At 42.8% G+C, this 62,757-nt stretch overlaps 3 protein-coding genes across 5 annotated transcripts; 2 read left to right on the top strand and 1 right to left on the bottom strand.

Annotated features, from left to right (window-relative positions):
- Window positions 1-12,236: 12,236 nt before the first annotated feature.
- Window positions 12,237-22,982, bottom strand: LOC147198135 (immunoglobulin superfamily member 3-like). 2 transcript variants are annotated; one of them, XM_086124172.1, is made up of 10 exons: window positions 22,869-22,982; window positions 21,374-21,739; window positions 20,881-21,300; window positions 19,057-19,461; window positions 17,738-18,103; window positions 17,196-17,567; window positions 15,645-16,025; window positions 15,165-15,572; window positions 14,621-15,016; window positions 12,237-13,650 (listed from the first exon to the last, which is right to left on the bottom strand). In XM_086124172.1, the coding sequence occupies exons 1-10, from the start codon at window positions 22,936-22,938 to the stop codon at window positions 13,454-13,456; spliced, it is 3,381 nt and encodes a 1,126-aa protein (XP_085980298.1). In that variant the 5' UTR covers window positions 22,939-22,982; the 3' UTR covers window positions 12,237-13,453. The 2 variants fall into 2 exon arrangements, with proteins under 2 accessions (XP_085980298.1, XP_085980299.1); XM_086124173.1 differs by lacking the exons at window positions 21,374-21,739; window positions 22,869-22,982 and having other exon boundaries at window positions 20,881-21,023; window positions 21,104-21,293.
- A 1,308-nt stretch (window positions 22,983-24,290) lies between these two features.
- On the top strand, window positions 24,291-29,965 carry klhl6 (kelch-like family member 6). Its single transcript, XM_086124530.1, is given in 8 exon segments — window positions 24,291-24,611; window positions 24,934-25,099; window positions 25,971-26,420; window positions 27,139-27,376; window positions 27,596-27,798; window positions 28,052-28,265; window positions 29,228-29,484; window positions 29,487-29,965. Coding segments are annotated over 8 exon segments (1,818 nt in total). The 5' UTR covers window positions 24,291-24,369; the 3' UTR covers window positions 29,535-29,965.
- A 1,036-nt stretch (window positions 29,966-31,001) lies between these two features.
- On the top strand, window positions 31,002-36,063 carry LOC147198133 (uncharacterized). Of its 2 annotated transcripts, none has more exons than XM_086124388.1 (7): window positions 31,002-31,236; window positions 32,247-32,537; window positions 33,849-34,097; window positions 34,180-34,308; window positions 34,463-34,519; window positions 34,682-34,822; window positions 34,916-36,063. In XM_086124388.1, the coding sequence occupies exons 1-7, from the start codon at window positions 31,188-31,190 to the stop codon at window positions 35,437-35,439; spliced, it is 1,440 nt and encodes a 479-aa protein (XP_085980514.1). In that variant the 5' UTR covers window positions 31,002-31,187; the 3' UTR covers window positions 35,440-36,063. The 2 variants fall into 2 exon arrangements, with proteins under 2 accessions (XP_085980514.1, XP_085980515.1); XM_086124389.1 differs by having other exon boundaries at window positions 31,003-31,236; window positions 34,198-34,308.
- Window positions 36,064-62,757: the final 26,694 nt, after the last annotated feature.

Below are 62,757 nucleotides of genomic sequence, written 5' to 3'. Positions count from 1 at the left end.
GCCTGCTACTCGATCGTTCAGCTGAGAATTGCAAGATTTAAATGGTGCTTGAGGCCGACATGAATATTTTTATTTTATATGTATTTGTTTCTTTATTGGAATCCAAATGACTCTTTACTTGGTTTGGTGACTTCAATTCAAACTTTCTTAACAACCAGTGAAATTGTTCAGAGAGGCAAATACAGTGATTTAATGAGCTCCCCCTTCTAACACATTCGCCATTGGGTTGATTCATTTCTCCAATAGGAAATAGAGGGAGAAGAAATGATTTATTCCAGAGTCAACTGTCCCCATCTTTAAAAAAAAAGCTTTATTAAGTGCACAGACAATGTTTTAAGTAACTTTCAAGCATTTCTCTCATTAGAAATAAGCTAGTTTTTTAAATAAACAAGTAATACAATTTCTTAACTTGAAGACAAATGGCAAAATGGAAAACTTTACCAACAATCTTAACGCTACAACTAAAGTTTAAAGTAACATTTTAACATTCCTACAAGTTATGAAAGTGTAAAATTAAGTTAACCATGCAGGTAAGTCCCTCCCCTTAAAGGAGACATATTATGTATTATTTTCACCATTCAAAACAGATCTTGATAACAAAAAAAAGCAACGTGAGCACAACAAACACCATGTCAACAGCTTCTCCTAGCAATCAAATATGTGCCACTAATTTCTACTACTAATGCTGTAATATTAGAAATGTTTCATTGAGGGTATGGAATATATACTTGTGAGTATTGTTCAAATACCTGTCTACATGTGTTGCTCCACTGTTTGTGCTCAAACATCATCTGCTTCAAGGACTCGAGAACCACGACTGTTGAAACTGTTAGCATGTCGGTGCCGTTTTCCATTATAGGGTATGTTGCGCTCGGTGCACCGAAAGCAACATTGTTTGGTTATACTTAATGTTACACAGTGTACAATGTGACTTTTCCTTTGTTTTAAGTTTACTTTGATAGTAAACCTCAACTGGAAGTGGTATTCAACAGCTTGAAGCCTCTTTTTGTTTATTATATTTTTGCCAGACCGCTGCTTATTGACAAGTGGGTTCACTGCTACCATAAAGCACTTTTATTTCTTGTTTGGGCTCGCACGGCAAAGCAAAAATTCAGTCAAATGACAGCTAGTATCTCGAAAAACTTTGAAGTCGGATCACTTGTATTCCAAGGCACCGCTGTTATTTATACACAATCAACTCATTAAAAAGTTCATTTTCCTTGTGTTCTTTAAAACGAAACAGATGTAGCGCCCATTCCGTTCTTTTCCTTACTGTACTAATCAGGCATGTGTATCATGAGTTCTAATTCCCTCTCATCAAACTTTTCCTCTTTGTCCTTCTAGGCTGGCATCGTTGCAAATTTGAGATGCATTTTCACAGAAAGCTTTGCGGGCACGGTAGCAGCTTCACTTTAATTGGAATGATTTGAGTGATCCAAAAAGGTACAAAATCCCTCTCCTTTTGGCAAAAGAACTGTAAAAGACCAACAACGTATGCAGACATTTATAACGGGTTCGTCAGAGGTCCATCCAGATCCACTTGCGTTGAATCCAACTGGCGAGGTTCATTACACCTGGTCTACATATTGCCGCACCTAAATTTAGCCGCGCTCTCCACAGACTCCTCATTGCATGGGTGCGTGATGGCACATTTTGCACATGCGGCCAGCCAGCTTGGAGCGGAGGTTGTTATCACGATCAGATCACCTTTGACGACACAGCCAGATCGCGGAAAGTAGCCTCAAATATGTTTTCTCGCAGGGGAAACATATTGACAAGAGTGTTTGAGAATGGGCACAGTTGAGAGGGGGGATCCTATGAAGTCTCCATGGAAACAGGAGGCTGCGCTTCATACCAGGGTCCTGCTATTGCGTGAAACGTGTGCAGACCATTTAATTTCGTTGAAAAGATGAATATTTCAGTGGCCTACATCGTTATTTGTTGAGTTGATGGGCTCAATGCATTGCGGGCGGGCACAGCGAGGCCGGTGTGGAATGAGAGAAAGGGAGAATCTGAATCATGTACGACATTGAATCCATGCGGAAATGTCAACTGGGCTGCAAAGGTGATGTAAAGAGATCACAATTCTCTGTGAGAAATGTATCAACAGGCAAGAGCTTAAAAAAAAACAAAAAAAACGTTCCCCCAGTTATAAGAAAATAGAGGACAGATGATGAAAGTGCAGGAAAGCAGAAATTTGAACATTACCAGTCGTTAGGCAAGTTACTTTGGAGTAGTGGTTGACCGATTATCCGGCATTTGGGCGCACATCGGCATCAGCCATGATTTAAAATCCAACTGTTGATAAGCGATCAATTAAAAAAGCATCGATTTGGAGATGTTAAGTTCTCTGCTGGCGCCTCTCACTAGTGACCCGCTGGCCAGTAGATGTGTGGAGGATGCACCTTTTTGTCTTTTTTAACTTAAAGGAAAAGTCCACTCAAACATTTTCTTTATAATATATTCTATGCGGCACGACTAGTTTAAACAGAGTATTCTGATTACCGGTAATATTGTTGTTTGTGGTCAAATGAATTAAGATGCAAAAAACAATCCGTTTTTCACTATCTCAGGGGGCCATTTTGGCACATGCTGTCAACTAAAAATGACATCACAGTTTCTCAGCGCTCAGAAAACTACAAGTCATGGTTAAACTTGCGAGTGTCACCTGACCAAACTCAGAAAACAGATGAGTCATGATTAGCATCCGTGTGCTTACATATTTTACAGAAATCTGTTTGCCCGGTGGCACCATGGTTCCTCTTACTGACCAGTATTAGTACTTCAACTGACATCAGTTTGATGGAGGAGACTCCATTGTTGGGAGAGATATGATTATGTGCCCGGTGTGCTGTGTTGCTAATCCCAAGTACACTACACACTGCAATAAACACACAAAATTATTATTTTTTTCCTTATCAAGTTTTACAAATCGGCTAAGATGGTAAAAATCGGTATGTGTATCATGCTTTGGATAACATGCAGGAAGCAACGTTCCGCTAAGAAGCAGCCCAGTCCTCACTGTGGGATTTAAAGTGATCTGAGTCACAAGCACTATGAAACAGTCCAATTACTGCTGGCCCACTTCACATCAGCACAGCAGATTACACCCAATCGGCGATAACCTGTGATTGTGCACAGCTGAGGCCGCCGCTGTCAAAGATGTAATTTGGCTGTCATGTAAGGAGGTTCTCGCCGTGTGGTTATTTTAAAGGGAAGCTAGCGCAATCAAAGCCTCAGCCTGCTGGGCACAACAAAGTTACTTTGGCCGCGTCTCACAATGCATTAGCATGCATTTTCCAACAAATAAATTATTCATCGTAAGGGCTCCTAATGCAGAAGATTAATATTGAAATGACCATCAAGCACTTCTTTTTTTCACTTAACGTGTCTTTTTTTTCCCACTCCTCACCTTTTGATAGACTTCTTCACTTCCTTCCTTTGTCATGCCGTCTCACATTTCAATCAGACCGAGCGCTCCTTTTCGCTCACTTCAACATGAAGAGTGTGCTTGTCACGTTCATCTGCTGTCTTCTTTGTTGTTGTTACACCTTTTAGGGAGGAAAAATAGCATAAAATATGAATGTAATTAAACGCGGGGAAAGAGAATGTCAAGAAATAAATTGGTGTAATTATGGGGCGGGGCCGAGTGAGTGATGTCATCTTCGGCTAGGCTGAAATCAGATCAGCGTCTGGTCCATGCTCCTTGTGAATGTTTTCATTTTGCATTTGTGTGTCCCGTTCACTAGAGGACTAAAAGTGCATTGGCGACTGTGGCGTATTTGAACCTAACTCAAGTGGCAGTGTATCTGCAGCTTGTTTTTGATTCAAATTTGGATTACCCCCCCAAAAAAAACCAAAAAAAAAAAAAAAGACTATCCTACTCAAAAACCCAAAACTTGGGGTACTTGTAAATTAAGGTATCTGCCACATTTTCTGCCATCCGCCTTGCTGTCTGCGATTGTCTTTTTTGTCTTCCGTCTTCATCGTATGGGTGTTGCCCCGACGTACGAATCAAGTCGACTGTCATCCATTATGCATGTGCAGCGTACCGACTCACAAACATATTGCAATAGAGTGACACAGCAAAAGGTAGTTGAAATCAGAAAAAAGACAAAGCATATTACACAACATGCGCGCACATGCACCCACATGCGCACACACACACACACACACACACACACACGCACACACACACACGCACACACACGCACACACACACACGACAATGTCCCCAGCAGGTACAGTCTTGTCTTTAGCTTCTGGCTAAAACCAACAAAGCTGATGCTATCCATCAAATCCAGCCTGAACTCACAAATGTTTATTTTGGAACGAGGCTGGGGGCACGGCAAAAAAAACAACAGCAAAAATCACTTTGCACCAAACCACTTCAATGCAAAAACACTGAAAATAAAAAATAGCTATCTATCCATCCGTCCGTCTGTCCATCCGTCCGTCTGTTAGTTCACATATATTTCACTAATTAAATTCTGAGAATGGGATACACTAAACCTTCAGAGCTTTCTGTCCAAGTAATGTATTCATATGGATGACGGGTACTTGGGCAACACGATGGACGGGTACAAAGTAGTGAGCATATCTGTCGAAGTGTTGTGGGTTTGAATCTCGGCTCAGCTCAGGTTTACTGTGTGGAGTTTGCATGTTCTGTTTGTTACAACAGAGTTTAAAAAAAAATAAAAGAGTACAGCAAAAGCAGGTCAACAATAGAAAAATGGTGTGCGTAATCAATGTCTGCTCTGTGCTGTTCTTCCATGTTATCAATCAAAATTCAAGTTTGGAGAAAGAACAAGCAACATGCACAGACATGCTGACCAACACATCCTATGACAAACCTTTTCCTTCGCACCAGGAGCTTCATGCTTAATCTGAACGTTTAAAATACGACAAGGCTTGCTATTTTTTGTGTACAATGTTAAGTCCAGTGCAAAGCGCGGTCTAACTGTGCGCATGAGTGGAGTTTCATTCCTTCAGTTGTTTTTGGAGATGCGCATCAGTTACACACGGGCTTTTGTGCTGTTGTTGGAGTAAACACAGCCGACGTGTTTCCTGGCATATGGAAGCGGCTCATCTCGTTCCCTTTAAATTCAGCTCAAGAGAGGTGCACAGACGAAACAGAATACGTTCCGGAACTTTAAGATGATGTTCACTTGAGGAAGATAAAAGTTGGTTGTCAGTCATTTCCATACTATCAAGGTTTCTCACAAATTGCAATGTCATTTTTGTAACTGTATTTATTTATTTATTTTCTAATTAAACTTGTTTTTTTTTTAAATGAAAACAAAGTGACTCCTGAATAATTTACATGACTTTTAGTACTTTGATAACTATAAAGCTAATATGCTAATAATACATCTCAAATGAAATTTGATTTTTGTATTTTTACAAATGATATAAATAGCGATTTTTTTTTCCTGCACCCATTTAACAATTCAGGTGCTGTTTTTTTTCCTGTGTTTGAGAAAAACACTCTAAATCATCATTCATGACATGATGTAATTAACTTCCTGCAGTGCAAAGAAACACGTGAGCGTGTTTGTGCTATTGAGCGATATTGCATACCTCCTAGCCTTACTCTATTCATGAATATAGTCAAGTAAATGTATCCTTACAGTTTCCTTAATCACAACTTGCCCTGACTTCCGCCTCCCTTCTGCTTGCTCTTCAGATGCGTGCGAGAGAGAGAAGCAGGCAGACCTCCTAGCAAAAATACATTTATAAGAAGAAAAAATAAGCAGAGAGGATTTAATTGATGTCATCGCTGTTGGGAATGCCGTTCGGCGTTAAAACATGCTTCCCATACACAAATCCAAAACAGCCTATTAGCACATCAAAGAAGGGCCAACCGTCTTTTTTGCCGTTCCGAGAAAACTCACCGGGCCAATTCTGATGACTCAAAGCATTTTAAGAGAAATGCTAATGGGCTGACCTGCTTTTATCTGTGCAAGGGTCATCGTCATGATCAAGATGTGCAGGAGGCGGTTTGTTGTTGTTTGTTTTTAGATAGCTATGGCAGGCTTGTTGCTACACGTGGGCTACATACGGGCGCTCGAGCTGCCCCCTTTCCACGGCATGTTACCTTGTCAGCTTCGTGCAGTTAACACTTTGCCATTGGGAAACTTAGTTACTAGCAGTACTACCACTGTTTCCAGTGCCTGGTTTACCAGCGATATAGCTAGCGGTAGCCAGCTAAAATGAATTTTTTTTTATTTCAGTTTGGCTTTTTTTTTGTTTTGTTTTTTTATTCAGTTATTTTTAAAGGGTTTTTAGAGCGTGTTTGTTGGTATTTCATAGTTTTGTTTTCCAGAAATGCTTCTTTTTAGTTTAGATTTTAGTCGTTTTACATGCGCGTCACAAAGTTGTGTAATGAAGTAGAGTACATTACAACTCCCAAACAACTGTTTTCCCTTTCATTTTCTGGACGGTTGTACTGTAATATCGAAAGAAATACATTTAAAATCAATAAAAAGTTAATTTATGAATTCGATTGACAAAGATGAAGGACAATTTGTTCCATGATTATAGTTGGTTTCGTTAGAATAAAATGTATTTTCAGTATGTTATCTTTTAATGCACTCTTGTTCTTATTTCATGTCACTTATAAATTCAACTCCACAATCTCCAATTTGCTAGAGTGGTCCATTTTCTCGCTGCCCTCACTCTCTCTGGAAATTAGTTATGACAAAAATCAACTTGTTAATGTTGCCTTACCCTGTTCCATTGCCATGGCTTTGGACGCTGCAGTATTAATTCCTTATTAAGTACAGTATTTATTATTATTACTCCACAGTCTCCACCTTGATGCCCACGATCTCCTCCATGAAAGACTGCCTCTAATGAATCTAGCGAAAAGATGCGATCCAACACCAGCCCTCACATTGCAAATGACTGCCAACTTTCACTGCACTGGGAACATTTCCTCTGACCATTTGAACCTGTGTGAAAAACATACTGTAAATTGGATGAAAAAGCAACATCAGTGGCGGTTACATGCTGTGCTATATGCAATTAGGCTGAGCTTGGCACCTCATGATTAAAAGAAAGTGGAGCGTATCACTCATTTCCTCCACTCTGACTGCGCAAGTCCGAGTGGACCTGACCGTCTCACGTCGGGAACCCGACGGTGTGTGTCACACCAGTCTGCCTCGCTGTCACATCAGCCAGCAGCTCACAAAGCCAGAAGACGAAGAAGAGTAAGCGATACACTGACACACTTGGACGCACGAGACGGATTACTTTTATCTAAAAAGCGTTAGTACAATATTAGAAAAGCTCAAAATCAGTGGATTCACATTGCATTTTGCCCCTCATCAAAAAACATTCAATAGCCAAACTGAGAATCAGAACATTATCAGTTCTTAATTGACCGATGAAGAAGCATCGCTGGACTTTACGCATATGCAAATTTTACATGAATGTTGTCGGAAGTCAAGGTAAGTTTGATGTGATTCATGCCGCAGGTAACTCACAACGAGCTTCTGCTGGCTAGCTTGTTTGGCTGAACACATTGGAGAGTCACGATTAAGTCAGTAATCATTGCTTCCATGGCTGTAACCCCGTTAAAACTTTGAATAACAAAATGGTAGGCAAATTAATACTGCAAGAGTCTGGACTCTGGAGATGAAATCCTACTTACTAAACAGAACCAGAAACTGGAAACAAATTCAGTTCCATTACGGCATATCAGCCACAAGGAGTGGATTACAAATTTAAAAATGTGTTAACAGAGTAGACTTTGCAATATTTATAATATCAGTACTGTGATGTTGTTTGTTTGTTTTCAAACTAGAGTCCTGAGTTTTGATTTTGATTTCCAGAGTAGAGGGAAAAACTTGTTTGATCAACAAGTAGAATAAATATACCATCATGGGTTGAATTGTGTTGTGTTTGTCAGCTTAATTAGCGACATGCATCAGTGGTACAGCATCTGTAACGCACACGCATGTACAAAAACAAACGCTGGCGGCACCTCATGGGCTCACAGCAGCCTTGTAGTTGGTGATATGAAGGGAGAGGAGCACCTAAACCGCATGAGATGAAGATGTCTCGGCATTAATACCAAGCAAGGCATCCATAAAAAGTGGAGTAATCATTTGACCGGGCTGTGGTACTGTCACACTAACATACACACACGCACACACACACAAAACTGTGAACACGCTATCACCTTCATGCCGCATCAAAGATGGCGTCTTGGTGGAAGCGTGCAGCTTGTCAAATGTGCAGACGTACACTAAAGAAGCCAGTAAACACGATCAAACTGTCAATGTTTGCTGCACAGATCTACTTCATTTGACTTGGTCCTGCAACTTGTGTGCTCCTGCATATTTAGACGAGGCAGGCAAATATAAGCATTTCCCCAACGGCTGCAGCTGAGTGGCAGCTATTTGAAAGTTTGTATTGTTTCTTTAGCTCTTCTGATGTTGCCATGACAACGTGAAGGCAACAGGAAATGGGGCGGGGGTCGGCTGCTACACAAAAAAAAAAAAGAGGAAAAATCACCCATACGGTAGTGGTTACGGTTGGTTAGATACAAAAATACATGACGAGGTAGAATGCGAAGCTCGAACCCAAGCCAGAATGAAGAAAAGCTTCGGCATCTTTATCACTACAATGCAAGGCACGTTGTGTCAAACCTCCACACCATTCATGATCCAGGATGTTAGAAAAATAAAAACCGATCCATGGATGACAGGGAAAAAGACGTAGGGACCACAGACCAATACAGGAAAGGCGTGAGGTGAGAGCAATGCAAGGAAGGCATAGAGAAAGAAGCACTCTTGCAGGGAAGACGTGAGGGGAAATAACCAATATAGGGAAGGCACCGGGGAATAGAACAAAGCCCAATGAAAACAATCAATCAGACCAACACAGGGATGACATTGGGGAGAAAAAAACTAATGCTGAGATACTGTAAAATTGGGTTGGACTCAATGGAACAGTTTTACTTGCAGGAAAGGAGTCATTTTGTGACCATTGGAAGTTTTATATCTGATTGAATAGCTGACATACGGGGCCCCTCAAGGGTCACTTCTTAGACCCTTTTTGTTTCGTCTGTATGTGCTACCGTTGGGTCAAATTCGAGAGAACTTTAATGTTGACTATCATGGCTATGCAGATGATATGTAATTGTGTCCCAAGATGACGACAGTTTGATTGAGGTGTTGTGTCACTGTCCAAAACAAATAATTAACCTAAATTTCACAAATAAAACAGGTATTTGGGGGGTCAACAAAAACAGGATTGCTTTTAGTAAAAAACTTTAGTAATTGTCTTTTGGATGAAATACTGAAGCTTGTGTTCAAAAAATTTTGCGAACGGCACACACACTGTGCTGTATGTTACACATACAGTACATTTGACAATAAAGCTTATCCAATCCACATCACCGGGGACATTCACTTTAGAGAGACAAAAACGATGGAAGAATAGCAATATGGAAAAATGATATAGGGAAAGAAAGCGAAAGGCAAACCCTCTGTACAATATGTTGGTGTTATAACAGTGCAGAGTTCTTCTGTCACACAAAAAAAAAGACATCTGCTCTCACTGTCACAATCAAAATGTAGATAGCATGCATTTTTCACAGGGGACAGGATAGGGCGGAAGCGGCTTACTCTTATCAGTCCATTCTCTCAGCCAGGACACTTCACATCCACCGCGACAGGACAGCCAGAATGTCACACTGGTACTGTATTACGACTTGCGTGAAGGATTCGACACAGAGCGGTGACAGGGATATGATAAGGGGACAAATGCTGCTCCAGAACACTGCTGAAGGTGGTCCCCAGGGGGCACTGCGGACCAGTTGCTCTTAGTTCAAGTGCGGGCTCATGCTCTGTCAATATTTGAATTTCTCTGTTCAGCGATTGAGAAAGGTTAAAATTGTAAGTACAACGGCGCAATTTAATGACTCTGAGTTCCTTTAAAATGATGGCATTTAAATGTATTTTCATACAAAATAATACAAACTAATACATTGGGTTAGCAAACACTTTTCTAAATACAAAGATGCTTTACAAGGAGTAAAATGAAATTATATTTAGTCTATTATTAGTCTTTTCATGCACCCTGTAACCTGATAACATGATAAGCTGGCCACTGTAGTAACCGCTGTCCCTGAAAGGGTTACAATAGTGTAGGCGGCCTACTGCCCGAAGACAGCTGGGATAGGCTCCAGACCCTTGTGAGGAAAAGCGCATTAGAAAATGGATGGATGGATATTATTTTAATATAAATATTATTTTTGACATTTATTTAAATTCAACATTATATTTAATACTATCTCAAATATGCGTACATCCATTAGTTACCTGTGTAGCAATTATTTAGAATTAGTTTGAATATTGAAGCAGCCGTACTAACCAGTCGACCACTGTGCGGCCTACATTTTGCCCCTCATACCGAAATAAAGTAACCAAAATAAAACCTTTACATTTAACAATGTTGATCTGACAAACAACTGTTTGGGTTTTTTTTTTCCAGCCCGCGAATATGACATACTTTCACGAGCAATTATAAGATGCCCCTGTGTATTCTTTGTGGTAGTCTATATCCATATATTTCCAGCAGGGAGGTGGGGTGGTGGTGGTTTGGGGATACAATAAATATAAGTTTGTTGAGAGCTCATTTGACAAGGAGCAGAACAGGCTATTACTTTATTTTGTGCCATTTAAGTTGTTTTTATTTCGTCCTCCCCGGTTTCATCCAGCAGATGCCGGTGTGTCTCTGGGGAGAATAACAATAATGCAGGCCGGACAAAAGAAGACAGACTGCTCTCACCAGTTTAGAGTGTTGCATGCAGTCTGAGTGGATATATGGGGACGAGGCAATCCCCTCAACGAGTTTGGACTTGAACCCTTGTCAAATGCTGTGACTAAGTCAGCACGGGTGCTTTTTGAAATATATACAGTAAAGGGGAGGGTCACAAACCACTTACACCGCGGGAATATCATCACATGTGCTCTTTCTTCATTTTAATATCAAATTAAATCCGGAATGAAATCAGTTTACAAAAGAATATATATATATATATATGGGCGGCCCGGTAGTCCAGTGGTTAGCACGTCGACTTCACAGTGCAGAGGTACCGGGTTCAATTCCAGCTCCGGCCTCCCTGTGTGGAGTTCGCATGTTCTCCCCGTGCCTGCGTGGGTTTTCTCCGGGTACTCCGGTTTCCTCCCACATTCCAAAAACATGCATGGCAGGCTGATTGAACGCTCTAAATTATCCCTAGGTGTGAATGTGAGCGTGGACGGTTGTTCGTCTCTGTGTGCCCTGCGATTGGCTGGCAACCGATTCAGGGTGTCCCCCGCCTACTGCCCGAAGATAGCTGGGATAGGCTCCAGCACCCCCCCCCCCCCCGCGACCCTAGTGAGGATCAAACGGTTCGGAAAATGGATGGATGGATATATATATATATATATATATATATATATATATATATATATATATATATATAGGATGCAATTCTGACAACACATCGTATTTTTTCTCTGACAGGCATCGCCATGGCAACTATTCCGCAGGTCAACTTAGAAATGAGGCTGACTGAGAGGAAACTACTCAAAAAGCTGAGATGATTCACACCAGACTGGACTCCCTTGTTTTTTTTTTTTTTTTGTACTTTTAGGTGAATAATACGCAGTCATCAGAGCAGAGCTGTTCTCTGTAAGAAAGTCATTTCATGGCTTGGCTCGTTTCCTCAAAAAGAAATAAATAGCTTCTATTCTAGTCTTGCACACAGATGGGGCATTAAACTTTGATAAAGATGATGCAAGAAAAAAACAGGACCATTATATTTGTCTTTAACTTATCCAATTCCATTAAATGCGAACATCTGGTAAGATCAGGGTAAATGATCATGTATAGGATCATTGTGGAATGTATTATGGTTTCTATTTTTGTCATTTAAAAAAAGAACTTTTTGAAATAATTTCTTTTGTCATTTATGAACCCTTTTTTTCCCTACATTTTTTGGGGGGGCCACATTTTCTTCTGGGGCAAAACACAAACACACTCACACATGCATTCAACAATTAAGATTGTTTTCCTGTGACTTAACACAATACAGGTTTAAACAGACGCGGGCAATGTCCAGAAACTTCCCTCTGCTCGTCCATTTTCCCGTGACTCATTTGAAGAAAATAACCTACAGAGTCATTCGACAGTTTGAGGGTGTCAAATAAAAGTGGGCTAAGATTGTTTACCCAAGTGGAAATCCTTCAGGCAAGCATTTAATCTCACACTTCTTGTTTCATTTCTGATGAAGAGTGCTGGAGACAGCCATAGCAGAGAAATACATTTGAATAGGGAAGCACTTGCGCACACTCACGCACACACATTTCAAAGTCCAACTTGAATTTTCAGAGTTGAAGCGCAAAAACTCTCCTCTTCCGGTGTGTGTGGTTAACTTCTGTAGCGGGTCTTATAACGTGTCGAAATCACCGTCTGTCCAAATATGAGTCATGTGCGCACACATACACAGATGCACGTCACTGCAGACCGCGAGACCACACTGCACGTCTTCGTGCAGAGCAATATTCCATTTTGGACCACAGACGCTTCTCCACCCCCGACAGATGAAGTCTGCTTTATGGTTCATGCACATAAATATGCATCTGACTCTTTGTAGGATAGGACATGAGAACATATCAGGGGTGTCAAACTCATTTTTGTCGTGGGCCACTTTGGTGTTACATCTTCCCTCGGAGGGCCTAAATAAATGTTTATGTATTATGACTTGTACACAACAAATTGATGGATTACCAGTTTTGAAATCAGTCAAATCAACTGTAATAGTTTGTTCAATTATTGTTTGAGTGAGTGTTAACAGGGTATCAAAATTTAAATTTAAATCTAAACGTTATTTATTACACATGACAGATTTCAGCAAGGATCATGCAAGTTGATACACATGATTTGCTTTCGCGGTTCACATAAAATGATGTGGCGGGCCAGATCTGGCCCCCGGGTCTTGAGTTTGACACCTGTGCTCTATATCAATACATTTCGTATCAATACAACCCATTTGCTACACAGTCATCCGAACTATCCATCTGGTGGAACTGCAGTGAGGGGGAAAAAATTAAAAAAGGCTTGCAAAACCTAACATTTGGAACTGAAGAAGCCTTTTAGATGAAAGGTCAAACGTCTTCAACAAACAAGAAAAGTCCAGTTGCCTCAAATGAACCTTTGCAGATTACCAGGACACGAATGATTGAAAATCGATCCAGACAACTTGCGACATGGCATGTTGGCCCATAGCAAAAGCAAACCTTCAGAATCGTGTGCGAGCAGTACTTCAGTCCAATCAGTCCCATTGTAAATTAGCTCAAAAGGTTCCATTCATTATGCATTAATGAATGGAACAGGCGACGTACAAATATGATTATACACGACATAATATTTGTTCCACTTCTCCCCAGGTGACTGCTCAGTCGTCCGTACTGCGTTTTGTCTTCAGTTGATGCCGCTCCGTCCACAAAGACTGACCTGGCTTCCTTTCGGACGTCTTGGCCCGACGCAGCTTGAGCACCAACGCAAGGATGACCAACAGTGAGCAGAGCGCAACAGCCACAGGAAGGCCGATCCACAAGCCTGAATGACATGCTGAGCGAGGGTCACTCTCTCCTGCACAGACGGTAAAGAGTTACATGACCTCGTCACACGTATGCAGTACATATACATTTTTTACTCCTCATTCCTATTATGTAACTCAATAAGAAAAAAAATACATAGTTGAAAGACACATTTACAGATGGAATAAGCATTTGGAATTATTGTTTCCGTTGCATTTACTGATGCTTTACTCTTTTATTTTGATTCTTTGTCCAATCTATTTTGACTATTTTTTTTCACATGCAGTATTTCCTAAGTGAAGTTCTTTATGTGGTATTGATATGCAAGGAGTCCTCGAATTGCCATTCTACAGATCACCCAAAATTACACCAAAGTCAGACCACACTGTAATCTAACATCCATCCATCCATTTTCAGATCCGCTTTATCCTCACAAGGGTCACGGGGGGTGCTGGAGCCTATCCCAGCTGTCATCGGACAGTAGGCGGGGGGCACCCTGAACCGGTTGCCAGCCAATCGCAGGGCACAGAGAGACGAACAACCATCCGCGCTCACACTCACACCTAGGGACAATTTAGAGTGGCCCATTAACCTGCCATGCATGTTTTTGGAATGTGGGAGGAAACCAGAGTACCCGGATAAAACCCACGCAGGCACGGGGAGAACATGCAAACTCCACACAGGAAGGCCGGAGCCGGGATCAAACCCACGACCTCTGCGCTGTGAGGTCGACGCACTAACCACTTGAACACTGGGCTGCCTGTAGGCTAACAATAACATACAAAAAAAATAACGACAGCAAGTATGTCAGTAACTGAGTTTGTTGTCTTGTGCCACGTGACGATGTATTCTTACACCATGGGCCATCGGCCATTGCTAAATGGCACTGAGGACTGCCGCGGGCTGAGGACTCCCTGTCCACCGTAATATGCTTTCTTGATATTCTTATTTTCAGTCATACGAAAACAAAAGAGTTGCATTTGAATTTTTCTTTCTCGTAATTATACAACTCATGAAGTTACCTTGCGAATAGACGCTGATATTCGAATAGCCGGAACTCTCTACTGCTGCTCTCCTCCAGCCATGGGAGAGAGAAGGGAGCCACTCTTCCACCTCGCAGCAATAAAGACCGTGATCTGAAAGAGTGGGCTTCAACACGGTGAGGCTGAATTGGTTGGGCAAAGCGTGAGCAAATCTCAGCCTCTCTCGTCTCTCAAACCAAAAGTCTTTTAAGGTTGAGTTTCTATACGACGTGAACACAGCTTGCCGTTTGGTCTCTCTCTTCTCCTGCCAATACCAGGTGACCTGGAACTCGGAATCCAGGCTTGATTGTTGGCTGATGTGACAAGAGATGGTGAAATCCTGTGATGTGCTCACGTTCAATGCCAACTCTTCTTTTCGGACAGACAGGTTGGTGTCTGTCAAAAGGACCAAAAATGATAAATAAGACATTCTTTAGGTTGACCGGGAAAACGAAATAAAGATTCATCATAAGTCTGCTGGGATGTCGTCAAGCCTGTGGCCATGAATAGGAAAAGTAGGAGAAAATGCCAAATATGCTCCTACCTGTAAATTTCACAGACAATACGATGGGGCCACCATCAGCTGAAGCCTTCTGCTCCCATTGGCCTTCACGTGCAACTTGGTACTGCTCCACCCGACACTGGTACGTCCCACTATCCCCCTCGTGGATCCTCTGAATTTCAAGACCGAAGACGCTCCGGCTGGGTCTGGACAGACGAAGCCTGCCCTGCAGGCCGTGAAGAACCTTGCTCTCCGGATATCTCAGTAGGCCCGTGTGATCAAGCTCCAATAGCGGCACGGCAGAAGATCCAAGCTTGGTGTAGAACCAGGTGACTTTGTAGAAACAGGAATCGCTGGATGCACCCGAGATCAGCTCACAGTTGAGTTGCACGTTGTCTCCTTCTTTTGCAACGTCTTGTTGCTCTTTGTTAGCCAAAAGCAGATCAGTGGCTGCACGAAGGAGAAATCCTAGTTAATCCACGACAAAATAGTGTGAGGTGCATGGAACATAAAAGATCTCACCAGGCTCAATAAGTGTCAGCTGAGTGGTTCCGGAAACCGATGGGAGATTGTACCATTCGCCACGAGGATCTTGCAGCCACTCCTCTACCTCGCACACATAAAAACCTTGATCTGAGATTTGAGAATCCCGAATGGTTAACTCAAAATGAAGATCCTTAGTTCGCTGCATGCTGATTCGCCGGCTGTGGTCCACTGTCGATGTTACGATGGAGTCTCGATTCGAGGTTAAGACGGTCACGTTTTGGGTCTGTTGTTGCAGAATCCAGGTGACGGCGTAGCGAGAAGATCCAGAGCGAGACGATTGAACTGAGCATTTTATGGTGAAGTCACTGTTGATATTTGTTGTCAAGTCAGGACTGGGTGTCAGAATAAGGTCACTCTCTAAGAGAAGGAGAGACAGGGAAGAGGTTTTATCCAAAATGGCTCATGTACTAAGTAAAAGGTAAATGGAACCTCATGGAATTTGTTGTCACTATTTTGAAGGGTATTTTCTCCCTTGAAATCATTTTAGACTTGCAGCAGGGCCCCTCTGACCACTTTCATAGAACGTCAAGAGTTTGGTTACTTTGCTCACACCTAAGCGGACTGATCTCGGTTCGCCTTAACCCTATAATGCCTTCTGTATCATATTTGATACATGCATTTTCATTATGTAACTCATTCTTTATATTCAATTCAATCATCCGTATCAAATTTGATACTGCAGGTTTAAAATATGATTTTCCCCAAATTATCATTTTCAGATGTAATCTACATAATGCTTATCAATGTTATACAACAAATATCTAAAACAACATGATACGACAAAAATATCTTTGTGGATTTTGTTAGCAGGTTTAATGAACATCTCAGTTCCCAAAAGTCAGATTTTTTTCTCGCTATTCCTTGATGGGTCAGGCATTAAACGGTTTAAACTGAATCACAGATAACACGCGATCCATTTCACAGACAAAATGAGCATGTCTGCAATTAAACTGCGCAACAGAAAATTCAATAATTTAGACAGTCCCTCAATGATCATCTTAACTATGTCCTACTTTCAATCAAATGTTGACATGTCAATTATGGTTTTCTCTACTGACATTTCACTCATTCAAAGTTTGACATCCATCCATCCATTTTCCGATCCGCTTATGTTCACAAGGGTCGCGGGGGGTGCTAGAGTCAATCCCAGTCATCTTCGGGCAGTAGGCGGGGGACACCCTGAACCGGTTGCCAAGTAGAGGAAAAAAAGTCTAAAATCTTCATTCAAGCTATTTTCCCCATTTTCTTAATCGCTCTGCCTTCGTCGGACGACATAAAAGGGTTTGTTTACTAGCGGTGCAACAGGAAGTCACTTAAGCTTTCGTCACCCTGAAATACACGCGACATCTTGGCAAAGAGGTCAACTGAAACCTTTTGCGTCAAGCAACTTGGATTGCTTTGAGATATGCTTTGCAAATAAAAATATCCCATAACAGTACCGCGAACAAAAAACGGTTCGTCATCACATCGTAACCAAGGGGGTTCATGGTTCCCATCAGAGAGTTCTGAGTTCGATTGGTTTCCCACCTGGGTTCTGCACCATGACCATCAGCAGGTTGGATGGCGACAGCTTCTTGTGAACGTTCTTCTGGAAAACGGACACCCGGCACTGGTAGCTCCCTGCCTCCCTGTGGCTGGCACCATTGATAAGAAGGTAGTAAATCCTCTCACTGGGTCTGTTGTCAACCCTGAGGTGGTAGCGTTGCTGCTCTCCAGACCAGCTGACGGCACCGTCATAGTACATCGTCAAGATGTTGTCTAAGGTCGACGTGCCCCGCTGCAGACTCCAAGAGAGCGTTATGGCGAGATGTGGCCCTTTGACACGGCACATCAATTCCACATTGTCTCCCACAGTCAATACGCTCTTGCGACTGATCAAATTCACGCCCACAAACGAATCTGGAACACAAAATTTTCGGGGCCGGTAAGAATGGCAAGTCGTGCAATCTATGATCATCTTGGTGGGCTAGCCAAGCAATTGATGTTGCGAAATTCACCAAGCACACACGTTGTTCTGGACTTCCATCGGGCATATAGAAGCTACAATGTGTTGATGCTTGAAAACTAACCCAAAGGGGCCACCGTCAACTTGGTCGTGGCTGATTGGCTATTGGTCTTGCTGCGACTGTTCCATTCAAACACCACACACCGGTACATGCCCGAGGCATCCGGCGTGATCTCATCAAGCTCCAGGATGAAGATGTCGTCCGCAGGTCGCGTAGCTTTGACCAGATTTGAGACCTCGACAGCGGCCGTCTCCGTGACACCCTCCTGACTTAAACCGATGAGAGCGGTGAACGTGGGTTTCTGCGCTACGTTGCGCTGCCAGCTGACGGAGAGCTGGCCCTTGAAGCCGCGCACTTTGCAGGTCAGCTTGAACGCGTCGCCTTCGTTGACATGCACGGTGTTTTGCATTTCGACGAAGAGTCCACTGGCTGTAATGAGAAGAGATATAACGTGTGAATCCACTGTAATCGCATGTTGGCAATTTTCTTCTGCTGCAAACTGCAGTTTACGTTGAGAAAAACAAGATTTTTTTGAAACTTCACCCAGATTGAAAACTGTTTTGATCTTCTTTTTCCTAAGCCTTTTTCCACTTAACTGCTGGGTCAGCTGCCCTTCTTTTTATCTTCCAGGATATCCTTTCATCCAAGATATTTGACTCAGACATCTTAATTTATATTTTTGACAAGGATGTTCTCACTGCATGTCCTTCCTGACATCAACCAAAAAAAATAGCATGGGCCTTTATTCATCCAAGACAACTTTCTCTCAGGGCAGGTACCGGTAGTTTGTTGTCTGTGTCCCGAGAGCCCAGCAGATCGCTCAGCTTCATTCCGCTGACAAACCGCCTGTCGCAGTGTGGGTATTATCAGTCGTTAGTGTGCATTTTGTAAGCGGTTGGACACTTCCAAACGGCACACGCGACCTTCCCACTGTGTCTGGATGCATTTTAAGATCATACCAAGGAGTAAGGAAGTGCTCTTGACCACTTCTGTTTATGAAATAAACAATTAACATTTAAAACCGACGCTGCAGATGTTGTAAATGCGTGGCTTGGCACAATGAACACATTTTCTCTTTTTCGAGGAACAGTCTAATAGCATTGAGGATGAGGGGTGGCAGCGGCCCAACAGATTCAGTAGATAAGAGCCACAGGGAAAAGACTGGCTATCTTTTTCACAGCTTTTCCCCCAACAAACCGTCTTGTGTATAAGGATCATGATGTATGATGAGTGTGTGTGTTGCTGTGTTTTCTGCAACTGTTACTGATTGGCATTAAAGTTTGTGTCCTACTGCTTTGACATGTAATGGACAGCCAGCGAAAAACATTGTAGGTACAACCATGCACACGTGGACGTAGTTGGATATACGGTAATAACGCGACCTGAAGTTGAGACGCTAACGAGCAGGGAGCTGGAGTCTTGGGGTTCGCCTTGCACCAAGTCGCCTTGCTCTCCTATTTGTTGGGGCCACACTCGGCACGCGTACGCTCCCTGGTCTTCAGTGCTGACAGGCTGCAAAATAAAACGGTAATCTCTGTCCCCAATCCTGCTGGCCCTGAGCTCTCCTTGCTTCTCTCGCTGGTTGTACTCAGGCCGCACAGACAGAACGCCCGTGGGGCCTATTCGGGCCATCTCGACACCTGCCCGCAGCCAGGCTACGGAGAAAAACTTTTCCTCCGGCTTTTGTGTGTCAATACTGCATGTTAGCAGCAGCTCCTGCCCTTCCTGCAGAGATGTCTTCTGCACCGACAGTCTCACCACCACAGAGACCTTGTCTGGCACGAGCTCTGTACAGCCACATAAAAGGGAAAAAGTAAAGAAAAACGAAAAAAAAATTTAGCATAGCGACATAAACAACACACCCCACATCCTGTCAGGAAGCCACCACAGAAGAGGAAGAGCAAATTTATATGTCAGCTCATCCAGCATGTCGAACAGATGGTGTGCTTAAGCAGCGTCTCACCTATAGCCCACTCACTGAGACTGAAGGTGTGCCTCACAGATCCATCCCAGCTCCATTACTTTTTACAATTTACATAAATCAATATTCTGCAAATGTCTTTACCTTTTTTATGTAATGCATCTTCAACTTGCCTTTGATACTCTCCAACCACGTTTTTAAGATTTCAAAGTGGTTTTGAATGCGAGCAAAGCAAAAGCTGTCATTTTCTGACGACATTATACTCTAGATCATTATCGCAATTTTTTTTTCATGAATTTTATTTTGCTGCTAGATAGTAGGCATGTAAACTCAGATTTGAAACAAGTAGTCTTGGGAAAAACTGACCGGTCAATTCAAGCAATTCTATCAAGTGATGTTGTATCTGGTAAAAATTGATTTCATGTGATCTTTACCCCCCATCAAGCAATTTTCACTGCCGTTTCACAGAACGCCACTGATTTCATGGATTACATAGATTATATTATAGATTTATCATGTTGGCCCGACTGCTGTAATTATGTTGAAAAATAACAAGTGAGCTTAATTTTCACCTATATGTGATCAACAAAATGTAAATAAATGTCCATGCCCACTTTTGATTGTAAAAAAGAAAAATAATAATAATGATGTACAAATAGAAGATACAATCTTATTCACAGGGCAACATGGTTTGCTGAGGTTTAGGGTTTCAATTCCGGCTCTGGCCATCCTATGTGATGTTTGCATTTTCCTTGGTTTTCACCAGGCACTCCATCTTCAACCCACATCCTCAAAACATGCACACTAGGTTAACTGAAGACTCTAAAGGTGTGAAAGGCCGGAGGGCCTATATTATGTGGATTGCAAAAGCAAATTATATGCGTCAACTTCAACAATCTTTGGTAAAATCGGTCTCAAAATTGGAAAAGATCATGTGCAATAAATAGTAATGCTGAGATTTGGCAAGATTTTTTTTTGTGTCCTTTTTATTGTAACTACAACAATAGTTGAACAAACTCTGATTTAGGCCTTTGATGGCAAAACAACTAATTCGTCAATTTAATGGTTATATCGCTGGCGTAGGGACGAAACCTCCATTGTCACAACTTGGTAATTTTCATTTGTTTTCACAAATCTACACTCTTGGTCAGTCTCCATGTGTAGGTGCTACTGTATTTGTAAAGAATATCGACTCATTTAAAGTGTTCACAATGGCTAGCTATCTTTGACGATGCGATGACAATGGTTGATGACTGGATCTCCGAAAAAGTGAAAAGTTCCTGACCTCTGCCTTTCACAGCTAGCGTGGTCTCCTCTGTAGTCTTCTGTGTAAGCGAGTACCAGGACAGATCGGGATCCTCGATCCACTCTTGAGCGTGGCAGTAGATCCGCCCCGCATCCGACGGCTCCAACCGATCCATCGTCAGCCTGTACGTGGCCTCTCCGACTTTATCCAGTCTTATGAGGCCGGCTTGGTAGCGCCCTTGAAATTCCGGGCCTGGCCTTACCGTGAAGTCTCTGTCCAAAGAGATGATGAGCTGTGCGTCGTCATCATCGCCCTCCTTGCGGAGATGCCAGGCAATAGACAGATGGGTGTGCTGGATGGTGTTGCTGGAGGCTTGGCATGTTAACGTGAGCGTTTCACCCTGGTTATAGCGCAGCGAGGTGGAGGTGGCTGAAGAAACACTCAGGGAATCGTCAATCACTGCGGCGACAAGAGGTTACTGAAGCACCATCGTACCGGCAATGTCAGTTTTGGATGAATGGCAACTGATTACCTTTCACGGTAGTTATCACGCTGTAGATGCCATCATAAGTATATTCGGGGTTGATCACAGCACAGTCGTATTCCCCTTCATCGTCTTTCTGGAGACTTTTTATCTCAAAAAGGACGGAGTTGGGCGTTACATGCGTCAAGGTGATGTCGTTGCCTCTATTGCGGTACACTGCATAACCAAAGGTCGGGTCTTCGGTGCTAATGATGTTCAGGACCATTTGCTTCGCGGGCTTGGTGAAGCGGAATTCAAATTCTTTCCTGGAGTCGACATTGGCGAATCCGCTCACGTTGCAGGAAATGAAGAGCCGAGAGCCGGCCACACGGTACAGCGGCCCAGCCTGGATCTCAGTAAGCACTCTGGCATTTCCTGAGTATTGCATAGGAATTAAAAAAAAAATTGCATTAAAAAAATTGTAGAGTGAATCTCTTCTTATTCGCGGTTCGTTAATCACAAAATCACCCCCAACACTGGCTAACTGGAAAATAGAAATTAGTGTCAATGAAGTATGGTGAGGTCATACATCTGCACTGCGGTACTAAAATCATTGCGTGTTAGGAATAATGGTCGAAGATGATGTAGAAATTGTTTTGGGGGATCATATTTTATGATGTATTTATGATTTAAAATATCAATAAAGGTGACTAAAAACATTTTCGGGTAGAAGCACACTTACTCGTGGCAGGGCTCAGTCTCTATCGCCCTCATTCGCTTCTTTAAAAAAAAGTACATTTATATTTCATTGAACTCATTTGTCAATAAATCAATTTGCCCTGTTCAGTGAATGTCCCTTGACAATGAACAAAGTATCTATGGATCCATCTATCTCTCATCTCGATGTACAATTCAATCCCCCCCCCCCCAAAAAAATTTTGCTGTTGCAGACTGCAAATTTCCCCAGTGTGGGACAAATAAAGGTTATCTTATCTTATCTTAATGTTTTACTGATGATGAAATAAATGATTGTAGAAAAGTAAATTTTATATGAGAAATACTAATAAAAATTAAAAAAAAAGTAAAAAATGCCTGTGTAATATTTGGTTTGGTTGCGGATTTAAAACCAGTTGATAATTGTGTATTATTTTGGACTATTTTGGTGAAGTTTACATTCTGCTTTTTCTTTAGCTTTTCTCTAAAACAAATACCAGAATTCATGTAAGCACTTACATTTCACCGGTACAGTACTTGACTTCTTTTACATGTACAAAGTGGCCGTAAAGAAAGTTGAAACCTGTAGCTAACAAAGGTTTTTGGGTAAACAGTCAATTATGAAAATCTGTTTTTGAGCCCTTTGATAAAACACTCAATTAAAAAAAAAATCTGGATCATATCTAGTTTTTGTTTTTTCTTTTTGTAAAATAGAAAATATACTCGAGTCTTCTTTGAAAAAGAATACACATGAAAGTTTGTTCACAATTTAAATCATTTTCTTTAGTTTTATCTTCACGATCCATCACGGGAGACCTTTACAACAGCAGCAATTAAATGTATGACATACCGAGGAGCAAAAGAGTTGCCATACACAGGAGCAAACAAGGAATCCATAAGTGCAAAAAGAAATTCAGCATCCTGAATCAGCTCGTTGACTGTGTCAATGCAAAGCATATTGTGTGTGTGTGCGTGTGTTTGAATGTGTTCTCACGTGAATTTAAGTGGCTTGTGTTTCCTGTGAGCAATCAAGAGGAAGTGCGAAATACTGTATATCCTGCACATAGATTGATTTACCACGATACACAATTAAGTCTGATTGTCACTCATGGTTAAATGCCCCTGTGTTATTTTCAGCGGGGGTATTTGGGGCTTGTAATACAAAATAAGTGTCTAATGTCCCACTATCTTGTCATTAGTAATAGTTTGGAAAAAAAAATATTACATTACCTCAGTGAAGATGTGGTAAAAGGTGAATGGAGCCCATCTATTTAAAAAAAAAAAAAAGGTTTTATTTGTCTCATTGGCATACATTTTTCAAATCATATTTTTATGATCACTTCCATAATCTGGAGTAAAGACACATCAAATGATTCACGAAGGTTAAAATTCAACGAAAACAAAACCAACGATAAAATAATATATAGCCTCTTTCCAATGACAACACTGACACCTAGTGGGAAAAGAGATCAATAGCACTACCATCGATCATGTCCCTCAAGGAGTAATCAACACGCGTTTATAATACAGTAGATGAATATAGATGATCGAAAATCGCGATTGGATCTGAATACAATAAGGACTTTCTAAAAATAAAAAAGGAAGAAGTGATTGTAACCTGCAACTTTTTTTTCTTTCCTGGTAATGATAACATACGATGGCCTTTATTTTAACTTTTTTTTCTTTCTACCGGTATCTATCAATATATCTATCTATCCATCCATCTATCTATCTATAAAGGCGGCACGGTGGACAACTGGCTCACAGTGCAGAGGTGCAGGCTTGGATTCCGGCTCTGGCCTCCCTGTGTGGCGTTTGCATGTTCTCCCCTTGCCTGCGTGGGTTTTCTCAGGGTATTCCGGTTTCCTCCCACATTCCAAAAACATGCATGACAGTCTGATTGAACACTAGTCTAAATTGTACCTAGGTATGAGTGTGATTTCATAATTTAATGTATTAATTAAAAATGTAATACAATTGCACTTATTATAAACACAAATTTACAAAACTATTACAGTTGCATAATAAAACATATATCATTGTAAACGTTAGATCCATAACTTTATAATATATTCATGAAGTGTTTGCCATAGTGTTTTGATTGTATTTAAAAGTTCTCTTGAGTGTCTCTGATGCTGTGGCCCCATTTGTGTTCAACAAAGTAAGGGGAATTTATTCAGTCTCAGTTCAGGAAGTGTCTAAAAACAAATGTTGCGACATCTGTAAGTTGACGACTGAACAGAAATAGAAACTTTACAAAGCAGCTGCAGAAGGGCACTTGCATGGAAACCGCACGGGTATATTTCACACATCTTTTTTGAAGCAGTGCAGGTGCAGAGGAGCTTGTGAAGATGAGCGACTCACTTGAGTGGACGACAGAGTGCCCCTTGTCTCTCGTCGGGGACGACCCGTGCCCAGAGAGGGAGAGTGTCACAGAGTACCACTGGGAAGATGGAGGCCTGCCCGCGGCGCTGCAGAGAGGCATGGAGAACTTGCAAGTTAACCTTGAGCTGATCGACGTGGTCTTGTGTGTTCAAGGACATGAGTTCCCTTGCCACAGAGCCATCCTTGCCGCGGCCAGTCAATACTTCAGGTAAAAAAAAAAATTAAAAAAAGAAAGCTGCAAGGAATAATGACGAGGCCCTTGGACTTTCTGTTTTCATGATGAATCATTGAAATGAGTGTTAAACTTTAGCTCCACACTCCAAGACCTGGTTCTGATTGGCTAGTCTCCCAAACGCCATGTTTATAATTGTCTTTGGGAAGCTGATTTGACTGACTGTAATCCGGTGAGTCTTTGAGTCTTAGAAAGGCCTCAAAAAGACAAATTGATTTGGTCAAAAAAAACAACAAGGAGAAAGAAATACTTGCTCAGGTCTTAATGAGAATGACTTGATGGGTTTTGCTGTGCTCAGGGCCATGTTTTGCAGTGGTTTGAGGGAGAGTCATGAAGCAACGGTGGAAATGAAAGGACTGGAGAGTGAGACCATGAAAACTCTCCTGCAATATACTTACACCAGCCAGGCCATCCTCACTCAGTCAAACGTGCATGATGTACTGGAAGCAGCCAGTCAGTTCCAGGTAAGCATTCCCTGAAAAAAAGGAACCAAACGTATGTCACTGGCCACTTTATTAGGAACTTTCACATGCGATCTATTGAGAGCCCCTGCAGGAGCTGACTAATACTGTATACACATTTTAAACCAGGAAACAAAACGTTGGCAGGTGGGTCAAAAGTCGGTACAGTGGTGCCTTGACGTACAAGTGACGTGACAGTTTTTTCAAGATTGGATTTTTGTGTGTTTATTTTTTGCCAGCCCCCCACATTTTCTTTACAGTAATATGTTCTATGTCCAATCCACCAGTCCAAACACAGAATTCTGATTAATATTGCATTTGTGGAAATGAAGTTAAGCAGCAAAATATACCGGTTTTTAGCCACCTCAGGGGACGGCCATTTTGCTGCATTCTGTCAATTGAAAATGACACTCCGGTCGCTCAGCTCTCAGGTCGTGACCAATCACCTCAAAAAGCAGGCAAGAGAGAGGAGCAAGTTGCACTTGCAGAATTCTATTAAAACAGAGAAAACTAAATCCAAAACAAAGTCCTAAGAACAAAACGAATCCAAAGTAACAAACAAAAACCATGGCAGAAACTAAAAACTCTCAATAACAAAAACATGACCGAAACATGACTGAACAAACAAAAATGACAGCAGCAAAGAAACAGCAACAAACAAACATGACAGTAGCCAAGAGCAAACAATGACCCGACACTGAGTGTTCAGGCTGGGAGTCCTTTTAAAGCACAAATTACATAATGACCAACTGGTGTGCAGCTGCAGGGAGAGCCCTACAGTGCCACCTGTTGGTCCCAAACCGAATCATGACAAATTCATGTGCAAAATCGTTCATCCTTCCTAAAATTGCTGTATGTATGTTTTTTCTTGTAGTTCCTGCGTGTGGTGGATGCATGTGTTGGTTACCTGAGCAGATCCCTCACCTCGGATACTTGCATTGGCGTTTTAAACCTGGCGGATCGCTACGCCCTTCCCACTCTGAAGACCAAGGCTCAGGACTACATCGTCTCTCACTTTTCCCAGGTAGTTCGGCAGCAGGACTTTGTGGATGTGACGGCCGAGTCACTGGAGATCATCCTGCAGCGGGACGATCTGGACGTGAGGTACGAGGAGTGTGTTTTTGAGGGTCTCATGCACTGGGTGCGTGCTGAGCAGGAAGAGCGACGCCACTTACTGGCCAGGTTGCTTTCGTACGTGCGACTGCCGTTGTTGGAGCCGGCGTACTTTGTGGACAAGGTGGAAGGAGATGATCTGATCCGCAGCTGCGGCGAGAGTTTTCCTCTGCTGCAGGAGGCCCGAATCTTTCACCTCTCCGGAAGGGAGGTTGGTATCAGCACATGGACGAAAGCTTCTGTGTCTAAACTTTCTCTTCCAAGGCTGCATACAGAAAATTCAAAGTTGTACATGTACATTTAATGATGAAACACTGAAAAAGAGAGAACTAATTTGCAATCATCTCAGGTGTTTTTCCATCGATGATGAAACAATACATAGCCTACATGTGAATATTTTTATATGTTCTGAACCAAGAACCAAAACATGAGCAATGTGTACAGAGATGTTTTTGGTGGTGCAAAAAAAATTATATATGTGCACAGATTTTTAAAAAAAGAGAAAAAGAAATGAAAAAATAGGCCATGAGAATGATTTCAATGCCACAAAGATGGATTTCGATCTTAATATTTCGTCAATTGGGTTCCAGACGCATAGGTTTGGTAGCGAGTGTAAGGCAGCACAATCAGTTTGGACCACAACCAAAATTGATCAAAATATCCACCAGTTCAAGTGTATCAATGACAAATGTGACGCACTACAGTAATGGACTTCTCGTATAACATCCGACACGGAAGATGTGACTTCATTTCTCATATTTGTCCGACCGCATTATTCTCGACTCATTAATGTCCACATGGAAGAGTAGACTTGGAACAAATTAACTTCAGCAGTCATTTTGATAGAATAACCCGTCACTTTAAATTTTCTTCCCCCAAAAATCTACTTCCAATGGAAAGAATATAAGCATCCTTGTTTTGTGCTATAGGTGGTTTCAGAACGAACCAAACCGCGTATGCGGCACTTCCTGTCAGAGGTGTTCCTCATCATCGGCGGCCGGACCAAAGACGGCCGCTTCATTTCCACTGTCACTTGTTTGGACCCACTCAGACGCATTAGGCTCGAAGTTTCGAGGCTACCGGGCACAGGCATGGAGGTGGAGGCCCAGAACAGGAAATGGGTGGAATTTGCTTGCACCGCCTTTCGCAATGAACTTTATATATCTGGTGAGAGTGCATTTTGTATTTTTTTTTCTTTACCGCTGCCACCACACACTGGTAGCACAATGTGTATACACACACACACACACACACACACACCATTCAAAATTTCTCCTGGGTGAATGGAAATAAGTTCTCACAGACACACTCCGTCGGAGGAGTATATAGGAGGAGAAAAAAAAACATTCTGAGTAAAAGGAAAATGTTTCTTGAATGCTACTCTAGGAGGTAAAGAGACCCAAACAGATGTTTGGAAATACAACGGAGCTCTTGACAAGTGGATCCAGATCGAGTCTCTGACGACCGGCCGATGGCGGCACAAGATGGCCGTCCAAGGGGGGCGGGTGTACGCTCTGGGTGGGTTCGATGGCGTGCGTAGGCTCGATTCTGTCGAGGCTTATGACCCTTTTCACAACCGCTGGACACAAGTAAGTATGCACCCAGATTCGCTGTCATAGTTGCCTCAAGGGAGCAAGGTTAGACAATCCTGGCCCATGTATCTCATGAAAAAAAAAAAGAACCATTATCAGCTAGCTGGCTTTGTTGTAATTTTACTTTTCATCCAAATAAATTGAAAGTTGACTAGTGTCACCGAGGACCTTCGAAATTCCACCTATAAATGCTTTACATTAAATAGCGTAACATTGCTTTTCACATGTTTCTGCTGCCTTATTGGTGCAGGTGACGCCACTCGCAGTGGGCGTGAGCTCCTTTGCTGCCACGGGCTTCGACAAGTGGATCTTCGTTATTGGCGGTGGGCCCAACGGAAAGCTGGCGACCAATGTGGTTCAATGCTGGGAACCCGGAACCAACTTGTGGGAGCTGCGGGCGCCAATTCCTATTGAAACCAAGTGCACTAATGCTGTCAGCTTCAAGAAATGCATCTATGTAGTTGGCAAGTTTTGATCCTAAATATAAACGATAGACCACTGCAATTCACATGGGATAGCGACCAAACCATTTGGTCCATACCCCCTAAATATTTTCCAGAAACATCTATGCAAGCAGTTTCAAATGTAAATATACACTAAATAATGATCCCAAAACTCTTTAATATAAGTTCAAACTCATCTTACAAGATTCCCCTGAAAAATAAACGTCTTGCAAATGTCTCACGTGTGAAAAACATAGAGTACATATATGGCAAACACTCTCCATAACCTCCGCTAACAACCCTGGCTAAACTGTGTTCCTCCCTGACATCTAAAGAGCTAAAGAGCTTAGAACAACATCAACTATGTCACCAAATATTACTTTTCCATTGGGCAGGACTTTGGCACAATGTTGTGGCATATCAGAAAAAACAAAAACAAAAATATGCGGATAGGTGAGTTTTTTTAAGGCATCTGAGTATAGGTTCCACAGAAAAAGTGAGTTGGTTTAGTTGTGCATATTGAACCACCAATAAATAGGCAGGGGTTCAATCAGTAGGGTCTGAGGCTAGCAAAAATCTCTGAGGAATTGACACCCACCCAAAAAGGTTTATATAATTGCCTCACAAGATGGCACCAATGCACTACTTTTTGACAAGGCTTTGGTCTTTCTAGTAAAATCTCCTCCCCTCACTTCAACATACCATACCATGCCACCAAGATACCAACTGACATTTTGGAAAGAGCACAAAATCAACATATAGGTTCACTTCTCAGCCATGTTTTATTGCCGCCCGCCCACTTTCAGCAAGCATAGGCTCCATCTAACCTGCAACCCAAAGGAGGGCTTACAACAGAAGATGGCTTGAGCGCAAAATCCATTGTGCCTTAATTGAAATTCAACAAAATGTGCTGCTTCCAATAGATGACATAGAAAATACAATGCACTCAATCTATGGTGACATCATCCTCTTTGTCCCCACAGGTGGCGCTATGCACACCATGTATTGCTACACCCCTGAGTCAGACTCATGGTCCCGTGTGATGCATCTGGGTGAAAGGGCGAGCTGTGCCATCGCTGCCTGCAACAACAAACTCTTCATCACAGGAGGCCGCAATAACAAGAATCACGTCATCTCCACGGTCCTGTGCTGGGATGATGAAAATGGCATTTTGTCAGAAGAATGCGACTTGCCCATGGGCGTTTCTCATCACGGCAGTGTAACACTGTTGAAGTCCTACACACGCACATGCAAAAGGTAGCACCGGTGACCGACTGCCAAGGAATTTGAAAAGAACGCTATTGTGTGTCTGCTGAGAGGCATGCATTATTACAAGTGACCATCATTACAGGTTACAGGTTTTCTAACTTAAATTGAGACAAGGCAAATACTGTACATTCCTGTAGAAAAAAAAATCCCCTAACGAGAATTGCCGGTTAGATTGCTGTATGCTCTTATTGCTCTATTTCTATATGTGCCGTTACATGTGTGTAATTTTTGTTAGCCAGTGTTTTGCATCAGGGGGAGGGAACTCCGATTCCTCGAGAGCCATATCCTGCCTGTTTTAGATCTCACCCGATTCCAACACACCTGATTCAATTGATCATGATCTTGTTTCAGGCTTCTACATAGCTTGCTAATAAGCTGATTATTTGAATCAATTTCTGTTACTTTTATGGTAAATGGTACCTGGGACTGACGAATAAAGAGCTTGAAACAAGTGGGCTGTGCATCTTATTATTTAAAAACGGGGTGAGAAAAGGCACAGACTTATTTGAAACTGAGAGCTACTTCTTCGGTCGTGACGAATACAAAGTCAGCATGATATACGGTTCTAAAATAACACATTTGCCTTTTATTGTTATTTGTTCTGTTAATGGTAGCTTAATTCAAATTCCACAACTACAAAAAGAAACAGAACAAAACTCTCTCTCTCCACAAAACAAAAATTAAGCAAAGAAATTATCCATTCATTTTCTGATCTACTTATCGTCACGAGGGTTGCGGGCGTGCTGGAGCTGATCCCAGCCATCTTCAGCCAGTAGGCAGGGTACACCCTAAAGTGGTTGGCATTGGTAGATTTGAAATTGTAAATATTGCTATAAAGCAATGTATCTCACTGTAAATAATGTATTTTTTTAACTGGGTGGTCTGCCTGTCTCTCTTGAATGGTGAGAATTGAGTGCAGTGGTTTCACTTTATTTTCATTGTAACTTAATTAACTTTAACTTGCTTTTTTACTCTGTTAAAACGACCAGGACATTTCTAATGCAGTGTATTAAAAGAATAAATTCACGCAAACTGGTGTTCGGGAAAATCCATGCAAAATACTGTATCCAAAAAGGACCAAACTGTAATGATATTCTTTGGCAGTAGGGAGCGGTGTTTATTAGTTTATTGCCAAGCCTAACATGTACAGTATACAGTATAACCGAATATAATGTGATCAATTCTTCCATTAAGCAACAATATATATCTGTAAATAAAGCAACTTCAGTCAGCCCCTCCTCGTGTTTTAGTGGTCCTTTACACTGACATTTACCAACGCTACCCACCATGAACAATGACGTCAGCTTCCTGGCAGAATCTTCAAAATAACACCAATATGTGTAAACATTAAATTAAAAATCCCTGTCGTGGAGGGAATAAACTTGCGTTAGCAAGTATTTCAATGATGATATATTTAGCTCACCTCTGGACCACATTTGGCGTTTTTTGGGAGGAGTCGTTAACGCTCCGATAGGCGCTCTAATTGTGAAAATTGACCGCGTCTGGAATTCAGGTGTCGCATTACCTGGGATAGACAGTTAAAAAAATACACCTAGCTCTTTTGAACTCAAGTTTAAGAGTTTTGTTCGCGACGATAAAGAAAAAAATAAACAGAATTACTATGAAATAGTCACGTTCGAGTGGGAACGGTGAAAGTTCATCGCGTGTTTACTCATGGCCCAACAACGCTTTCTGGTTTATTTCATGAGTGCCTACAGTTTAGGTAAGTTTCGTCGTGATTTATGATAATCGAGTTAGAATATTAAAACGTTATTACTGTATTACTTATGTAGTGCGTCAAACCTTTGTTGAACAAACAACTGTTTTTAGTGTAAGATGTTTGCAAAATGTTGCCTGCCTTCATTAATATGTAATACGTCAGGGGTCCAAAGTAATAGTACACTAGTTCACCGCGACTGTTTATGACAGTCAATGCTTCACTGCTCAAAATTGTCTATATAGTTTTAAATAATGGGCCAAAATGGGTACAGTATACACTTTTCAACATAACATCGACCTCTTAAAATAATTTTGACAAAACATGTTTTGTTGTTTTCTGAAAAAAAGAAAAATGGACTCGGACCATTATTTTAGGTGGGTGACGATATGTATTTCCTGACAGGGGTCTTGAATAATGGCAAAGACTAAAACCAAGAAAGTGGAATCTAAAGCAATATTGGTTAGGTATCAGAGGAAGGAAGGCAGAACGCAAATTAAAATATGGGTCAGAGAGTTAAGCAATGAATTGGGGAACTAAGGAAGGGGCGCAGAAAGGTAGATTGGAAGGAAGGAAAGAAGAAATAAGCAGGCTTTTATTCATAGATTGTTATGAAGGAAGGGAGAAAAGCTTCCGTTTTTGGCGGTTGGGTGTAAGGATGCATGAATAGAAAACAGGTGTGATGGAGGCAAGAAAGGAACGAAGGAAGGCAAAAAAGTAGGCTTAAGTAGTTGTAACCAAAGGAAGGAAGAAAGGCAGTTAGGAAAGAAAACGTGCCAGGAAATATCAGGTCTTTCAAGAAAGACGAAATAGCTCAGAAAAGAAGGAGGAAGGTGGGAACAAAAGCGCAAAAAGTAGTCGAGCAAATGATGAATCAAAGTAAGGCTTCAACAATAAAAATGTAAGGAAGGAAGTCAGAAAGGAAAAGATGCCAGGAAAGAAAATGTGAATGTAATAAAATGAATTACTTTTCATGTGGTTTCTGTCAGATATTTATTTTACAACTCTTTTCCCAGTTTCTGCACAGGTTCTAAATTATGCACTCAAAGGTCAAGAGATCAACTTGGTGCCGTCCATTTTTGGACAACCTGATGGAATTCTCTGGACACACAACAACAAGAAAGTGGTTTTGTTTGACGGCATGGAGGAGTTTGTCTTCCCTCCATATGAGAACAGGCTCACTCTGGACTGGGTCTCAGCAGAACTCGCAATCAAAGACGCCACATACGAAGACAGTGGAGACTACGAATTGGAATTGGATGTATACAAGCAGGTGCATCGTTCCAAGTATAAATGGGAGGTTATAGGTCAGTTTACTAACATGAACATTTAAAACAATAAAATGGGAACGAAATGTTAATTTGATCTTGGTGAATGAATATTTTAGGGCTGAAACAATTAAATTGATTACCAAAAAACAGTCTTTGCCGAGAAGCTTCGCGGTGATCTTTTTTTTTTTCCCCACACGGAGTAATGGTACTGCAGACTCACACAACACTACGTGCGGAAATAAACTGACGCGATGACGGTGAGCCAGGAGGAAAATCTGCATGAAAGACAGATTATCCAAAGTTTGGGATCATTTCACACTGAATAGCGAAGATAAATGCTAAATGTCTCCTGCAAAGCAGAACTAAACGCACCACAAACAGCACATAGTTGATTGACAACTCAACTCAATATGAAAGCTACTGCAATCTTGCCAACCATCATGTCACCCCCCCCCCCCCCCAATTGGTCACGGATAATAGACAGCCCCGAGTGCGCTTTCAATTGCTCTACTGCACAAACGGTAACAAAATAAATAACTAATAAACACATTCATATGCAGGCTGCTACAAAGATCTTAAAGATATTGAATCCATACATTCATTATCTGATCAGCTGTCTTTGGGCAGAAGGCGTGGTACACCCTAAACTGGTTGCCAGCCAATCGCAAGGCACACATAGACAAACAAGCGTTCGCACCCACAATCACACCTATGGACAATTTAGAGTGTTCTATTAACCTGCCGTGCATGTTTTTGGAATGTGGGAGGAAACCGGAGTACCCGTAGAAACATGCAAACTCCACACAGGAAGCCGGAGCCGAAATCGAACCCTGTACCACTGCACTGTGAGGCCTTACATGCTAAACCAGTCAATCACCGCAACTTCTGTCATTGAATCCCTGAATCTAAAAACAACATTTAACATTCTTAAAGATAATTTACAAAGCGACAAGTAACACTGTGCAATCCGTATTATGGAGCCAACAAAAGTTGTCATTTCTGTTCTGTAGCAACTTTGGATAACATGCATCACTGGGAACATCATGAAGTTGGTCTTAAATTGAATATCAAAATGGCATTTAAAAGTCTTGAATTTATCTTGCCTGAAGCTGTAGGAATGCTGTGCTATGGTCGCAATTGACCACCGGGTACTCAAGAGTACCAGACTGACTAATGTTTAGCCACAAACATAACAGTCATATTTTCCACTCCTAATCAATAGGAGGCAGCACATTTAGTTACCTTCTAATTTTCTCAGAATTAACCGTACTTTCTTTACTCATGCTATGCTTGTCATCTGTTTTACTTTGTATTAATTCACTTTACGTTGTATGCATTTGTTTGCAGATAAAGTGTCCAAACCGAGGATATCCTGTGAAATGGCCGACCCATACCAGGCGACACTCGTGTGCTCAACAAATTCCAAACATCTTCGTTTAGTACAGTTCAAGTGGAGCTCAGGTGGAAAGAGGCAACCGGGTCCCAATTTAACAGTTACCCTCAGCGATGAAGATGATGATCGAGTTTACCGTTGTGATGTGAGCAACCCTCTGACCAATGAGACGGCTACATTCACTGCCAAGGACTGCTTCCTGGGTAATTTGAATCACTTATGCAACTCAATGATTCGTGCGGTGGTTGACTGTGGAGCGCTATTTTGACAACGCACAAACTGAAGGTTTGCATTTCTGTGCAGATAAAAAATCTGCTGCCCTACTTGCCATCATCCTTCCCGTCATTTTTGCCATCGCCTTCATTTTGCTCATGGTATTGGGCTGTGTATTCCGCAGAAAACTTCGAGATACAGGTAGGAAAAAAAAAAAACAGAAGGTGACAGACAAACACAAAAGCAACCTAAATAATGAAAATGCTGTGAGCAGTTGTGTGCCTAACCTTGGCGCGCACGTTTCTGTTGTTCTTGTCATACTGACAAAAATCGGTCCTTTTCTCTGTTCTTTCAGCGTGTTTTGAAAATACAAAGAAAGTGTTTTTTAAAAGACGGTGGAGCGCAACAGAAGGTATCTGATTCATCGACACTAAGACACATGCAATGACTTCATCTTCACAGTAAATTATTAGTACCGTAAATTACTTTGTTTGGGACTCGGGAGTGACTTAATTGCTTGGCTCCTCCTGGGCTCCATTTACCGGTAAGTTTATGTTGTCCGTACATGTTTCAGGGTCCAGTCAAGGTGACGAGACCACATCCTTCTTGGGTGTATTCCCTACGCTTCCGTCCAATCAGAGGCTGCGCCCTTTGCTTCCAAGTGATTGGATTGATTCTGCTTATGGCAATGAAGAAAAGCACGATGCATTAAATGGTTAAGTCGGTCATATTCTCCTTTATCCTCTGGCTTGCGTTCTTCTTTTCGGTCTGCTTTTCATTAATTTATTTGTGTGTGTGTGTGTTTTAGGGTCAAACAAGGAGTTGACTGGGGATGAGGGTGTAGAGTCTGATGCAGCCACTGGCCTCACCACTTCCTCCAAAACACCTACATCCCCTTTGACCTCTTCAGACTTGAACACTACAACTGAAAATGAGGATATCTCATCCCAGCAGATCTCTGGAGACACCTCAGGGGAAAGTGAGAGTGAAGTTGACTCACCCGAAGTTAATAAGCCCGACTCTACGTCTATGGAGGAGAAAGCTCCACAAGAAGAAAAAGAAGAAAGTGTTTCTGAGCAGGAGCCACTTTCAGACATTGCGCAAGGAGCGTTGGCGACTGGAGGTGAGGACCGACAGGAATCAAGCACATCGGCCTCTGCGGGTGACACGAAGTCAGATAGTGAAGGTGATGAGGCCATCGCAGATGAGGAACAGAGTGAGACTGAATCCCAACAGTCCACGGCTGACGCACCACACGACAGCAACGCAAATACAACTGAAAATACAACTGAAAACGAATGTCCTATTCCAAACGAACTGAATGTCGAATAATAATGATCCCACGCAAAAATAACCACTAATGCTACTGTAATTCAATTAATAAATATACAACACTGTGACTTTAATAATCTCAGCGCAGACTGTCATATTGGACTGATGTTATATAACTGCTTAAGACATGCCTGCAATCAGACAAATATGACTCAGAGGCCAAAGTTTATAAGCACTTAAGTTGTAAATAGTGTAACTATTTTTCTACAAAATACCTGCCATGTGGAATGAATGGTTATTATTTCTGTCTCAAGTATTGTTTTGTCATTGACCAGCAAAGACCTGACACCTGAGCTGCATCGGACACTACGCTTGAATTTTAAGAGGGAAGCCAAGTCAAGCATTTTCTTTTGATATTCTATATTCCCCTACTAGTTTAAAAGGCAAAATGGACGCTCTCTGAGATGGATTAAAAACAGGAGGACTTTTCCGCTTAATTCATGTTCGACAAATTCAGTATGAACCAGAATATTGTGTTGAGACAAGTGTCGACGCATAGAACAAATTATTCACATTTTTGACTTGACTTCCTCTTTAAGTTATGATTTGCATTTGTATGTAAGGCTGAAAATTTGTGTTTATATATATCGTACTATTTTAAAGTAATAAAACATCTAAAAAATGGTTGCGGCTTTCTGAAGCTAAGATGCACTACGGGATTTGTGCTTTAGAGTATTTCAGCTTTTTTGCAAGCAGCAATATTTTAATGCGAGAAACAAAGCTAGTACTGCTCGAAATTTTTGCTCACAACTTTGCACGTCTTTTTCGAACTTTGATACTTCACCACACAGAGCATTTGTATTTCCTTGTCTCGGAATCATAAAGTTGTGATTGATTGCAAATTGTCGTTGGCTGGTAACCAATTCAGGGTGCACCCCGCCTACTGCCTGAAGACAACCGGGATAGGCGCCAGCACGAAAGCGACTCTCGTGAGAGTAAGCGGATCAGATGATGGATAAGATATAAAATCCATTTTATCTCGGAATCATAAACCTGTTATTCATTGCAAATTGCAGTACATGAAATTACTGTTTCAAAATATGTGCAGTCGTTGGTAAATAAATGGTCCGATTTATTGCTCAAATGATCCTGCTGACACTGTTTCAATGTGTTTATTACGTATATTGGTGATGGCTAAAAAAGTTTACATTCAAGTTAAAATGAGTGGACTCAAATTTCCCCGAGACATATTCTGATTATGAAAACTACACATTTTGAAGTTAGGATCTGGTGCTACTTTTGAGAATGATCATAGAGGACAAAGAACATCCAAAACATGACAGACAGAAATCGTTCATAAAATTCAGCTGCAGTTTCTCCTACGTACATCCCCACCCCAAATTTTTAAATGACGGCTACGCCACCACGCTAAAAACAGTAAGTGCACATTTTCTGATTAAAAAAAAGAAATTAATATGGTTACAAAAATAGGTATACGGTACTGAATGTGTACCCTGCTTTATGAGAACCAAAATTATCCCAACGGAGCCAACAGGTGTAATAATATCCTTTGGTCATTAGGGGGCAGTCTTTATCAACTTGTAGTTATACAGTAAACAAATCTTACTTAAAGGACAGCCTTGGCTTTATGTCTCTGATCTAAATGCCTTATAAGAGTGTGATATCAAGTCAGCAGTTATACTGAGCACCCAGACTTACAGTGGCTGCTGCCACTGACATGTTTCATCATGTCCTTCGTGATTCAACTGTAGGTGCAAGTTAGATCAACAACTTCACGCCTGTATCTGGAAATAAAAAAGCAGTGGGGTTGCACACACTGTCTGACAGGCCGCTGCAGATTCTGGAGGACAGGCCCGCCCCGTGTGGGAAAGTCACGCATGATTAGGTTAACCTTTGAGTCACCGAGGAGTCTGTGATCTGCTACCACCTGACCTGAGGGTTCAGGGCACGAGCGCGAAATGAACACTATCACGTTTCAGTGGTCACAACAAATACCAAGGGGATATTCGAGGATTGAGTATTTGTGGCTCTTCAGTTGAGGGTCACAATGTGGTTCCACTGAAGCCCAGCAGGAAAGCTGGTACCGATTCCATCGGCAGAACCCTGCTTTGTCAAACATATCGTTACTGTCTAATGACAACCGTGTATTTTATATATGTTTTTAAAAATCACTTAAAACCACTGTAGTGAGACTGAATGAGGACACGTGCATTTAATAATGGCATTCCACAACATTTCCCACAACATCTCGAAATGTCATTAAAATATTGTTACACTTTACATTGAAAACAGCATATTTCATGGATTAATGGCTAATCTACAGCAGACTTTAACCCTTTCATGCACCCTGTAACTTGATAACATGATAAGATGTCCATCGTAGTAACCACTGTCCCTGAAAGGGTGAATGAATGCATTCCCACAGAGTGTTGTCAGTCGTCCTGCATAAAGTAAAAATTGTGATATTTGAGTAAAAATTAAAGTTACCTGATAAGATTTCTTGAGTAAAGACTTTTAGTTCCTGGCTTTTTGCTGTACTTAACTATAAAAAACTAAGCATTGGATCTTTAAATAAAAGTATTCCAAAAAAGTGAGTGGTTAGAATTTTGGTTGTTTCATACATCCATCCATTTTCTAATCCGCTTACCCTCACGAGGATCGTGGGCATCCTGGAGCCTATCCCAGCTGTCTTCGGGCAGTAGGCGGGGGACACCCTGAACTGGGTTGCCAGCCAATGGCAAGGCACACATCGATGAACAACCATTCTGTTGGCCTTAAGTCGGTAGAAGTGAATTGGAGAGATGCATTACCGGTGCGTCCACATAAATTCGTCTCGTTTTCATGATCTCTCCCATTCCAGTCTCCCCAGTGATGTTTTTTGGCATGAATAAAATGTGTCGCCTCACAGAATGCACATATTTAAATTTAAGACAACTCCAAAATACAGTACATTGCAGTATTGTACTCATTTGGGGAATTTGCGCCCTCTTGTGGAGTTGTATCTGTACTGCTCTTAAAATTTCCCCACTCTTGGCTCAAGCAGAAATCTTTTCAAATTTCAAGTTAATAAAAAATCTCGACGTTAACAATATCTTAAGAATGTTTAACTGGCATCTACTACACAGCTGGGGAGCAGATATCATATCAGGACAGCGTAAATGATGGTGCATCAAGATAGGCCTGTAGGAAACAAAATGATACACAGACACACTCAAAAGTTACTTTTCGGTCTATTAAAACAAATTTAGGGCGACGGGCTATTGCTCATAAAACAAAACAAATAGGTGAGCGACGTGGGGCAACCAAAGCAAAGCCAACATGCTAGAGTACCTTAAGCTAACACAAACATGTTTGTTATCCCCGGTCATTTCAAGCTGTGTTTTGTATTTACCTTGTCACTGCTTTACAAATAAAAATAACTACAGTCAAAAAGGTAATTAAAACAGCACAAATTGATTAAAGACAAAGTAAATATAAGTACCGTTATTAGCGTCTCGTCATCACACGGCTATATAGTCGCAGTAGTGTAATAAGTCTTCTTGTGGTGGATCCAGTTAGAGGTTTCCCCCCGCTAATAGTTGCGGTCCCTAATGGCCTTGTTACACAAATATAGAGGAAGGAAATAAAGAAAAATGGGCCACCCTCCATAGCTATTTTATACCATTTTGATTAGCATCCTGCCTTATTTAAATTGCCTCCCCTGGGGTGCTGACGTGAAATCGAACAATATACGTTGCCTAACTTCTCATTTATTTTTATGCGGCGTTCAGGCAGAGCCTTGGCACTGCTCCACCAAGGAAGCCCCCGGGAGGCCAGACCAGCGTTATTCAGGACAAATCAATGAATAACAACCGAATACTGTTCTTCCGCGGGGCCCCACTAACGTGCGACACGCCACGCAAGGCGCCCACTGTAATTATGTGGAAGAACTAATATGGTGGAGAAACTATACAAGGGAATAATATCCCTTTCTGAGTCAATAAAGGTCCTCTGTTAAAACACATGTCTCTGGGTTGCTGGAAAAATTGCAGACCCGTGTTTGTCATTTTCATCATTAAAACAGTGCCTGGCTGTCGATTTTTTTTTGTGACCCAGCGCATTGTGGACAGCAGGGGTGCCCAAACCTTTTTGACCTAAGATCTACTTTTCCATCAACCAACCTCCAGCGATCGACCCGTTACCGCGCACACGCGCATATGCATGCCATGATGAGCAACAGCCATAACGGCCCCTATGACAAATGAAATCGCAAAATAAAGCCGACACAAGAGTTGATGAGTTTGTGAAAAGGATTTCCTGCCTACCTTCGTGGGAGACCTGACGCGGATGCAAGCGACGCACTTTTGCAGCCTGTTAACTATCGTAACTCACGCGCATGGTTTTAAAATGCTCTTCTTGGCGCTCCAGATTCCCATTCTCGGCCGGTGCAAATGAAACACACTCTGAATGACAATAAAAATAAAAAATATCGCGCAACAGCTCTGATCGCAAACTGCAATTGCTGAGCGTGAACAACTTCCGGGGACGCAGGTCACGCACCACTCTAGGTTAAAGGTGACCTGCTTTATTTTATTTTTTAGATACTTTTTGTGAAAGTGAGACTGGTAGGATGATTAGGGTGCAGTGTGCATTAACAAAAAAGTATATTACTAACATGCACAGAGATACACAAATGTTTGTTGGTTTTTTTTCCTCTACGCCCCTCGTGATCGACTTGGGACCGGTCCAAGAGTTACCGGTCAATCGCGATCGACGTAATGGGCAGCCCTGGTGTGCAGTATGCGTTTCTTCTTACATCCGATCACCATATTAAGTAAATTCATGCACTGCCCATATATGTTGACATGGAGACAACAGACAGAATATAATGGAGGGTCGGAGGTAGAATGGTTTAGGAAACTGAGTAAGATTTGCCGGAATATCGAAACAACATCCAGTACAAGATCTGTGTCAAAGGTTCTGCCTTTCCATACAGTAATACTGAGTTTTTACGTACAAAGTAAATGTGATATGCAATAATGTGAATAATGTACTCTGTTGTGTGGGTGGTGCGAATGTGAGTGTAAATGCTTTGCCTTTGTCTTCCGTGATTGACTGACAAATCCAGGAATGTAACACCCCCTACTCCAAAGTGAGTTGATCAGTTTATGGAGATTATATGAAATGGTTGAATGGATTTCTGTAAGCTGCTATGCTGTTTCCAGATGTGTTCGAACAACCTCACGCAACCGTACATTTTTCAGTGCATATGTGGTTCATGCTTTGGGGGGGGGGGGGGGGTCTTTGTGACAAGGCTACACACCTAATGTTGTGTCCTTGTTAGATATTTTATACAACAATGAACAATGTTCTTTTCTGCATCGGCTCAGCACCATGGACGGACCGTTTCTGAGAAGCAGTGGGATTCAGTTTGTTTTGGGTTTTCTGTTGTCATGTTCTTGTGTCTCTGCAAGCCTCGTCTCTCAGAAAATCTATCTCCACACTTCAGAGGCTTGTCAGGTCTTCATTCGAACAAGCTGCCTGTCAACATGCCACTCTGACGTTCACTCGCACTTGCAGGGCCCAGCGGTATTCTCTTGTGACGGAATAGAAGAACACTTTTCTTTTTTGCATACCGCCTGCCTCGCAATGTCATATGAGAAGGCAATGCATCCAAACCAATTCCAAACATGAAACTAAGTTACATTTATTCATCCACCAATGGGTGTTCTTTGACAATAATAGTGCATGAATGCCTAATGTAACTTGTTGCAACCTACCTCTACAAAACCAAGCTGGTGATGTTACGTCTATCGAAGAAAGGACCGTGCTGCCTTGTTATTGCTGTTTTTCAAAGACCCCATTTAAAGCTCCCACAGCAGCCGATTTAACTGAACAGGATTCATTTTTGTTATGAACTTTTTTTTGGTATGTCATTTTGTTAAGAGACACACGAAAGATCATTGGAGGCTTTTCTTTCTCCACCTAGCTGGCTATTTTACAAAATATCGAGAAAGAAGAAGAGTATAAACTACCATATAAACTCCTCTGGAATAACATGGAATGAAAGTATTCCGATCTTGTCCGAAAGGATATTATAGTCCCTTATCATGTCAAAGATCACGTGTCCAAACATGAAACGGGTTCTTCAGCCAAAAAGGTAAAGAAGAGATTTTCCAAAAATATATCCCCTAATGTCAGGGCGCAGGATTTTCATGGCAATCCAGTGTTGCCAAAACAACAATGTACAAAACCAGTTACATAAAAGTGAAAAGTTACCAAAACAAGATGTACTCTGTTGTGTGGGTGGTGCAGTTTGAACCACCAAATGCTCTCCATATGTCTGCCATCTCCCTTGACCTTTCTTATTTCAACAGACTGGGGTAGACAGAGTGTTTTATTTCGAGTATCGCAACCGGAAGGCCGCTTGTGAAACAGAAACGAAGAGAGTTGAGCATCTCGGAAGACTTCAGCGTTACTGCCAACAGAAGACTTGTTGATGTAGTGCACTTAGAATGATGCTTCTTATAGATGAGGAAAGCACTCCTACTGTTAAGGCTTTCCTCGCGCAGAGATTGATGAGAAAAACCTTGTTAGAATGTCAGAGGGCGGCTTGATGCGAAGGATTGTCGTATGGACGACTGTGTTTGTCAAGACCCCTTTTCATGCACCTGCAGAGGAAACAGAAACTGTAATGCGCATGCTATGCCAGCAGGTGGCGATGCCACTTTAATAAGAGACACCAATTGCTTGTTGGTGCTAATGTCATGTCAGTCAGCTCTGACTGGGTTTTTATACATGAGTTTTTCTAAATAGTTGTGATCAAACTATGTCATATTGAACAAAAAAATGGAAGAGAACAATGTTAACCTTGTGTTTACTTCTCGGCATGTCCCTGTTGCTGATGGCGAGGAAAGAAATTATGCCCAAGAGGAGACTGAAGGCAGCAAGGAAATGGAGCACAAGATCAAGTGGAGAATGCGGGCACCACCATATCAATGTCTAAAGTCCACCCATCCATTTTCTCTACTGCTTGTCTTCATTCGTGACACTGTTGACCAGGAACCTATCTTAGATGACTTTGGGCAAGCGGCACCAGTCAATTGCAGGGCACAACCAACCGTCCATACACTTATTTATAGCTATGGGGCAATTTAGCGGCTTCAATCAACCTAACATGCACACTTTTCAAATGTGGGACGAAGCCGGAATACCCGCGGAAAAGCCATGCAAACATGGGGATAAGAAAATTCCACACAGTAGGGCCTCAGCCGGGATTTGAACCTAGAACACTCCCCGTCGTGCTTCCGGTACATCTTTATTTTAATTGATTCTTACAGCGTCTGTGCAAATGTTCCAAGGATGGAACGACAATGAATATGCTTAACAAACGCATGAACAGTACTGCTTTCCATTACCATGATGATATCTGCTCAGCTGGCTAGTTTTGCCAAATAAGAAGCGCTAATAACCGATCTGCGTCATGCCAAATGGATATCGAGTTTGTCTTCAATTGTACGCATCACCCCGCTCCAAAAACAACATTGTTTGAATCGGTTGAAAAGAGTGTCGCCTAAAAGTTACAGCGTGAACACCGCCAAATGGTTTGCATCGGCTCAGCTTGACAGCATTGTCACTTCTGTTTTCACACTTTTGCCAGCGAGGAAATGATTCCTGTTGACAGCGATGCAGATTGGAACGGCAATTAACGCGAAAAGCCGAAGGTGAGATTTTAGACACGCTTGAATGTTTACAGTACGAGTCTTTGTGTGCAACAGAACAGTTGCGTCCTCTGCATGTACTTGAGGATCGAGCTTGCCACCCTTGGTGGGCCTCTCTCAACCAGATGGATGGTCTCAGCCATGTGTCAGAGAGGTGACAGCTGGCTGGCCTGGCTTCCCCGGCCGAGGGTCTGGATCCTGTCTTCTGACAGCTCCTGATGGGTGACACATCTACCGCTCCTCCCCCTTTCCAAAACCCCACCCATGAGCTTGCGTCACACAAACTCCTTGGGTACTGAGAAATCAATGTCGTCTCACAGCGGGATGAAATAAAATGTAAATGATATGATGAACAACACCCTTGTGGCACGATGCCTCAACTCAGAAGCATGCTACAAGACGTAGGCACCCTACCGATGAGTGAATGATGACGGCATGTTTGTGGTGAAAAAAATGAAAGGGAAAATAAACACAGCACATGCCTCACATGTCATATCATAAACAAAAGCTTTTCACAAGCTTTCTTATGAAAGTCGTCAATTTGATCAGTGCTTTTTGTTTCACTTTATTGTTTCGTTGCTTGTTCTCTGGCTCTTTGTCGTCAATGGATTTGACTTGTTCGAGAGTTTCTGTGGCTGCATTAACCTGGGGTGTGAGTGGGGCAGCAACTGGGGGTTGTGCGCGGTGACTTTGTAATATGTGAGTCATTAGTTTCGGCTCCCTTGCAGCAAGCTGGATGCTTCAGCCCGGACAGAGCTGTGGCTATGTCTTAGCAAGGCTGCTGGACTCCATGTTAATGAGACAGCTCGGCGGGGATGAGCGGGAACACACACACAGCGACTCGGGAGATGTCTGCCGGCCTCCCGAAGGTAATTCCATTAAATGAAAAGCAGACCAGGTGCTAGTCATTGTTGCCTCAACGGGTCGAGTATGAATAGTGACAGGGTTGTATTTCATCACGCCTTCCCGTGTTCTTGTTATGGCGCTGAAATGAGTAGAGTCGCCGGTACCTTTGTTCAGATGCCGCCCGCCAATGCTCCCTCGTCTCCAATTTTCCCGGGCGGAATGAGTTGTGTCACACCGGCTGCATCACACAGGTTAGGAGTCGATGCTTGGGCTTATCAAGGCCTTTTTCATCTTGCTAATTAGGAGTTAGTAGCCTACATCTGGGAAATATTAGGACACTGTGAGGAGATTTGGTTTTAAGCTCTCGCTTGCTCACCTGCCACTTGGAGGGAGGATCATTAGCAATGATCTGTTTAAAACGCACAAAGCTCAGGTTCAAACATCAGATTGTGAGCGTGCCGAAGGAGGGTTTGCGTCAGCCTTTGCTATCAGACTAGTCCATGCTGGGATTTCTAGCGAATAGGCTTTCCAGATGTTCTCCTATAGATTTGATTGAATCCAACACCTTTTTCAGGCCACTGTCCAGCCATAAATCATAGTCCACGTGCTGCACGAAGAGAATGGAGCTGGATGCATAGGTTACATGCTCGATTCATGAGCTCACCGCGGTTTTATCGAGGACTCGCACGGAACAATTAGCTGTTACCCTAACCCGAAGGCCACAGATCTCTTAAAGGGGCTTTAAGTATTCCCTTTAAAAGAGCCGAAGCCCCAACACAAGCCGTGGGGACAGCAGAGCTTTATTAGAATGATTTTGTTTTATGTGGTACTTTTGGATGAGAGTCGCTGGGCAGTGTTAGAAACAGTTCATGGCTTGATTTGGTCGTGCAAACGGAGCACAGTTCCATCTGTCCAACTGCAGGGTGAACAGATGTTCTGATAAAATGCTGTCATCCATCTAGTGTGAATGTACTGTGTGACCAAGGTTGTTAATCTCTTTACTACATCGGCCAACGGCCTCTGTCCGATTGCCAAGGCAGAGTGAGATCTCACAGGGAATCTACCCTATTTCCTGAAATAGTCGCCCGGCATGGAGCATTTACTCAACTGCAGTGAGTAGGTGTTCCGAAAGAGAGATCCCTGATATTTTGATCAATATCAGTGACACAAATGGAAGCAGCCACTGCAGTGACAAAACGTGGGACGGATATCTCCCAATGGGGCCCCTACTAGCACAACAAAATGAATGCATTCGTATAGCTTGCTAGCTAGCTAACTCAATGTTATCGTGGTAGAAAAGGATCTAGTTATTATGACTAAATAACTCAGAATTGTGGCACAAAGCCGTTGATGGAATGATGGCGTTCAGTACTTCCACTATACAGTGCGGGAGGGCCGTACTTGGGCTTGGTTTTTAGCACGGCCAAATAACCTGGAAAACTTAAACTGAACGTCGAGAGAAATCACAGAAATCGCTTTACAGGGTCTTAAAAGCAAGGTAACTTAAAATTTTATTTATTTACAGTATGTCAAATATTTAATACAATATATCTTTGGTTATCCAAGGTCCAGGTTGTTGTTTTGTTCCATAATTCTTTTCTGGAGTCGCCATGAAGCATTCCTGTTACTTCTGTGATGTCACACTAAATAGTTTCAACTCATGGGGTAGTGTACCAAATTGTAATGCTTGGTGGACATGTCTTCAGAACAGGTTATTATTTCTTGGGCTAATTATAGATTTGTTGAGCCCAATTCAAATTCGGATATTTGGCAGAAAACTTATAATAATAATATATAAAGAATAAAACGTCTTATTTTGTTTGTCCTGTAACCCTTACAACATCAAAGATATTAATTACAAGCAGATAGATCATTTGACTGTTTTAAAATACTTTGTCCTTCAGTAAGGTTACATCGGTGTTAAAAAGCCTTAAAAGCGATAAATATAATCATCTGGTTGATTAATCAACTGGCCATAATTAAATATAAAACTTTTTATTTTCTTGAGAACAAAATAAGCAGCCTCAATCTGTTGCTGCGGCGAGGTGATATAGAGTGCAGTAACTCTGCTTGACTTTTATCCGTGAGCACCAACAATCATTTTTTTCCCCCGCTTTCATCTACATAGCCTGGGAAACCCTCATTATCTGAAATATCATGAAACCATTTGCAGAACAAAGCGCAACACAAAAGTCAAGCCTCCAGCTGGCTTCTTGCCACCTTTGGGAAATCAGGCATATTTTGCATCGCTCTCCCTTTTTGAAAAGATGTTGCCATGATCAGACCGAAAGTCACCTAATGTGCAATCCATCTGTTCTTGCTTCACAGAGAGGAAGTGAGCAGATTACTAATCTGTACCCGCAACTGACATGGTGAAACCAATGATCAGTCTTTCATTCAGCAGCTTTATGTTCAGTGGATGTCATTGAGTGCGGTTTTCGGGGTGAAAGGATATCAACAGGTGCTTTTATTCCACACACGATCTTATCGAGGATCGTAAAAATAGGGTGGCGGGCTGGGATGGGGGCGCTCCCCGCCCTCCACATTGGATGGTGCATTAATTTGAAGTCCTGTTTAATGTGGCTGTTTTGACAACCAGCTCCTAACCTCTGTGCTCCGCTCCAACACCATTTTTAAAGAAATCTTCAAAATCTGAAATGTCTTGTCTGCACTATCCGCTTCCTCTATAATCTTCCACAAACATCTCCACCCGTTAAGTTTTAAGTTTTATTATTGTAATTACTTTTTAGGTAATTATATTCGATTTATAACTTCTTCAGACGTTAGCAAGTCGGCTGGCTTAATTTTCTGCCACCCACGCAGGTGGTTGCTGCATTAATTGCCTTGTTTACTTTGTTTTTCCAACATTATGTAATGCACCCATCTTGGTCTGTGAAGTTTAATGACCTGCATCCACTTTCAGCTGAAAAAAAAATGGGACATTCTCAAAGGCGTTGATGGAAAAGGCCGCATAAAACCCAAAAACTACCCGGAAAAACCAAAACTGACTGGAAATTCTCTTTCACACAAGAGAAATTTGGCAGTCCTGCGTTGAAAAAAAATAACTATATTGTCATGCCCCTCAGTGCAGTCAAGGATGCACACAGTCACTGATGCAATCTATTTGCTATTTTTAAAGGACAGAATGGCAACAAAACACAATACACAGCACAGTAGTGGATGGCTACAACTCACGTCCATACGCTCCACACTCAGACTGCCTGTTCGAGCCAATCTTCCCCTTCTGGCTCGTCCCCTCTCACTGACGTCACGCCCTACTCGAGTGGCCCCGCCCTCGCACACACAAATCACAATGAACAGATATTGCAATACTGTATACTGTATATATTAAAAAAAGAATAACCTAAACTCAGCATTGCCGATGTCAACGTGATGAAGCCAGGATGAGAACAACACATTTTGTAAGCAAGTGAGGCAGCGTGCCAAATCATTGTGTGACAAAGCTGGCCCAGTGGGAGTACTTCATGCCATTTTATATAAAATAGCATAAACGGGGAAAAAAAAACATAATATAAGGAGGAAAACTATAAACACATCATCCCTAATCCAAACATTGCACAAAAAAAGGTTTTTCTCTGTTTGTTATCCACTTAATCTAGTCAGAGAACTAAAATTGTGTTTGGACAAAATGTCAACATGTATAGGGTAAACAAAATTATAATGTTATGGGTCTGCGTGTAGAGCATTCCTGTTGACAAATTGGACATTGTTTTCTTCATTTTTGTGTGTTTTGGTTTTCAAAACATTCAGGATGTTTGTCCCTATGATTAAGGTTAGTGTATGGACCACTCATTCTAATCTACAAGGAGCCCACACCAACTGATATTGTGCAGTTATCCTAACCGTCTTTATTTGTGCTTTTACAAAGGGAGCAAACTGAATTCCAATGCATTCCAAATCTTTGTCCTCAAGAGTTTTCCTGTGATTAACTGGCGACCAGTCGAGAGTGTCGTCGTCTTTTTGTTCAAAATTAGCTGGATTAGGCTGCTATTCCCGGTTTCTTAACAAACACGTGTCAAACAACAAAAATAATGATGTTCAACATTTTTTTCAGTACTGTCCAGGCTTGCTCGCATCTTTGTCAATTTGCTATGATGCTTGCGGTCTTGAAAGTTGTGCGTGGTTGAAAGCTGTGCGTGGTCAGTGCTGAAAATTATTTTCCATATTCTGATGATGTGTCCATAGACATACAGTACATGTATGCATTTGTCAATGTCTGACAATGGGTTTTAAGGGTTGGAAAGCCAACACTTTGAGGGCATGGTACAGTTCAATAATGGCTCGAGGTAAGAGTTACATGACGGCTGGAAGACTGATGATAAATTGCATGTCGTGCAAGCTAGGAGATAGAAATTAGGTCATGTGCTGCTCTTTCTTCTTCATCAATATGGAAACTCCAAGACTTGCTGGAGGGTTTTGAGCGCACGGGAAGACCCCGGAACAACTTTTAGGCAGCAGTTTTTAGAGGCACATGGCAGCGATCAAGCCGCGTTCCTGATATGCAAACAATACGCGTTTGTGGCTAACATTAGCCGGGCTGCGAGCCACCAAGGTTTTCAACACATGTAAATTGAATGTGGACCGGAGGAAATCAAAGGATCTTAACCAAAAAGAAGTTTGATGTGCACTTACCGCAACAAGAACGACTCTCGAGAATGACGCACAGTTGCTTTGGTGTGAAACAGCAGATTTTTTAATGCTAGATTTCCTCTTAACTGAAGTGTGAACAACATCGGTTGATTGCGAAGATGAGAGTGAAGAAACACAGACAATTTGGAACAAACACAAAAGGAAAAACTTGACTAAAGTCTGTGGATTTCACCAAGTCAATTACTAACTTTTTTATATGACAAGTTGGGTGAATAAAAGTGCTCTGCAAAATAATACGTTGCCTTATTTTCTGGTCAAAAAGACGCCAAGCCATTGTGTGTGAAGCACCATAATAGTATGACTGCAACAATCAAGGCAACTCCGTGAAAGATAATCGATCACAGTATTTGATTATTTGTTAGCGGTTGTGCGGAACTGTTAAAGATAGTAATGAATTTATAGTAATAATACAGTACATAAAACCAACCTTTACGCCGATGTGAAGTGTAATCCATCCATCCATCCATCCATCTTCTACCGCTTATCCGGGGCCGGGTCGCGGGGGCAACAGCTTTAGCAGGGAAGCCCAGACTTCCCTCTCCCTAGCTACTTCTTCCAGCTCTCCCCGGGGGATCCCGAGGCGTTCCCAGGCCAGCTGGGTGACATAGTCACTCCAGCATGTCCTGGATCTTCCTCGGGGTCTCCTCCCGGTGGGACATGCCCGGAACACCTCACCAGGGAGGCGTTCAGGAGGCATCCGAATCAGATGCCCAAGCCACCTCATCTGGCTCCTCTCGATGTGGAGGAGAAGCGGCTCGACTCTGAGCCCCTCCCGGATGACCGAGCTTCTCACCTTATCTCTAAGGGAGAGCCCGGACACCCTGCGGAGAAAACTCATTTCGGCCGCTTGTATCCGGGATCTCGTTCTTTCGGTCACGACCCATAGCTCGTGACCATAGATGAGGGTTGGAACGTAGATCGACCGGTAAATTGAGAGCTTCGCCCTTTGGCTCAGCTCCTTCTTCACCACGACAGACCGATACAACGTCCGCATCACAGCAGACGCTGCACCGATCCGCCTGTCGATCTCTCGCTCCCTCCTGCCCTCACTCGTGAACAAGACCCCAAGATACTTAAACTCCTCCACTTGGGGCAAGATCTCTCCCCCAACCCGGAGGGGGCACTCCACCCTTTTCCGACTGAGGACCATGGTTTCAGATTTGGAGGTGCTGATTTTCATCCCAACCGCTTCACACTCGGCTGCGAAACGCTCCAGTGAGAGTTGGAGAGCCCCGTTTGAAGGAGCCAACAGCACCACATCATCTGCAAAAAGCAGGGATGCAATACTGAGGCCACCAAAACGGACGCCCTCAACGCTTCGGCTGCGCCTAGAAATTCTGTTCATAAAGATTATGAACAGAATCGGCGACAAAGGGCAGCCTTGGCGGAGTCCTACCCTCACTGGAAACGATTCCGACTTACTGCCGGCAATGCGAACCAAACTCTGACATCGGTGGTATAGTGACCGAATAGCCCGTATCAGGGGTTTCGGTACCCCATACCCACGAAGCACCCCCCACAGAACTCCCCGAGGGACACGGTCAAACGCCTTCTCCAAGTCCACAAAACACATGTAGACTGGTTGGGCGAATTCCCACATACCCTCGAGGACCTGCTAAGGGTGTAGAGCTGGTCCACTGTTCCACGGCCGGGACGAAAACCACACTGCTCCTCCTCAATCTGAGGCTCGACTTCCTGACGGACCCTCCTCTCCAGCACCCCTGAATAGACCTTACCAGGGAGGCTGAGGAGTGTGATCCCTCTGTAGTTGGAACACACCCTCCGGTCCCCCTTTTTAAAAAGAGGGACTACCACCCCGGTCTGCCAATCCAGAGGCACTCTCCCCGTTGACCACGCGATGTTGCAGAGGCGTGTCAACCAGGACAGCCCCACAACATCCAGAGCCTTGAGGAACTCCGGGCGGATCTCATCCACCCCTGGGGCCCTGCCACCGAGGAGCTTTTTAACCACATCGGTGACTTCAACCACAGAGATAGGAGAGCCCACCTCAGGGTCCTCAGACTCTGCTTCCTCCAAGGAAGACGTGTTGGTGGAGTTGAGGAGGTCTTCGAAGTACTCTGCCCACCGGTTCACAACGTCCCGAGTCGAAGTCAGCAGTGCCCCATCCCCACTGTACACAGTGTTAGTGGTGCACTGCTTCCCCCTCCTGAGACGTCGGATGGTGGACCAGAATTTCCTCGAAGCCGTCCGGAAGTCGGCTTCCCTGGCCTCACCGAACTCTTCCCACGCTCGGGTTTTTGCCTCGGCGACCACCGAAGCTGCGTTCCGCTTGGCCAGTCGATACCCGTCAGCTGCCTCTGGGGTCCCACAGGCCATAAAGGCTCGATAGGACTCCTTCTTCAGCTTGACGGCATCCCTTACTGCTGGTGTCCACCAGCGAGTACGAGGGTTGCCGCCATGACAGGCACCAACCACCTTACGGCCACAACTCAGATTGGCCGCCTCAACAATAGAGGCACGGAACATGGTCCACTCGGACTCAATGTCCCCCGCCTCCCCCGGAACATGGCTCTGTCGGAGGTGGGAGTTGAAACTCCTTCTGACAGGGGATTCCGCCAGACGCTCCCAACAAACCCTCACAATACGTTTGGGTCTGCCAGGACGGACCGGCATCTTCCCCCACCATCGGAGCCTACTCACCACCAGGTGGTGATCAGTTGACAGCTCCGCCCCTCTCTTCACCCGAGTGTCCAAAACATGCGGCCGCAAATCCGATGATACAACCACAAGGTCGATCATCGAACTACGGCCCAGGGTGTCCTGGTGCCAAGTGCACATATGGACACCCTTATGTTTGAACAAGGTGTTCGTTATGGACAGTCCGTGACGAGCACAGAAGTCCAATAACAAAACACCACTCGAGTTCTGATCGGGGGGGCCGTTCCTCCCAATCACGCCCCTCCAGGTCTCACTGTCATTGCCCACGTGAGCATTGAAGTCCCCCAGCAGAACAAGGGAGTCCCCAGCAGGAGTACTCTCCAGCACACCCTCCAAGGACTCCAAAAAGGGTGGGTATGCTGAGCTGCCGTTTGGTGCATAAACATAAACACAAACAACAGTCAGGACCCGTCCCCCCACCCGAAGGCGGAGGGAAGCAACCCTCTCGTCTACCGGTGTGAACCCCAATGTACAGGCACTGAGCCGGGGGGCAATGAGTATGCCCACACCTGCTTTGCGCCTCTCACCATGAGCAACTCCAGAGTGGAAGAGAGTCCAACCCCTCTCGAGAGAACTAGTACCAGAACCCAGGCTGTGTGTGGAGGCAAGTCCGACTATATCCAGTTGGAACTTCTCTACCTCACACACCAGCTCGGGCTCCTTCCCTGCCAGAGAGGTGACATTCCATGTCCCAAGAGCTAGCTTCTGCAGCCGAGGATCGGACCGCCAGGGTCCCCGCCTTTGGCTGCCGCCCAGCTCGCATTGCACCCGACCCCTTCGACCCCTCCCACGGGTGGTGAGACCATGAGAAGGGGGACCCACGTTGCCTCTTCGGGCTGAGCCCGGCCGGGCCCCATGGGTGTAGGCCCGGCCACCAGGCGCTCGCCAACGAGCCCCACCTCCAGGCCTGGCTCCAGAGGGGGGCCCCGGTGACCCGCGTCCGGGCAAGGGAAACTGAGTGCCATCGATTTTATCTATCATAAGGGGCTTTGTGAGCCGTGCTTTGTCTGGTCCCTCACCTAGGACCTGTTTGCCATGGGTGACCCTGCCAGGGGCATAAAGCCCCAGACAACTTAGCTCCTAGGATCATTGGGACACACAAACCCCTCCACCACGGTAAGGTGACGGCTCACGGAGAGGTGAAGTGTAATCGTGTACAGCAAAGAGTCGCTGTGCGATGACGTCACGGGCGTGCGTCGGGAGCGGTAGACGAGAGCAGAGACTGGAGAGAGGCAAAATCGCATCGGGAAATTAAATAAAAGTTATCTACCTCAACACAACAGTTGGACTCACGTGTCTCATTTGATAACAGGACAGATGGAGTGCTGATACGACAAAAGTGCCTGTCCGTAGAACGCAAGGCAGCTTTATTTAATACACAGAATATAGCGCATTTCATACACACTCTGCACTTCTCATACTGTAGTTACAAAACAATATTAAAGGCAAACTAATTGTAGACGTTTATGAACAAAATAATTTAAGTCATTTGAAAGCAAAGCAAGGAAATTAAAAGTCATTTACAAAAAAATCAGAAACAACATTTAGTGCAAGTCATTTGTCATTGCCTTTTCTGTTTGACTTGGACATTCACAATTAACTGCTTTCATTTGCTGACTTACAGACATTGAAAGACTTTAAAAAGGCATTGAGAGGTTTATATTGGCGTAATAATTCTTTGTAGCTAGCCAAGAGTTGACGCTCCATTATTGATTGACTTCTTCGGGTCGAACTGTCGAATGAAATTTATTGCAATAGCTCACTCGTTTGTTCATGATCTTCTCCTCTGGACGTGAGCCTACTCCATCCCTTGGAGCATTCTTTTCTCAAACGGCACATTGTGTGTGTCTGTTTTCAAATTTCAGACGATATCTCTCAGTGCTTTCATATATGTCCTTGGTTTACCTAAAAATCCCACTTTGACCAGAAACATTCTTGTCTCCAACCACGTGTTTTTATCCCATCACTCTATGCTTTACAACAGCTCATTCTATTCAACATTTACTGTATTTCTTGGTTGCAGTACTTGAGCTTTCAAAATCATATATGGCTGGTTAATTTGAGGCCCTAACTGAAATGGTAAATGATTGTTTTCTGGAATTTGCTTTGTTATTGACTGGCAACCAGTTCCGGATGTACACAGCCTCTCTGATGATGAAGTCTGAGACCCTCAACAGTGCAAAGATTAGCGGGCGTCTAGTTGGGTTGAGATGTTTACAAGGGGGTGGAGTGGAATCTTTATTTCGAAGAATGCATTGGTAAAATATCATTATAAGTTTAGAAACTGGCCAAGATAGTGGAATAGTGGTTAGCATTGCTGCTTGAGAGTCAAGAGTTCTAATTTGAGCTTGGGCCCTCCCTGTGTGGAGTTTGCATGTTCGCTCTGCGCTTGCGGAGGTTTCCGCTGGGTACTCCAACTGAACTAACACATTCCAAAATATATTGTTATATTAATTTTCTGTTGGTGTGCGGGTGTGACTGGTTGTTTGCCTAATGATCAGATGCTGGCCAGTCAGGATTCAACGGGGTCCAAATTAAGTTGGGATAAACTCCTTTACCCATGAGCACTAAAAGAAATGGATGGATGGACATTTTAAAAACAAATGTTTCATACTTTGCAGTTTTACAGATGCTCCATCAACTCTGCAGGTAGTGTGCTGTGCTGAAAAAGTCCAAGGCGACACATGGTGGTAGCACACATCATAAAGGTACTTCCAGTCTCTGAGTCTCGCCACCTGCCATTTCTTTTTTTAATCCGAACAGAACGAAGGTGTTTTTTGAGGTCTGCCATTTATTCGTTCGATTGGCCAAAACGGTAAATAAGTGCGGCACGGCATCGATTCAAACAATTGAAATTTACAATAGGATAAGCAGGACCTTCAGTATTACACAGTTTCAGCACTGTGTTCTGTTGGGAATTGTTTCTGATGTGTTTAAACTGCGCAGTTTGTGACGGCTACAAAGACTTCAGTCCTTGTCTTTGTTCTATCCCGATTAGATTGTAAACACGCTTTTTGCACCCCTGTCACCGCTTGACAAGCCTTAATTCGCTCTGGAGCCTAGTTAGCATCCTAGCTTTGTCTCTTTGTAAGTTGATGAAAACAAGGCTGTGTTTACTGTCATCTGCAGGCTCACTGGGAATAAAGCAGACCTTTTTTTCCTTCAATAACAAATGTATCTTCCTAACTTTGACTCTGCTTGTGGTCCCGCCAACACATGTGCTTCCAAGATGTGAGCGCCTCTCTTTGTCTTCCTCTCGCTATTCATTCCTCCTTGTCCTCGTCGCTGTGTGTCAGGCTCCTTTGCAAAAAGACCGATTCTGTCTTTCCTCTCAGGTCTCCATGGTAACAGAAGGTAGCATTGCCAAGGTCTTATCTGTTTGGTTGCACCTTGAACTCGCTTAACATCCTCCATGTCCCATTATATACGTGTTCTGGAATCAATTTATCTTTGAGATAGTCATAATGTTTTTCCATGAAGCCAACTCAGGCTATTCTGGACTCACAGTATCTGTTGCTGTTTGTCCATGCAGCAACAGGAGAGTAAATAATGACGCTCTGATAGATGTCATGTGCTTTAACTCCAAACAAGCCACTTCATAAATCTAAATGAACGTGTGTTGAAAGTAAATGCCTGAAACCAACTACACTTGGTATATTTGACTGCAAATGTCATTTTCTGTGAAGTTATGCATCCTCGCTTTTTTGACTGCTGTTTGTAAAGTCTGGACATTTGATAAAGCTAGCCACCCCGCTCCCATTAAACACTGATTTATCTATTTTACTCATATTTTATTACAAACATACCGGTAATTTTACTTCGAAAAAAAAATTGACAGCTACAGTACATTCACACTTATGGGCAGTTTCGAGCCGGTGTCAAATTCCAGTCCTCGAGGGCCACTACCCTGCATCTTTTGATGTTTTCCTCCTCCACTACACCTGATTCAAAGGATCAAGACCCTTATTAGGCTCCTGCAGAGCTTGCTGATGAGCTGAACATTTCAATCAATTGTGTTGAGGGAGGGAAACATCTAAAGCAGGATTGTGGCCCTCGAGGACCAGAGTTGAAAAATTGCTATTTAGCGTGTTCAAATAAACTCTTCACATACATGATTTTGGAATATGGAGGGAGCCAGAATGCACCGGAGAAAACCCACAAAATCACGAGGAGAACATGCAAACTCCACACAGGAGCTCCTGAACCGAGATTCTAACCCAGAACCCCTTGACTGTGTGGTACACGTGCTAACCACTCTGCTATTATGCTGACCTGAAATAAAACAATTATTTTAAAAAAAGTAACACATGAAAAATATCAGGTTTCTGGTAATGACTCTTTTGTTTGTGGCTTGTCCCGCTAAATTCCTACTTTACTCCAATCGCTTCGTGAGTCGTAACTTTAACACCTGATAGCCAGCAGGTGACAACGATCGGCGACGAATAATGATTAAGTGAAGCTATAACCGAGGCTCACTCTGAACTTCCAATGTGCCGCTCGTGGACCTCATATTTGACGCCTCGCATCTTGGCAGGGTTCCTTCGACATCTCTTCCGAGCCAACAGCGAAACCCAGAGCAGCTGCCAATCATATGAGCATACCGTTATTTATTCGATACAAATTACTTGCACATGTCGAGCGCTGCCTCGCCCTCGGGGTTAAGCTCTCATCGGAGCCTATACTGGGATGGAAACAGGACAGGTTGGTTGAGTAATAGATCTACTTTCAGTTAGCCGCCACTACGTTACACACTACGTTTCCCGCGTGCCACCTGTTGTTATCTCCCAGCGACATCTGAACACGGATGATTTCCAGAGATAGGCCATGTGTAATGTTTCGGCGTATTCTCTGTTTTTGAGCACACCTTTAATGTCAGATTACAGTCAAAGCAGAGTAACTGGACGGAGCACGCTCACATGGCAAACAATTACATTCAATGTCATTTTGTCAGCTTTGACCCCAAGGGGAGGCGCTGATGGATTGCGTTTGTTTCCATATCAAAAGAGAGGCCTTGGCTTCAGGTCCACTGCACATCAATGGTGTATGTTGGACGTGTGACTGATAAATGAGGAAAACGATCGGGGGGGAAATAGTCCTGCGGCGCTACAAGGCCACTCAAGCTCAAGGTCCAGATGTCTTTCTTGTTGCTGACGCTTCGGGGGCGGGGTGCAAGACGCCGGACGGGCTGACACAGTGGCCTCCGCGGCACCCGGCGTGCGGGAAGATAAAACCTGCAGCAGCCGTCCGCATTCATCACAGGCCTTGTAAATGTCAACGCAGGAACTCCTCGAGACATTCACTGAGGTGAATCCAAGCAAAAATAGCTGGTAAGCCAGAGTGTCGCCTCATGCATCAGCAACCGGGATATTGTGATATGTGGATATGTGGCTTGAGCACACATTATCGTTCTTTTAACAGCCCATTAATGCACAACATCACGGCCATTAGCAGGATATTACTCCCCTTCGCTTTGGTTTGTTGAGCACTTCATCACGAACAATAATAGTTTGCCTCAGGGCCCTTATGAAGATGTCTTGTTTTTTATCTGATTGGAAAAATGGATTGGAAGTGCAATTCATTCCATGACTCCGGTCAACCTGTATAGCATGTGAAACATCAAGGAATTATATGTTACAAAGTCAAAATGAGGAAATTGATGAGTGATGCATACAGTAACAAACGTGCAGGGAGATGACTTGGAGGCGAGTCTCTACACATTAAGACGAACGGCTGATAATATTGCAGCAGATACAGGTATTTTTTTATTATTGTCAAGAAATTGTACTGAGCAGAAAAGGATAAGAACCAGTGTAACCGCTTTCCCATGTCATGATAAGTTCTAGTTCCTGTTCCGTGTTCCATTTCGTCTGTGTGCTTGGGCAATTTTAAGGAGTAGATTTACATGAAAATTGTGGTCAAAACATGCATATTGAGCTGGTGTACCCTGGGCTTGTGGTCCGTGTCATTGGACGTATTATATTTACAGTATGTTGGAAAATAATTAGTGGCAAAACCTGTGTTATTTTCCCAAGAGGAAAAGGTAAACGTTGAATAATACATCAAATATTTGGATTGTGGCTCTTCCACTGGACCCAGTCTTATTTCAAGTGTTTTCTTTTTAACAAGCATTCTGAGACACAACAATCATTTATCCAAAGGTTGTTTCAACTTTCCTCCCTCGCTGCATGCAATAAAACGAAATAAATAGCCTCGTGGGACTTGTTTTCCTGAGAACCAACTCTGAATGTATGCTCATTCATATCCATCTGTCTTATTGCTAAATCCCGCTGGCCTTTCATGTTTGTTTAGCTCATTTCCTCCGCGTAACGTGATTCCGGAATTCCAAGATGTAACGATTGGCGATCGGCACTTTGATGTTTTCGTTTTTTGTTTGGAAATCCAGAGCCATTATAAATGGACATCAGACAAACAAACATGTGGCAGGCTTCCCCAGACGTCCTTGGAGGCTCGCTGAGCTCCGACAAAGACAATGCTTCAGCCTTCATGAAAGCGAATAACAAATTCAAGAGCGTGTCATGTGCTTGCACCAGATCCACATTCTTGGAATGGGCGAACAAAATACACATTTCCCAGCATTTGAACATGGAATTATTTAACCTTCTGCATCGGACATAAATCCAACCCCATTCTAATCCTGTGATGACTTGTAAACAGTCTCCCTCTCAGATGACCTGCCTTGAAAATTCCTTTAAAAAATATTCTTGCCTATAATCCTATAATGTCCGTAGATTATTTTTCTTTCCTTGCACGGTGATATTCACATGTTGAGTGGCGCTTTGAGAGATGATTTCATGCGTGTGGGCTGTCCAGACAGCCTGGCTTGCACCTCCACTCCTTGAATTTGAATTATAAATGAGTTTTGTGCTGAATACGAGGAGTAACGGAATCTGCTCGCCATGTGTTTAACAGAAAAACAACCTGAAAAATGTAATGCCCCTACTCCTCCAAAATAAACAACAATCGAAAGAAAAATATAATTTCCAGGGTCAAACTTGGCTATTGTCAAACTGTAACTGTAAGGCAATGTTTCGAGGAGTAGTCTTAACGATGAGAAACTGAACAAACGAATAACAAACAAAAAACACCAACCCATGTTGAATGGGGAAAATAGCTGTTTTATTTACCGCAAATATTTTAAAAAAGGCCAATTTTAGAGATGTTATTTTACCACGTTATTTTTGCTTCATACCGTTAGAATCAAATACCGGCCCATGTTTAGAACAGTATGGTCAAGCAACTCCCGAGTTGACAAAAAGTTAGCTAAGGCTAGCTGCTAATGTTAGCAAGTCATAGCAGGAGGGTCCTTGGTTGACAAGCTCCACAGAATCTGGACAACGATGATCATTTGAATCAGGTGTGATGGAGGAGGGAAACGTCTAAAACATGCAGGAAGGTGACCCTCGAAGACCGGTTGATATACACCTCTGGTTTTATGGTCCCTGTGACAGGCTGTCGACCAGCCTAGCAGAGTACACCTCACCAGAATAAATTCCAGTTTACCCGCAATTCTAAAGAAGACAAGTGTGATAGATAATGGAAGGTTGACTGCCTGTCCCTGTTTTTTTCCTTCATTTTCTTAACAAGAAGCTTGACTTTTATGCTTTCGTCTAAGGTCACGAACAGATATTCCACTCGGTACTTTCTCCCGACATTCGACAACAAATAAAAATGAAAGCATCTTCCATGAAGTGACGAAGGCGCAATGTCACTTCGGTCATTTCAGAGTCTTCTTCCTCTTTATATTGCACAGGCATCACAGCCGCAGTTCCTCCACCCTCATAAACGCATCCAGAAGGGAATGATTACTTCTCAACATGTGGAGATCCGTTTGGAAGAAAAAAAAAAGAAGAAGCCTGACAGGCTGCTCCATCTGACAGTTCCCTCGATATTATAAACCATCTGCATCACCTCGAAGCATCCTACTGGTGCAAGTCCCATACCCCGGGAAATGCCCTTACCCTCTGTTAAGGTCAGGTGTCCCACCCCCACACTCATAATTAGTGTTTGGGATCCATGGTGACATGGGCATGGTCAAAGTCCCTCTTGTAGCAACATCAGGAATGTCTCATCAAGAATGCATTTTTCTCCAACATGGGAGTGTTTTCGCTGCGTTCATGCATTTTTCAGCTTGCCAATTTGTCCTCGGATTGTAAAACGTCAAGAATCTAATAAATCAGCACATTTTTGCGCTGATATTATTAAGCGTGGGCTTTGGAAAAGGATTTAAAAAAAAAGATTTATGAGCACAATCATAAGAAATAGTTTTATTTTCTATTTTGTGGTCATATCCTTTGGAAAAAAAGAAACGGTCCAAGACACATGACTCAACTAAATTGTTCTATGGCCTCAAGAAAGCCTCAAAACCAGTCACCAATTAATACTTAACTCTTATCTTGGTGCTTTACGCTTGTAAAACCTGCTCATAAAGTGTGGTAAAGACTCAACGTCATAAGAGGCGACATTTGTGATGTGTACAGCTGCAGGGAACAACAGTAAATTAGTGCTTCATTAAAAAAAAAAAAAGGCATGCAAGGAACTTGACAGTTGTCCAACGACTGGAGAAATTTCTATTAAAGTCATTCCAGTTATCACTGAGCTTAAACGTTGGACCCGTTTGGCTTTTCGATTAGACTATTTCAAACATCTCACAATGCTATTCCGAATGAACTGGCTTCTGGCTCTGACCAAGAACGGGCGTAGTAAGCCATTAAATAGGTCATTAAGATTTTTTTGGCCTGGAATGGAATGTATTTGAAGACACATGGAACACACTGCTTGGCTGTAATCCGCAGAGACACTGTTGATTCCTCCTTAAGTTGCTTGCTGTCAAAAGTCAAGTCACATCAGCAGTTGGAAAATTGAGCTACGTCCACGCGGGCCTCAATAATGGCACGTCTCCGTAGCATTGTTCTCATCATTACGACACTGGCATGCAATCAGGAGTTCAACATGCGGGGAGATTCTCGGATGAATGAAATAAGTGAATCGAGTTGCGCAAGGAAAATTTCATCAAAGTCATGAGGATGGGAGCCAGCAGAGCTTTCCGGCCTCATTAAAGTCTATCACCGAATATTTGACAGTAAACAGCCATTGAGAAATCATTTCTGAAACAATGAACAAAAATTGGACAAAAAAACAAAACAAAAACAAAAACGCCACAGCGAGTGTTGGGAAGCAAGAATGTAGAGGTTGGATCTTTGTCTTCAGCTGCAGTGATCTTCATTTCGCAAAATTAACAGGCTGTGACATCGTTCCTGAGACAATGAAGACATTTTTTGAAAATCCTAATCAGTATTGGATCATTAAACACTTGTGCCTCAAACTTCTTGTATTGTATTATATTTCTGCAGCCTTTTTCGCATATTATTTAACATTTGCTTTTGTTCCTGCCAGGTTTTCTGCACTTAGATTTAGTGTTTAGTTTTATTTTTTTTTCGTCCCGGTTTTTATATTAGACGCGTTCAGTTTCTTCTTTTCTGTTTATTGACAAGCAATTTCCATTTGTTTTTATTCTTCCCTTTTTTTTGTTTTTTTGGCAAGCGTTTTGGGTCATCTGGTTTTCCTGGTGTTGCACCAGCGTTCTTTGTTGAACTTTGTCGGTCTTGGGACCTATTTTTGTTAATCAACCTTTTTTTGTCATTTCTTTCTGAGTTCACGATTCTGGAGTCCAATTCTGTCCGGAGCTTTTCGGAAACCTGACACATGTATTTTGAAACAAATCCCCGAATTCACTTCATCAGCGTCTTTCAGAGTTAATTAATCAACAAGAGACCGGACTTTTCGCTCACACTTTATGCACTCCTACATCACTGAATTGCACCAAAACAAATTTTATATCGCCGTTGCAACAAACCCAGCAAAACATGTTTCTACATTCTATTTTTGGGATCCTTCCACGATTCTCTTCTCTCAGTTTTGGGGAGGAATGCCTTGGCTTCATGGCTACAAACCTCATGAGTTAAAACATGACAAATCACTTGCAGCGGTAAAAAAAGTCCAACGATGTGACTACGAACACGCCAGAGATTTTATTTGATTGTTGTGCCGTTTCCAGGACTCCTCCAACAAACTCACACACTTGCTCGGTGATATCCATCATTCAAGAAATGTTTGTGGAAAGAAAGATGAGATATCCCGTGCAGGAAAACTCACTTTAGCAGACAATTCATGGTCTTTATTTTCCCGGCATGGGCCGCAACTCAGATTGCATTGATGTTGTTTTGGCTTAAAAGGAGGGTGGGTTTTGTTTCAAACAATGCAGTTTGTTTTTTGTCACACATACCATTGCCAATTCAAGCATTGATCTGGTTTATCCCAGCAACTAAATTGCAAAATAAATCCTCCAGTATTTCATATCAGACTTTAAAGCCAGATCTAGAGTACCAAAATTGCAACCCTGTTTAGAAGTACAGTAATCCTTTTAATCCAAACAAAATTAGACCAAGTGTCTCAATTGGAGATTTCTCTGGCCCACTTGCTTCCAGTGTGTGTGTGTGTGGGGGGGGGGGGGGGGGGTTGTGGGTGTGTATATGTGTGCATACTCTCACAAGGGTACCAGGATAAGCCAAAGAGGAAAATGTTCATGGTGAAAAAGAACTAAAAACTTATACAATTTATTACGTGTGCTTTTGATGGCAAAGGCTCAACATTTGGTACGGATAACATTCAGTCAAAAAAAACACACAAAAAAAAAAACACAGAGGCCCGAGGATGGCCATGGAATGGATTATGTAAGAGCTCCAAGGTTGTATTCACACTGTATTCCCATTCTGGGATGGGTATAGAAAACTATTTCTTATGGCAAATGGTTCCCGGTAATATTATTACATTACTGTAACCGTTGGATTGAGCGCACATTGATTAGTCATGCCTGGAGAGTGATGATGTGTTGAAAAGGTGCCTGTAGCTTTTACGCTGGTCACTTGGGGAGCTGACCAACCGAAGACGCTCAAGACCGTAGAGATGATCGGAAACATATTTCACCACGGCTGCCCCTTACGCTATCCAAATGTGTTCATCATTGAGAGCATCGCAGTCTAGTTTTGGTGCCACAGAGAAGGACAAAATCAACCTGCAATGGACAGTTAGGACTGCCGAGAGGATCATTGGTTCACCCCTTACCGACTCTTGAGGACTTGCACGCTGCAAGAACTAAGACAAGGACAGGCAAAATCCTCTTGGACCTCTGATGGTGGACTGAAATCAACCGGTGAATTTTCCAGCTTCCGAGCTCGTCTCAGCTGCGGAACAGAGTGAAAGGGGCTAACTTGGACCAAATTGTGACGTTTAACACCTGATCTCAACTCTCCTTGCCCCTTGTGCTGAAAGCCATTGTCACTGGCCAAGTCTGTACAAATATTTTATTACATTCCACCAGACCCTGGCACTGATGTTCGATGCCTAATGGCTCTATTTATACGTCCACATTTAAACGTGTTGA

This window comes from Hippocampus guttulatus, chromosome 11 (genome assembly GCF_054856545.1).
Source record: "Hippocampus guttulatus isolate MCC_2025c chromosome 11, RoL_Hgut_1.0, whole genome shotgun sequence".
In the NCBI taxonomy this organism is placed as follows: Eukaryota; Metazoa; Chordata; class Actinopteri; order Syngnathiformes; family Syngnathidae; genus Hippocampus; species Hippocampus guttulatus.
The sequence above is the reverse complement of the archived record's forward strand: the minus strand, read 5'-3'. Positions and strand labels throughout refer to the sequence as shown.

Bases quoted from the DNA above. Each gene is read 5' to 3' on its own strand.
- LOC147198135 (XM_086124172.1), bottom strand. From the start codon at position 22,938: ATGCTGAATTTCTTTTTGCACTTATGGATTCCTTGTTTGCTCCTGTGT. The intron at 19,462-20,880 runs GTCAGGAACTTT...GTGGCTGTACAG, and splicing joins GCTAGCTGTGAAAGGCAGAG to AGCTCGTGCCAGACAAGGTC. The intron at 15,573-15,644 runs GTGAGATCTTTT...TCCTTCGTGCAG, and splicing joins GCTGACACTTATTGAGCCTG to CCACTGATCTGCTTTTGGCT.
- LOC147198133 (XM_086124388.1), top strand. From the start codon at position 31,188: ATGGCCCAACAACGCTTTCTGGTTTATTTCATGAGTGCCTACAGTTTA. The intron at 32,538-33,848 runs GTCAGTTTACTA...ATTTGTTTGCAG, and splicing joins GTATAAATGGGAGGTTATAG to ATAAAGTGTCCAAACCGAGG. The intron at 34,823-34,915 runs GTTAAGTCGGTC...TGTGTGTTTTAG, and splicing joins AAAGCACGATGCATTAAATG to GGTCAAACAAGGAGTTGACT.